General features: G+C 35.1%; 1 protein-coding gene across 2 annotated transcripts; it reads left to right on the plus strand.

Annotated features, from left to right (window-relative positions):
* Window positions 1-17,833: 17,833 nt before the first annotated feature.
* On the plus strand, window positions 17,834-50,094 carry LOC149563807 (inosine-5'-monophosphate dehydrogenase 2-like). Of its 2 annotated transcripts, XM_089826938.1 has the most exons (5): window positions 17,834-18,779; window positions 18,924-19,121; window positions 20,028-20,207; window positions 48,483-48,740; window positions 49,723-50,094. In XM_089826938.1, exons 1-5 carry the CDS (start codon window positions 17,982-17,984, stop codon window positions 49,792-49,794), a joined length of 1,506 nt encoding a protein of 501 aa, XP_089683064.1. In that variant the 5' UTR covers window positions 17,834-17,981; the 3' UTR covers window positions 49,795-50,094. The 2 variants fall into 2 exon arrangements, with proteins under 2 accessions (XP_089683064.1, XP_089683065.1); XM_089826939.1 differs by lacking the exon at window positions 48,483-48,740 and having other exon boundaries at window positions 17,837-18,779.
* Window positions 50,095-72,089: the final 21,995 nt, after the last annotated feature.

The following is a 72,089-nucleotide window of genomic DNA, read 5'->3' on the forward strand; positions in this document are numbered from 1 at the left end:
AAAGAGGAGTTCTCCTTAAAGGGTCGAGATAGAAGAGGATGAAGTACAGGCACCTCCTCAATAGTAGGAAGAAAATCTGCAAGGGTTAGAAGATACTGGAGCTACTTAAGGCCAAGCAGATCCTCAATTGCCACTAGTTGTGCCCAGCCAGATAAAGGGTGAAATTCAACAAGTCTCTCCTCCTCCGCAGGCAAAACCAACATCCCCTTCCACCTCTAAGAAACAAAAGAAGATTAAGATCCCTGCGAAGAAGAGGTAAAGGGTGATTAGGAGAATGTTTCATTTCCCATCTATCTTGGAACCTATTCCCAAGGGAGGAGAAGAAGAGGAGGAAGAGGAGGAAGATGAGGAGGAGGATGTGCCCATACAAAGAAGAACCTGGCTAGCTAGAGCCACAGAACAAGAAAGGAGAAGTTCCATGGTGACACCACTATCCGCCCTAGAGGAACCTTTAGAAGTAACTTCTTCAGAAGATGAAGTACAACAATGGGTGGATGATAAAAGTAAAGAGGGCGATAACATATTCAAGATGTCAAATTTTGATTTTATGCCTGTAGGGATGGAGATGATTGGGGATAAGATTAGGGATACCCTAACAAGTGAACCCTAATAGGAGGACTAGACGTAGATGCCGACAAAATCACAGGGTCCTGATCTTACTCCCTCATCCCCACTACAAGTCACAGTGGTGGATAAAGGCTCTATTACTCCTCCACCTCCAAGTTTAGAAGAGGAACAGGTTCAAAAGGAGCCTTCACAAGAGGAGGAGCCATGGCAAACGACAACCAATGAAGTGTCAGAAGAGGGACAAATGGTTGAATATTCTCAACAAGCCTCCTAAGACACTAAGGTGTAAACCACAGGTTCCATGAAAATTGAGACCACAAAAGAAGAGCCTTCACAAAGAGAAAGAACTCCAAGGAGGAGTGATAAGGGAAAGGAGGTAGCTAAACATACTCCTTCATCTTCCCAAGGTGGGCCTTTAGTTGAATGGATTCCAAGGTGGCTGAGGAAAGAAATAATGAGAAACATGAAGCCATAATTTTGTGCAGATGAGGAGGATATCATTGAATTGGCCGAGGTCTTGAATAAACCTAAGTCCCCATCACATGAAGCAAGACCATTGGAATTTATCGATAGCACTCAGGATCAAGATTTGTTCACTCAAGTGGCTATCCCTCCTCCTGATGTAGATGCAGAAAGCTTAAGCCCACACGATTATCAGATCAAAGTGGTCATGCTTGGGAGGTCCACATTGGATATGACCAGATTGATGGTGACCATGGGAATAAAGGAAGTTTTCAGAAGCATGGACCAGGAAGGGGTTGAACTTAGAACACTTTGAAGGAAAAATGAAATCCTGAGAGGATATCTAGCTGAAGTTGTTGGTCCCCTAGATCTCGATCACCCTGAGGAGACTCTAAATCATGTACTTAGAGAAGGGAGGGGTGTGCATTTGGACCCATTTTTGAAAGCTTGTCAGCAGTGGTGGGAAAGTTTTGAAGAAAAGGGTATTTTGATCATGCAAAGGAATCTGAAGTTATTGCATGCTACGCAGGAGAATGTAAATAATCTTAAGAGTGCATGCATGAGTATAAATGTTTTATGGGTTCACTAAGCTATGAAAAGTTTTATTTATTCATTTGGACCTTGGATAACTAATTCACCCCCCCTCTCTCAGTTATTCTAAAGTATTCCAACAATTGGTATTAAAGCCATCTGCTTGAGAGAACTAGTTTAAAGGTACTAGAAGCACAAAGATTGAGATGTCTAAAAGAGAAGTACCCAAGCTCAATAGAGATAACTTTCCTGCATGGCAAAGTTTGATGAAGCTACACCTTGGAGGACTTGGAGATCATGCACAATCTACCATTTCTATGGAGCATGTTGATCTTGCTAGTGCCCCTATTGCTGAAGATATGAGGAAGAAGAAAGAACATAACCATGCAATGCTATAGATTGCCTCTACCCTAAGTTATGTTGAATTTGATAATATCAAAGGTCTTGATAGTGCAAAGAAAATGTGGGATGCCCTAACCACTATCTATGGAGGAGATGCAAATGTCCTAAGAGCCAAAGCTAAAAGTCTTAGAGGTAAGTTTGATGATATGAGAATGGAAGGAGGTGAGAATATAGCTCAACATGTTGAAAGGATAAAAGAAATTGTCAATGCAATAAGAGGAGCTACTAGTAATATAGATAATGAAATTGTTTTAAGCAAAGTTTTGAGAACATTGCTACCTATATATGCTATTAGAGTTTCTATAATTCAAGAATTGAGATGTATTCTGGGGAATAAGCTATCACTTGAAGGTTCGGTAGGTAGACTCACTACTTTTGAGCTATCTAACTTTGATAATTACAAGCCTGAAAAGATTGAATCTGCATTCAAAGCTAAGGTATCATTAAAAGAACTTGATGAGAAGAAGAAGAAAAAGAAGAAGTATGTGTCCAGTGATAGTGATACAGATGCGAAGGATGTTGAACAACTTGAAACACTATTGGCAAGAAGATTCCACAAAGGTAAAGACAAGTTCAAAGGTAAGTTACCCATCATTTGTTTCAATTGCAATGAGGTTGGTCATATTGCTACTAGATGCCCAAAGAAGAAGAACTACAGAGGTGGTGACAAATACAAGAGTAGAAGAGATGAAGATAGCAAAGATTGCAAAGAAAAAGGTAAGAAGTCTTGCTACATTGTTGAAGAGGAAACAAAGGATGATTCTAATGAACATGATGATGAGGTGGTGTATGTTGCAATGAAGGACGAATCTAATGAAGATGAGACAATTAACTTGTGACTTGTGTAAACAAGAATGATAGATTTATCATTGACAGTGGATGCTCACATCACATGACTGGAGACAAAAGCAAGTTCATTACCCTAAATTGTTATGATGGAAATAGTGTAAGATTTGGTAATGATGCACCATGTTTGATAAAAGGAAAAGGTTCTATCAAACTCACAAACAAGATTTTGTGTGACAATGCTTATTGTGTTGAAGGACTTAACTACAATTTGTTGTGTTACAATTGAATAATTTGGGATGTAAGGTTGAGTTTGAAAAAAAGATTGCTAAGATATATGACACAAATGGGAAACTGATTGGAAAGGGTGATCAAACTAGAAGTAATCTATTCTATCTTGACATAGAGGATGCTACTTGTCTTGTAAAATTTTATGATGTATGGCTATGACACAAAAGGTTATGTCATGTCAATTTTGATAACTTGGTTAGTATCAGTAACATGAAGAAAGTTAGAGGTTTGCCTAAGTTGAAGAAGCCTAATAATGTAATGTGCAAACAATGTCAGTTAGGAAAAATAACAAAGTCAAGTTTTAAGAGTAAAACTTATACCTCTAAAGGAATACTAGAGATTCTCATACTGACTTGTGTGGACAAATTGATGTGCAAAGCTACAAATAAGATAAGTACATAATGTTATTTATTGATGACTATTCTAAGATGATGATATTTATATTTCTAAAATAGAAATCTAATGCTTTCCAAATGTTTAAGTGGTACCTAGCAAGAGTTGAAAAGGAAATAGGTAAAATTCTGAAGTGTTTGAGATCTAATAGAGGAGGATAATTCACATCAAATGAATTTGAGATGTTATGTAATGATAGAGGAATCAAAAGTCAGACATTTGCCCCTAGCGGACCTCCACAAAATGGAATACTTGAAAGAAGAAATAGATCTATAATGGACTTTACCAAAACACTTGTGATGGAGAAGAATGTTGCTTTGAAATATTCGAGAGAATCTGTAAGCACAGCTTTCTATACCTTGAACCATGTGCAAATCAAGAAAGGTACTCATTCAACACCTTTTGAACTATGGTGTGTATATCCACCCAATGTAAAATACTTTAAGGTATTTCGAAGTAAATGCTACATTCTTAAAGATGTTAGGAATGATAAGCTTGATGCAAAAAAGTGAAGAAGGTATATTCCTAAGATACACAAAAGTTTATGATGTTGAACCTATGAAAAAGCCAGAAGAATACAAATCATTTGTATACTTTTTATGAAGGAATGCATGTTGAAGAAGATGTTGTAAATCAAGTTACAAATCAATAGTAAGTTTTAGTGACTACTGAGTCACACCCTATGAATGTCGAGTTGCATTCAGGTACCGAGCTACATTCAGATGTTGAGTTACAGGATGAAGTAAATGTACAATTTGATTCTAAGATTAGTGAACATGAAAGAGATGTTGAGATACTTGATAGAGATATAAATAGTGATTCTAAAGTTGAAAGACAAAATGAAGAAAAAAGAGCTAAACCAAGATTGTCTAAATATGTCAAAAGACATCATCCTACTACTCAAATCATTGGAGATAAAGATGCTAAACCAATGACAAGAAACAAATTGAGAAGTGAAACATGTTTGTTGAGCATAAATGAACCCAAATCAATAAAAGATGCATTAGAAGATGTTGACTAGTATAAAGCCATAGAAGAAGATATTGAACAAATAGAGAAGAACAAAACATGGAGCCTAGTTCCTAGACTAGAAGAGAAAAATGTGATTGGTACCAAGTGGGTATTTAGAAACAAGCTAGATGAAAATGGTGAAGTCACAAGAAACAAAGCAAGATTAGTTTGCAAGGGATATGCACAAGAAGAAGGAATTGACTATGGAGATACATTTGCCCTTGTTGCTAGATTGGAAGGAGTAAGAACTCTACTTGCTTATGTTGCATACAAAGGTTTCAATGTTTATCAGATGGATGTTAAATTTACATTTCTGAATGGTATATTAGAGGAAGAAGTTTACATAGAACAACTAGAAGGTTTTGTTTATGTTAACAATGAGAACATGGTATGTAAACTACACAAGGCTCTGTATGGTTTGAAACAAGCACCAAGAGCATGGTGTTAGAGACTTCATAATTATCTTATATAGATTGGATTTGAAAGAACTGATGATAACAACAATATGTACATAAAGAAAGAGAAAGGCAAAGGTATTTTTTAATCTAAAATATTTGTTGATGATATCATATTTGGAGGACAAGATGCTTTATGTAAGGATTTTGCAAATCAGATGAAGCAAGAATTTGAGATGTCTATGTTTGGAGAGATCAATTTTTGTGTGGATTTGTAAGTATATTAGATGAAATATGGTATATACATCACTCGGTCAAAGTATTTCAAGGAAATATTGTATTTTTTTGGATTGGAGGATTCCAAACCAATAAGTACACCTATGGTGATAGAACACAAGTTATCAAAGAATGATGATTCAGTTGAGGTAAATCAAACATTGTATAGGTCCATGATATACAAACTACACTATGCAGTACACAACAGACCTGCTATTGCATTATCTGTAGGGATAGTTGCAAGATTCTCTATTAATCCTAGGGAGAATCACTTAATGGCTATGAAGATAATAATGAGATATCTGAAAGGAATATAAAAGTTTGGTCTATACTACAAGAAGAATGAAAATTTTGAATTGAGATCTACACTGATGTTGATTGGGCTGGAAAGATTGATGATAGAAAGAGCACTAGTGGAGGAGCATTTTTCTTAGGTAAGAGAATAGTTACATGGACTAGCAAGAAACAAAGTTGTACTTCACAATCTATTGCTAAAGCTGAATATGTTGCTGCTACTATAAATTGTACAAACATTGTGTGGATCAAATAACTACTCAAAGGTATGAAGGAAGAAATCACAAAACCAATTATACTTTATTGTGATAATACTAGTGCTATAAATATATCAAAGAATCCAGTGATGCACACAAAAACAAAGCACATTGCAATCAAGTATCATTACTTGAGAGAGTTGGTTCAAGATAAAGAGGTGAAGATGGAGTATGTCAATACAAAAGATCAAATTGTTGACATCTTCACAAAACCATTACCTAAGGATGCTCATGAGTATCTAAGAGGTAAACTAGGGGTGATACCCCTATCAAAGGCTATTTAAGTAACAAGAGGAGTGCCCTACATCAAACAAGTTGATGTTTATATGATACAAATTGGTACAAAGGATCTTACTTTAGGAGTTGCCTAAAGTAATCACAAAGTTGAAACTTCAAATCGATCACAAGCAAGGTGACAGAGAGAGAAATTGAAAGAACTTGAAAAAGTCTATATCTACATGTTAAGATGAATTTTTTTTGGTATATGTCTTTGGCATTATTGTCAAAGAGGGAGAGATTTAGTGATTAAGTCAAGAGGGAGATAGATCAAGCCAATATAAATGTTGAGGGAGAGTTTACTAATCAGAGGAGAATAAAGAGAGATATCAAGAGATTGTTGTCAAAGAGATAAAGAAGAATATAAGAAAGAGGGAGAAATCCTAATCCATCTAGTCAGAGGGAGATATAGTAAGAGGGAGTTATAAGAAAGAATTTTCTAACCTAATCAGAAGATGGAAGCTGTTGATAGAGGGAGAGATTTCAAATCAAGTTTTCTTTTTGGTATTGTCTTACTATTTTAACCTAGTCAATTTGGTTGATTTGGTTGATTAGTTTGGTTTGCCATCAATGCCAAAGAGTGAGATTGTTGAATATAGTTTGAAAAGATCATTGTTGAGAGAGATTATTGGAAGAGGGAGATTGTTGAAAAAAATATGTGTTTCAATCATTGTTTTGTCACTGATGTCAAACTTGCTATTTGCTGGTAAGACAACTACTTATAAGATTCAAGTACTATCACTTATCTGATTGATGAAGAGGATTTGATCAAAAGATGTAACAATAACACTTAGAGGAAAGGTTGAGTTATGATTATGTAATGAAGTACCAGGATCAATTGAGACAATGATGACATGATGTATTGATAATCTACTTAAGGTTACAAAGGTTGGTTACACTAAGAAAGATTAGAAGAAAAAGTTACACAAAGTTTGTTTGCCAAGCTTGACCAAGTGGATAGTAGGTTTCGAGCATAGTCAATACAAGCTAAGCAAAAAATTAGTTGGAGCCGAGTAAAAGTTTATTCTAGTGTATGCTGAGTAGAACAGTTGATGCCGAGTAACATTTAGTTGATGTCTAGCATCAGTAAACTTTAGTTTGTGCCGAGTAATTTCACAGTGGATACCAAGCAATACAGTATGTGTCGAGCATCAGAAGGTTGATAATGTCAAGTTTTTGCATTATTTAAAAGATCATAGATTCGATGAATCTGAGCTGACAAGTTTGTTTTCTTGGATTGTGTGAGCCAGGTGGAAGATAAGGTTGATGAGTTGGTGGCACAGAATTCAAGATAAACAATTTTTAAGTGAATTTAAAGAGGATTCTAGGAGAAGTTTCTAGAAGAGATATGAGATATGGGGTGGATACATTGTATCCCACTTAATCCATCCAAACCCTAAATTGGACGATGGAAAATGAGCAAGAAAATATCTTAATTTCTTATTTATAGGGATGGTTGGTCATGAGGTAAGGTTGTCATGTACAAGAACCTAAGGGAGACAAGGAGTCAAGGGTTTTTCTTCATCTAGCGACCTAAGAAAAGAGTTTACAATGGCATGTTAAGCAAGAAGGCTTAAGGAGATAAATGCTTGAAGGGTGAACAAGCTAGAGCTGCAAAGTATGAAGGCCAAGAAGAATTGAGGATTGAATAGAGATCTATAGTTTGCAAAAGAAGTTGTAAGTCATATCAAATCAAAGCCTTACTGTTACTCTCTAATAATTGTATCACTATAGGGTAAATCCTTTGGATTAAGGTTGACCTAACAATCATTTGTAAATCCTTTAACTAGGTGACATTCCAAGTGATTGTTTAAAGTCCTCTAACAAGGCTCACTCCTAACAGGGTGATTGAAATCATTTAACAATGTCACATTTAACAATGTGTATTGTAATCTTTAACAGGGTTGGCCTTTCACAGGGCATCACTTCAGAAGAGTGGAAAGAGTAGCATGTTACTGGTGGTTTTTCCCTAATTGGGTTTCCACGTAAATCTTTGTGTCAAGTGTGCTAATGAATTTGTTATGTTTCATGCTTTACGTTTCTGTAAGTTGATTTTATAGTAATCTACAAGTTTTAAAGTGATTGCATAATCTTAAGGGTGCATGCATGAGTATATATGTTTTATGGGTTCACTAAGCTATGCAAATTTTTATTTATTCATATGGACCTTGGATAACTGATTCACCCTCTTCCCTCTCAATTATTCTAAAGTATTCCAACATAATTAACATTTCTTTTCTAATAATTTTCATATAAAAATCATTCAAAACATAAAGATATCAAAATATGCACATCGACATTAATATCCAGTCAAAAGATCAACTAGCATTCTGAACCACATCATAATTCATTTCCTGACCATAATGATGAAATGTTGAATCTATACTATTAAATCAACCAACATAAAGATTAGTTCCAAATACATATTTTTAGGTCAAATTTATTAGAATATAAACATCTCAACTAATATCTTTTGATTTAGTTAAATATAGTTTGGTTGCTAACAATATCTCGTTATCATTATGAGATAATACATTATAAAATGTATCAATTATGTCAGGTAAATAGGATGTTTGCATAGTCATGTCACATAGTTTCAGAATCCAACATAGAATAAATTGATTATATTTTATTGGTCCATAAAATCTTTCCTTATAAATACCAAATATATCCACCTAATTGACTTATTACATTACATCAGATTGAGTTCTACCATGTAGATCTTTATCCAAATTTGATAACAATTTTCATCTCATGACTATTAAAAATTATTCACAAGAGTGGGTGTTGATTCATCTTTCCATAATACCCATCTAATTCAATTATCTTAATAGGCCATAAAATATCACAAACCCATCAACGTAGTTTCTAAGTTATGACATCTTGACCCTTTATTCCACAGGTCTAAGCTTATCAACCTATTGCAATTTTGAATAGGGTACTTAGCATGACAATAACTAAAATATATGCATCAATCTAAATGAGATCTTAGGTTCATTATAGATAAGGAAAATGTCAACCATGACATACTTATATCCCAAAACCTTCTTACCATCGTTATGTCATAAGGCATATGGTAACAATATATAATGTACATTCTAATACGCCAGAGATAGAAACATGACATTTCCTCCCTTACGCTTCCTAGCTTTGACCATATTTGTGTTATTAAGATTTATAATAGGGTACTAAGGAAGGGGCCTTACAAATTTATTCAATGCTCTGTGTTGTCTATTTGTATGTAGTTGTCAAAGTCTTCAATATTTTCCATATTACTTCATCTTCATCTTTTGTTCCATCACAAGTCTTAATTCCCACAATAACCTCTAATATTCTTCCAAAGTAACTTCTTACAAATTCATCTTCCATCATCTTATCATCTTGAAATAAACATATCTAATTATGTAGTCTAACTTTCTAGAATGCTTGTCACCTTCAAACATAGACTCCAAATATTTCCAAATTCCATGAGCTAGTTTTAAATATTTTACCTAACTAGACTCATTTTCAGAAAGAGTTGTCAAGAGTGCTTCTCTAGTAAGCATATTGCACATTAATTTGTCTCTCTGAGGTTTTGTACAAGTCTCAAGCTTATCTTCATCAACCACATCCTTTTTGTTCTTAGTGATCAATCAATATACCAAACCCATGCATAACAAATATGTCTTCATCTTCTCCTTCCAATTTTCATAATTAACCCCATCAAACTTCCAACTTTATTTCTTGAAATGATTTCTCGCCATAGATCTCCTTAAGTTGTTAAGATTTTCCTTCAAGGACACGATGCTCTGATACCATTTTTTAGAAAGTAAAGTCTACCAAGATAACTGAGAGGGGGAAGGAGAATTAATTATGCAATTAAAACAACTCTCAATATCCTCATTAATTCCAAAACATGTAAACAATAGATGCAACAACCATAGAAAGATAACCATACACAATAACACTAGATTTGTTAACTAGGGAAACCCTTGATCAGAGGGAAAACTCCGATAGTGATGGTACCCACAAAATGATGTACTGATATATAAGTTCCTTGTGAAAGGATGGAAATTTTTAGGAGTCAATGAAATACATTTGGTATATATCAGTCCCTGTTAGGAGACTTTGAATCCCAGTTAGGAGATTCCAACCCTATTAGGAGTTGTGGAAGGCAGAATGACCCAATGTCAAAACAACTTTAGGGAAAGACCACCAAACTCATTTTCCAACCAACTTTAGTGTTGTCTTTCTACAAATAATACAAGTATACAACTATCCACAACATTGTCTTTGTAAAATACAGTCTCTATGTTAGGGTTTAACAACTTTCTAGAATATGTCATTGAGTGATATCAATGATCTAGTTCATAATCTTGATTCCATATTTTCCTCTTCTATATTTTCATTGGTCTTCTCTTCCTTGGAATCATAAAACAATGAAAACACATTCTTCAATAAATCTTTTCAAACCTTTTCCTTGAACTTCGTAAATTAGGTTTCTTTCTTGGTAAGTTTGTTTCACATCAAAATTTATGCCAAATCAAACTTGTATGTATTTTCTATTTCACTCAATAAATACTCTATTATGTTTGTTGTCATTCAGTATTATCTCTGCTTGATGATCTCTTTCTTGACTCAGTGATGTCCTTTGGTCGGTGAAGAATAACTCGGTAAGTATTGAGCTCTGTAATAACTACATACTTATCATCCCCTTCCTTTATTTCTTGGGTAGTATAGTGACTCGTTTACTATGTTCACCTTCACTTATCCTTATGACACTAGTAGGAAACATAATTATTTATGGGAGTAATACATGTAATTCTACCTTCTATAGGTGATATCTTATGATATCTTATATACTTCTTATCATTGTCTCTTATTTCCTTTCCTATATGATTAGTGCCTTACAAATATAGATGTATTAGAAATGAAAGGGAGAGAGGTACATATAGAGAGAAAAATAGACTAATATGGAGAAAATGTGTTTTTGTGTGTGTGTGTGTGTGTGTGTGTGTGTGTGTGTGTGTGTGTGTGTGTGTGTGAGAGAGAGAGAGAGAGAGAGAGAGAGAGAGAGAGAGAGAGAGAGAGAGAGAGAGAGAGATGGCATGTCTTCAAAAAAGTTGTTGGTAACATGTAAATTTTGCTCATTTTTTTCACCTCAATTTAAAGGTAGAATATCAAATCCTTTCTCTTTAGGTAGCTATCCACACCTAATGATATTTTACTATAAATACAAAGTTCTAGGTTGAACTCACATTGTATTGTACAAGCTACACAAAATTATATTATGGCTCATAAGATGCACTTTTTCTTCTTATTTGGTTTGATCTAAAATTTAAAAATGAATATCAAAATAGTCCTTTTAGGTAAAAGAGGCACACACACCTCAACATGATTACATTGTATATATAAAGTCTTAGATTGAATTGTACAACATATTTTACAACCTATACAAACTTAGTTCATAGTAGGTAATATGTTAATTTTCAACTCATTTTATGCCTCCTTAAATATAAATTATCTCTTTCATCAAATTGGTAAGTTCTTGCACCCTTGTATTAGTATATTCTTTTACCCTGTTTCACTTAAGATCTTTTGGTCAAAGTACATAAATCCATCATCATAAAGATAAACATGTGAGCACATATACACCAATAGAAGGAACAATAGAATTTATGTAGAAAAACTTAGTTGGAAAAAAGCATGGAGAAGCTAATTCTCATGGAATAAAAACAAAACTAATTAAAGTGGCACTAATTAGGTGATTTCGTACAAGGCCAACTACCTCAACAAGGGTACTACCAATAGCCTAATCGCCTCAGTAGCCATGCCTTGAAATATGACAAGGCTAATTGTCAATACAACAATGCTCATTATCAATACAATAATGCTCATTATCAATACAATAATGCTCACTTCCAACAAAATGAAAATGGAACCGAAATAGAATATAGTGTCAAGAATCTGTAATTAAAGTTTAGAACTATTTGTACCCCCTTGATCAACTATTTGAGTAATTTTTCATTTCCATTTGAATGTTCATAATAAACATGTTAGCCAAGATAGATTTAGGATGGGAGACACCACCTCAAGAAATAGAATAACCCTTAAGCATACCAATATACTAACACGACTATTGGTACCCATATAAACCCTAGTAATAAAACTTTCAGTTTAGGGTCTTAAACCTCTTTGAACTAAGTTCAAAGTAGTTCAAAGTGGTTCAATTTTCTGAAGGAGGTATAAATGGTTTATTTTGATTCATCTTGGTTCATTTGGTTTGAGGTAGTTCACCCTACAAGGTCAGATTGATTTCAATAAAGTTCACAGATGCATAAGTGCAAGTTACTCAAGTTCATCTAGTTCAATAAAGTTTAGAGTGATTCAAAGTCTAGAGATCCCAAATGCTCAAGGTTCAATTTTTTTTAGATTGGTTCAAGTTATAGATGGTACATTGAGATTAGTAATGTAGACTTCAAACATGAAGGACCTAATCTTGGTGCAAACCCAATAAACTCCTTAATCACTTTAAATGCATTGTTCATGATCCAAGCCATCATTGTTCGAGAATAACTAGTCCAAAGTATTAGATCCACTAATTTGAAAGTGACTATTTAAACTCAAAGTCATGGTGCAATGAGGAACAATGCATTCAGTTGTAGAAGAACTCTTACAAGGATTGGCTTTTCTTCAAGATACTTGCTCTTTCTTGGTTTGATAAAAAAATACTCCTCAATAAATGGAACGATAGATCATGTTGATGATATGTAATGGATGGCTTTTGAATTCATTGAATAGTCACATTATTGATGCTCGACATGTTGGATGACAGAAGACTATTTGTGGTCCCCACATAAGAATTTCAGAATATAATCAAGAAATGATGAGTCAATTCATTCTCATTGTTGATGACTCATTCATATGGAAGCATGGTCAAAGGACACATATTACTTGAGGAATTACTAATAGGGATGAAACCAAGGACATGTTCTCATTTTGAATGACTTTATATCAAGTCATGCTCAGTCTATGATAGCAATAGGGGAATTATGAATTATGCCCTTTAGCAAATTGAGATCATCTTCACAATTGAGGAATGCGGACTATCATGTTGCCATTAGTCTGTGGACTTTAACTGAACTTTCAAGCCTATTCGATCAAATTACTAGATGAGTTTGATACCAACATGAGCACTCGACACCTCATTCATGATCAACTTCGGGTCTAATTGATAATGACTCAAATGCCCAATGATAAGTTTAACATGACCCCATAGCAAACTTGAGGGAAGCCTTCAAATTTAGAATTTGATTTCAAGGTAGTTGTAATAGTTCTAACCATCCAAGCATATGCTTTTAGGTGAACATAGATTCAACCTATATTTTGCAGCTTCTTAAACTCTATCATACCCACAAAACTATGACATTCAAAGAAAATTTGGGCATGGAAGATAACCATTTCATTGATCAAATTCATATATAGAGAATGCTTTAGAGGAAGGAATCTGAGTTATTCTATAGGAGGAAACAAGAGACACAAGACTGTTCACCTTTTGACAGTATCCTGACCTATCACGAAGGCCATTTTTTAGTCAATCTCAAGTAATCAAGCCTACATTCTAGAAGGTCAACATGTAGCCATGATGATTATCTTTGGCACAGATAACTAGTTCATTCAGAGAATATACATTTGTCAACTAAATTTGTAGTCATTGAATTGAGAAGAGATAGATGGGTACAATAGAACTAGTTACAAGGTCTCGAAGAGAAGAAACAATGAGCATCACACAAAGATGAACATAAAGGATTTAACAAAATGATCAAAGGTATATTACAAGCAGAGCATACTAATTGTCCTCACATATGCAATCAATAACCATCAGACGTTCAAGGAATCTCGAGGATTCATCACAAATATTTGTGCAAAATTTGGATGCATAGGGGATATGTACATTGACTATTTGACATCATGTGCTAATCCAAATGCATACCTAATGATGATCAAAGTATCATCAAAAGTTGAAAGCCTAATCATTCAACCATATCATAGGAGGCATGGCAAATCTAAGAAGCAATTCAAAGAAACTTGCAAACCTTGCAGCTTAGATAAACATAAAATAATAATAATGATGAGTCATCACCCATGTTAAGCTTAAAAGTGTCATTTGAGCAAAGACACATCAACAGGTCTTCTAAAATGACAAATAAATCTAAAGTCACTTATAAATTTAAGATTTATAAAGCACCAAGGCCCCATAAGATGGGAGGAAATTCCAAGAATTAGTTACGAGAACTAACAAATATTACCATAAAATAACAAGATAAATAAGATATGAAAAGACAAAGAAGTGGTTCCAACTTTTTGGGCTGGGAGGAGCAAACTTTATGTAGCACAAACTTTGTGCTAGGAAGAGTTAGAAATAACAAAAGACAAGGGAATTGTATTTATTTTGTAAACTTCACTTTATAGGAGGGTAGATATTTCTCTGAATAAGTGATTTATGTGTGCCAAGGAGCAAATCTTTCTTTGTTTTATTGTGTTTAAAAGAGAAAAGTTTTAGTATATCAAAACTTTGAGTTTGTGTATTAGCCTTTTGATCAATATCAATCTTTGAATTATCTTGATTGTCTCTAAATGTAGTTTTGACACATATGATTATTACCATGATTATTATTAGGACTTTAGACTTTTGTCGCTCGTGTATTTGGAAAGAACAAATTTTCTTTCTTTCTTCATTTCTCCTATAATGTAATGATTGGGTAAATGAGCTTTGTATCATTTACTTATTATTTTCTTTTGGTTATTTAGTTTCTTCACATCTACGTTGTGTTTACGAGTGGGTGTTTGTGTGTCTTTTGTGCTTTCTTGTTTAAAGCATCTGTATCTGTAGTTCTATTATTTCATTGTAAATCTTACATGGGGAGCTATACTCAAATTTAATTTAGAGGGCACTTGCGCATTTCAACAACATAGTGACCCAACTGTTGGCGTTGGTTGAGTCTTCTTGTTTGGGCATTTTAGGATCATTTTGTAGGCATTTTCTTGGAAGACCGATCTGTTCACTAACAATGACCATGGGTGTGAATGGATCAAATGAACACACTGGGAAAAACTGTTGGGAATGAAAACACCAACATGCTCCACAAAGGATCGACCCAAAACATATGCTCCATGCAAATAACAAGACAATCTAAGAAACCTTTGAGGAGGCATAAAATGGTAATGCAATTAATGCAACAACCATGAACCGTACACAAAGCATAGGTTATCAATATGCAAGATAATCAATGCATAATCAATTGATACGCCACAATTATTGGAAACCCAATAGTTTACAATCAACGATATACTGGAGGTTGAAATAAGGAGGTTGACATCAATAATAACCACCAACCTCACATTTGAACATCGTATCCTCATTTTTGTCCCTCCCTCTAATCCTCGTCCCCCAAATCCTTACCCCTCTCCTCATGATTCTCTCTAGTCAGCTCTCTCTATATAGCCCTCATGCTCTCTTCATTTTGTCTAAGACAAATATTGATGGTACAAGGTTTAGGAATCATTAATAATCCTCTAATTTAATATAACACAAAATAGTCCCTTTCTGCAACCATAATCTTTATTCTAACCCCATTTCTTACACTAACCATAATCATAATCTTAAACCAATCCTTACCCTAACCCTAACCATAATTCTATAGTATATATATGTTGTAAGATATAATTATAAACATATAGATGCATAAGGAGATATAGAGATAGTGGGAATGGAGAGATGAGGAGAGAAATAGACAAGTTCATAAATAAGTAGAGGTAGGCAAATAGAAATAGAGATATGGGGAGATAAAAGGGGAGAGATAGTAAAAATTAAGATAAAGAGAGGGAGAGAGGCTAAAGATAGGAATAAACCTAGAAGTGGGAGGAATATATGAGTAAGAGGAGATTGAGGGAGAGGTAGACATGGAAGGAATGAGAGACCTAAGGATATAAGCTAAATGAAGAGAGATCCTCAACCTTAACTTACAATCAATTATTATATGAAAAATGTTAAAGTTTTAACATTTATATTAAAATTTACAAGTAAAACTAAACCTAATAGTTAAAAATTAAATAAAATTTATTAAAAATAATATCAATTTATATTTTATTTCTTTAATTTAATTAATATATTATAATAATTAACATTATTGTTTAAAATTTATATTTATTTAATTTTTTACTTATTTATTTATATATTTTAAAAATTTAAATAACACATTCTTCAAATTTCCATATCATATATTTCTTTAAAGTCACTTATCTGTATATTATAATAAAACAATTATTAAAATAAATTATAACGAAAGATTGGAAAAATCTAACATCTAATTTATTATTATTATTATTATTACAAGATGCTCTCAAACACAAATTCATAAAGCATTTTGGTTGAAGATTTTTATGTTTTCTATGCATATGAATTTTATTGATGCTCGCATGACTGGTTACTTTTAAAAGTAAGAATTTAATTCCATTGAATTTAGCATCAATGAAACCTTTTAGTTGTCCTCTACTAGAAACAAGGGGCACATGCGCCAAAGTTCCCACCTTCATGATTTTATGGTTGATTGAAGTAGATTTTGGTTAAAATATAATGTATTTAATTTAATAAAATAACAAATAAATAGTAATGAAAAATATAATATTATAGTGCTAAACTAAATTAAATTACGAGTATAGTTAGAATATTATTAAATTATATAAGTGCAATGATGTATATTAATTAAAATAGTAAAAGAATATATAAATAAACATTATAGTATCATGCTAAATTAAAATTAGATGACATCCTAAAGAACATTTATCATACCAAAGATATTTATCAACTAATTATACATGAGATATAGATAAAATTGTATAATTTAAAAAAAAAAGTTAAATTGATTAATTTCAATTATTAAATTGTTTGATATATCTTTTTCAAGTGATAAATTCATCCAATTGCAGAAGTTGGACAATATTCTTAAGGTTAAATATAATCCATAAAAAAAAAAAAAAAATTAATTTAAAAATAACATTTATGCTTTAAAAAAACCAAACACACTTATAATAAATAAAGTTGATAATATACCAAGCTAAATAATTTGAACTTTATTAAAATTGATACAAAATTAATATTATATATTTTAAAGTATAAATTAAAAATATCAATATAGTATAAATTATATATGTTAAATAAATGTATAATCTAGTAAAATTATATATATAAATAAAAAATAAAATAAAATGTATTAAAATCATTGGTTTAGATATGTAAAAATAAAAAAATTAAATTATAATTTAAACTTATATACAAATTAAAATTAAATAAATATGAAATTAAACTATATAAAAAATATTTTTTAAAAATTGACAATTTAAAAGAGTTAAAATGTCTATATTTGAATAACATTTTACAAATTACAAAGATAAACATCAATTAAAATTAATTGTTTTTTTGAAAAAAAAAGTTTATCCACTTGTCACAAATGTGGAAAAGATAAAATTGAAATTAATGTATTCATTAATAAAGGTGTTAGAAAAATGTTTATTTAAAAAAAAAATTTATCCTAAGGTTGCAATTAATGCTTGTCAAAAAAATACTTGGAAAATTGAATTTTTTCATTGCCTTTTTCATCATGAACCAATAAAGTTTAAAAAAATTGTATTTTTCAATTTAAAAAAATGCGAATTAATAAACTTTTTGCAAACATTGATATATGAATGAAATTTTTAAATTGTAGAACGAATATGGAACTTGGTGATTCATTAGTTTCCTCCAAAGGAACTAATAAATATTTAATTGTTCACATTCGTGTGAATAGGCGGGAGAATTATAAAAAAATATAGCTCCAAAGTTTGTAGGAATATATGGCGCACGGCAATATCCGTGGAAGTGCCATTCTTATTTATTTTATAATTTTTTGTCCATTAGACGTCACTAGCTCTTCTTCTTTCGCCCACGCTATAAAATTAATAACGGGCAGCCCTCCATGGAAACCAGAGCACGAGATCTCTATCCAAGGTTGGTTTAGAAGAAATGGCAGGTGTAGTAGAAGATGGGTTTTCAGCTCACAGGCTTTTCACACAGGGATACTCCTATACTTATGACGACCTCATCTTCCTCCCTGGATATATCGATTTTGCTACGGAGTCAGTGGATTTATCTACACGTCTTACGAAAAATATAGTTTTAAGAACACCGTGTGTGTCTTCTCCGATGGACACAGTCACAGAAACTTCAATGGCAGTAGCCATGGCCGCCCTTGGCGGAATAGGCTTCATTCATTACAATAATCTACCAGAAGAACAGGCAGAGCTTGTAAAAAAGGCGAAAAATACCCGACTAGGGTTTGTGGCCGATCCAGTCTGCTTGAAAGCTTCGGACAGCGTTAAAAAGATCAACGATTTGAGAGAAACGCAAGGGTTTTCATGCGCACTGGTCACGGAAACAGGGGCCATGGGGTCCCAGCTTTTGGGAATTGTTACAGAAGCAAACTTGGCTTTTGATGCCAATGCATCCACTGTCGGGAAAGTTATGACCACAGACGTGGTTAAGGCGCGGGCAGGTTTAAGTTTTGAGGAGGCTGCAAGTATTTTAGTTGATGAGGAATTGGACCATCTTCCTCTTGTTGATGAAAAAGGTGATGTTGTAGAGCTTTTGTTGAGGAGTGACGTGGAAAGAATTAGGCGGAATCCTGCTTTGGAGAGCCCTTCCATTGGAGCTGATGGGAGGATACTCGTGGGAGCAGCAATTGGGACAAGAGACTCTGATAAGGAAAGACTTCGGCTTCTCGTGGATGCTGGTGTGAACGCCATTATTTTGGATAGCTCACAGGTAAGAGAAGCTTCCAAATCCGACAGAATCATGCATATATTAATTTTGAATTGGTAAATTATGCTATTGAGCAAGCTTCCGTTTAGCTTCATTTCAAATTGATTCAACAATTGATTAGCTGTTAATTTTGTTTGTTACTCACAGGGGGATTCCATTTACCAGAGAGATATGTTGGCTTATGTCAAGAAGACGTATACTGGATTGGATGTTATTGCGGGAAATGTGGTCACTGCCTACCAGGCCAAGAATTTGATAGATGCAGGGGCGGATGCACTCAGAGTTGGGATGGGTTCAGGTTCAATATGCACCACACAAGAAGTTTGTGCTGTTGGAAGAGGACAGGTAATTCAAAGCCTGACATATGCCTCTCTCTTTCCCTCTGTCTATGACACCTTACAATATTTTGAAATATGTATTTGCGTGTGTATATATATACTGCCGTCCTTGATTTTTGGCCCTTTAGGAAATATCCCGGAAACACTTTCATGCCGTTCCCGCTTCCATCCCCTAAACAACATGGAACATAGCTTTATAGAGAGCTGATCCTCAAAATCATATCTTTTCACAACCATCATTAATAAAAATAAAAATGCATCCTTTCAGTTTGACTTAAATCAATCTTAATTTAGTTAGCATTCTATTAATATCAATCAACTCTGGGAGGATCAGTAGTTGTTTGTATCGACTCCCTTTAGTTTTCAGATGATTATTGCTGCTTGTCTTTATCGATGCATACAATCAATGCTTATACTTGCTACTGTTAACTGATTCACTGATACTGTAATATTACCAGATTTGATTCTTCTCGAAGGATGCCTTGCTGTTATTGTTATTGATTCCTATTGATAAGAACCGATCATCTCGTTTCATACTGTTGCTTCATATTAGTATCTTTCTTTGGTCCAATTTGGACACAGAAATTTCTGAAGATTTACAGGGCAATTCATTTGCTAATTCAATTCATCTGTGTACGGGGTTATGACATGCTTCATAAGTTGGTTTTTAACATTAACAATATTATTTGAAGTGTATCTTAGCTGTATATAAAAAATGGAGTTTTAGTTAGCTGGAAAAAAATAGCGTTGCTCCTCAAAAGTTAAAATGCAACATTAAATACATGTGTTGAAAATATTCTTCAGAATTTCTTAATATTGAAGCAGGACATTTACATCTTCTGTTTGCCTTTAGTTCTGCGTAAAGCCTTTAGATCATCAGTATTCCATATTTAGCTTTTTTGAATTGGTGCAGGCAACAGCAGTCTACAAGGTTGCATCTATTGCAATGGAGAGAGGGATTCCTGTTATTGCTGATGGTGGAATTTCAAATTCGGGACACATTGTGAAGGCCTTGACATTGGGTGCATCTACTGTTATGATGGGTAGCTTTCTTGCTGGTACAGAGGAGGCTCCGGGTGATTTTTTTGTTCAGGTAACCTTTGATTTGCATTTACACATTGTTTCTAGTCAATTCGTGGACAATCTTCTGTATCTACTTAAGAAATGGCTTCAGTTTACCTTTACTCCACATTTAACCAACCTTGCCAAAATAAAGCATTATTAAAAGTAACAATGTTTCTTCAAGAAACGGGGACAGTGGGGACGAGGTTTTGAGGAACAATTATCTTTTTCATGATTTTGGGAATGTGTATTAAACTGATATAAAAATATATGAATAATGAAAATCAAATAAATAAGAAAATATAAAAATAGCTTCAATTAAATATATATGATGTGCTGAATTTGCAATGCCATTTTTGTTTTTGATTGGTAAAAGGCCGTGGCCCTATATGATTTTATTTAATAAAAAGAAGGAATTACATTGTCTCCGGTCAAACGGGCATTGGTAGGAAAGAAAGGAGAAAGAAAAACTTCAGTCTAACCCAGGACCAGTGTCCTATACATTACATAATTTAAAAGGGCATTACCCTATTTCCTAATCTGTTATGAAAGGTAGACCTTCTATGCATTGTCAAAATTACATTTACACTTTTTAATATTTGCAACTTTACTGGATTGATTTAGAAGAACCCTGACCATTTGGGATAAGGAATTAATCTTTTATTTTCCCCTCATAGATTCTCCATTTTGCTATCTTTGAGTGATAATTAAATCTGCAAAATAGATCCCTCTTGGCCAAGACCATTTTCAAAACTTGCAAAGTGAATAAAGATAGCTACACATATAACTTGATCCAGAAAATCATAAAATAATAAACTTTAGAAGATATTATCGCATCTATTTAATGGGATTATTGCCAAAATCTACTTTTTCTTTTATATTTATTATTTAAATAAGATCTAAAATCAGCTTTGATTATTAAACTTGGATTTGTGGAAGAGAAAAGACATGAAACGTTATGGAAGAGAGTCAAATGAAGAGACTCAATAATTTGAGAAATTGAATAGTTTCGATTCTTTGCATTCCTAAGAGTGATTATATAAACATATTATGTTCAAAGTTCTTGTGAGGAACTTGCTGAGCATCGAGCAACTTAAGAAGCATGAATACTATAATAAAGCTGAAAGGCTTGGTTCCTCAGACGGCATTTGATGAGCCTGTCTCTAGTGCCCATCTTGCTATAGTTCTTTTAAATACTCATTATCTGATCCAATGGGCAGTATACCTGTAACATCCGGTTTTCTCGGGTCTAAATTAACATCTAACATACTCAAAGAATATAGTTATTACTTCGTTTCATAGGAAGACAATTATATCTTTCATGTTCATGTGAATAAGGTTTTCTGTTAAAATCAGTTAGACAAAATTTCTTGACTAAAAACTTGAAGTATCATCAAATGAAATTACTTCAGAAATTGAAAACTACATACCTCGGAAAATTGAGATAGAAATCAAACTAGGGATGCTTCTGCAACCTTCTAGGTTAGTCCACAAATACACTTTAACAATTTCAAATGACGACTATCATCTAAAAATTGCTATCTCAAAATCAAGTGATAATTACAATTAAATACCACTATATTTAAAATTAGGGCATCACATACCACTGTATCAATTAGGGCATTGTTTACCATTGCTTCATTTAGGGCTTTTGATACCCTTATATTACTTAGGGCTTTTGATACCACAGATTTAATTAGGGCTTCCGCTACCATGGATTCAATTAGGGCTTCTGATACCACTGATTCAATTAGGGCTTCCGCTACCACAAATTCTATTAGGGCTTCTAAGCCCACTATATCACTTAGGGTTCCAGTCATCACTCAATCAATTTAGGGCTTCAGGTTCCTTTCCTTCCGATTGCTTAACTGTGACAGTAACTCAAGATTAGAAATATACTTATATTTGATATTCATATAAATGAAAAACAATCCACGAATCTATTTCTTGCATCTAGGTGTAAAATAACGATAACAATGAAATAACTCAATTTAATCTTACCTCATAAATAAAAGTGATAATACCTATTTCCGATAACAATTGACTGCATGACTTATTTTTGATAACAATTGATTGCATAACTTATCTCTGTCTGACGCACAACTAACATCTTGGGGAGAGGTGAAACATTGTTAGGGACTTAACCACCCAACCTCGGACCAAATCTTATCCCCTCACGATCTCTAACGAGAAAGGCCCTCCCTAATCGGAACAAATAGGGGTCATCTTGCCATCCATTGGGCATCCTGGTATTTAACTCACCATATGACTTGGTAGCAGGAGACTACATTAACAGGACTATGCATGAGCTATTAATTAATTCATATCAAAATGATAAACATTGAATCGTCATAACTGATTACTGTTTCATGTTATTACAGATTCCTTTTTTTCATCTCGTCACCCTTTTTCTTGGCTATACAGCCGGGTGAGTCCGAGGTGTTAGGAATTCTCAGAACAACCGGTTTTGTCAACTATTCAAGAAGATTACATGCATCCAGCATCTCACAATTTGAGATTAAAAGATTTCAAAATTTGATTGTTTATTTCTAATTTCTATCAGTAAAAAGATTATGGATTCATACTATGTTTGACTTCTCTTGCCATGCACAGGGCTGAATTAAAGAGATTGAATTTGTAAATTCAACAAAACATCAAACTAGATATCATCATGTTAAATGCTAAAACTTATTGCAAACTACTTATGCATAGAATTTGCTGATAGGGATAGTTATCATAATTGTGGCCATAAAGATTATGATCATTCTATTTTGACGTAGGCAATGGGTGAATAACTAGGGCCAAAGGCTCACCCAACTATCCAAACCACCCTACAAGAGTTAACACAACGGAAGCAAACACAAAGAACAACAACCAAAAGAGGAAGAAGAGTGAAATACTTTTATTGATTCATCAAAATATCTTCATACATGCCCAACTGTAAGGCCTTCTGGGTTACGGCCAATTACAAATACATTCACCTTCAAAGATCCAACTACAAATTTGCACTTTCAATTCTGCTCTCTAATCTTCTTTCCAAAAACTTACCTAACTCTAAGCTTAAATACTCTATATATACTTGCCAAAATGGCTTATAGATTATTCTAAAACATTACATAAGAAGGCCGACCCAACAATGGTCTGGACGCATCCCAAGAAAAGATCTTATCATAAATGTCGCAATCAAAATAAATCTCGCAAGTCGGCTCGCAAAAATCATGTCCAAATGCTGACACTTGGCATACACTGGGTAACTCGGCACATGAAGAGTCACTTGGCATACACTGGGTAACTTGGCACATGAAGAGTCACTTGGCATATGAAGGAACACTCGGTCAACACTAGATTGCTATAGTAACTCGACATCCATTAGAGCTACAGTAACTCGGCATCCACTAGAGCTATAGTAACTTGGCATCAACATGCAAAATGAATAAAAATGAGCAGGATAACAAGGCAACCCAGGATGCTCCTGCATCAGATAACTGGGGTTGAAAGAAATGATTCTCTTGAATCATTGAGATGTCACAATCTGAGTGGAATCCAACTCAGATTGAGAAATCCATTAGGGCCCGTTTGGTGAGCGAAATAGGAATACGTATTCCAAAAATTGTGAATTCCTTGTTTGGATGCACCAAAACGGGATTGGAATACGAAGCAAAAATGGAATACGTATTCCATTTTTGGCCCAAAAATGGGGTTTTGCAATTCCACCAAAATAGGTGGTATTGGAATACGTATTCCTATTCCATTTTTTTTAATTTTAGAAAACATAAATTTTCGGGTCTGCGAATTCTCATCAAAAAATATGCTGAACCAAATGGAGAACAGGAATACGTTCTATTCCAGAATACGTATTCCTATTCCGCTCACCAAACGGGTCCTTAAGCATCTTCAATAGGCCCGTTCTTCCACTTCACCAAATATTCATAGTAATCTTTTTCTCTTGTACTCTTGCCAACTCTCTAATCCAATATCTGTTCAACTTCTTCAATCTGCTTCTTAGGATAATCTTCTAATACAACAACTTCATCATCTAACTCATGATACTTATACAAATCAGCAATATTGAATATAGAAGATATATCCATGTTATTAGGTAACTCAATTTCATAAGCATTACCACTGTCAAACTTCTTCAAGATCTTACAAGGTCCAAATTTTTTTATCTTCAGCTTACTGTATGTTCCAACTGGGAATCTTCTTTTCTTTAGATGAACCATCACGTCATTACCAACTTGAAAATCATAGTGTCTTCTAGACTGATTAGCATTCTCCTTATATTTCTGATTACTTTGTTCCAATCTCAACTTCACTTCCTTATGCAAAGACTTCATAAAATCAGCAAATTCTTCTCCTACAACACTTTTCTTTTCTTCACCAGCAACATCTCTCAAATCTGATATACCTCTAGGATGCATTCTAGTAACAATCTCAAAAGGTGTCTTCCCTATACTCCTATTCACATAATTATTATATGCAAATTCAGCTTGTGCCAATACCATCTTCCGATTACTTGGCTTATTCCCAACTAAACATTTTAGCGAATTGCCCAAGCTTCTATTCACAACCTCTGTCTGTCCAGCTATTTGTGGATGGAATGTAGAATTGAATTTTAGCTCAGTACCCATCTTCTTTCCAAAGTCTTCTAAAAATAACCAACAAACTTACTTTGTCTAAAATGATACTTCTTAGTAATCTATGCAATCTCACAATCTCTTTAAAGAAAAGTTTAGCAATATGCTCAGCGTCTGATGTCTTCTTACATGGTATGAAATGAGCCATCTTAGAAAATCTGTCCACTACAGCAAATATGAAATCATACCCTTTCACTGTTTTAAGCAATCCAAGAACAAAATCCATACTAATGTCAGTCCAAGGTTCCTTAGGAATAGTAATAGGTGTATATAAACCAATATTTTGACTCACTCCCTTTGCAACTTGACAAACTCCACAACTCTTTACAAATTTCTGAACATCCTTAGACATTCGTGGCCAATAATACTTCTCTTTCAGCAAACTCAATGTCTTATCAATTCCAAAATGTCAAGCCAATCCACCACTATGCTTTTCCTTAATCAGATTCAACCTCATAGAACTTCTAGGAATACACAATTGAATACCTTTGAACAACATACCTTCTTGAATGAAATACTCATCATACTTATGTGATCTGTTAGATTTGGTGTTCTGCACTCTTTCCACGCCTCAGAAAAATCAGGATCAACATCATACAACTCTTTCATTTAATTAAAACCAAGAACTTCAACCTTCATTTCAGTCAACAAAAAATGTCTTCTACTCAATGCATCAGCAATTCTGTTAGTAACTACACTCTTATGCTTGATCACAAATGTAAAACTCTGCAACTACTCAACCCACTTCATATGTTTTTGATTCAATTTATGTTGACTTCCCAAGTATTGTAAAGTTTTATGATCAGTATACAACACAAACTCCTTAGGAATCAAATAATGTCTCCACTTCTTCAATGCTTGAACAATGGCATAAAATTCTTGATCATGCACAGAATACTTCCTTTTAGCGTCATTCAACTTTTCACTAAAGAAAGCAACAGACTTACCTTCTTGACTTAATACAGCTCCTATTGCATTACCACTTGCATCACATTCAACTTGAAATACTTTGTTGAAATTAGGTAAAGCCAGTATAGGTAATTTAACAACTTTTTGTTTCAAAGTCTCAAAACTCTTATTAGCTCCATGTGTCCACTTCAATTCCTTTTTATCTCCCCTCATTGTTTCAATCATAGCATTACAAACTGCACTGAAATTCTTTATAAACTTTTTGTAAAAACTAGTCAAACTATGAAATGATCTTACCTCACCCACATTCTCAGGTGTAGGCCATTCCAAAATTGCTTTAACCTTCTCAGGATCCATCTTCAAACCATCAGCTGAAATCACAAATCCCAAATACACAATCTCCTCTTGCATAAAAGAACACTTTTTCAGATTAATCAGCAACTTTTCCTCTTTCAACCTCTGCAATACTTGTCTAATATGCTCAAGATGTTCTTCCTTAGTCTTGTTGAATATCAGAATATCATCCAAATAAACAGTCACAAACTTACCCAAGAATCTTTTCAGAACTTCATTTATCAACCTCATGAAAGTACTAGGTCCATTAGTCAAACCAAAAGGCATAATCAACCATTCATACAAACCATCTTTTGTCTTGAAAGCAGTCTTTCATTCATCGCCTTCTCTAATTTTGATCTGATGATAGCCACTCTTCAAATCAATCTTGGTAAAATACTTTGCTCCACTCAAACAATCCATTATGTCATCCATTCTCGGCATAGGAAACCTATATTTCACTGTGATTTTGTTAATAGCTCTGGAATCAGTACACATTCTCCATTTTCCATTCTTTTTAGGTGCTAATACAACAGGTACAACACATGGACTCAAGCTTTCTTTGATCAAACTTTTTGGCAACAACTCATGCACTTTTTTGTTAAGCTCTTCATTCTTTGTAGGTGTCAATCTATATGGTGCTTTGTTTGGCAAACTAGCTCCAGGAATTAGATCCATAGAATGACTTATACTTCTTACTTGAGATAAACCATCAGGAATATCATCAGCAATAATATCTTTATACTCATTTAACAATTCTGTAATCTCTATTGGTACTCGGCTATCACTATCTGCTGTCACTCGGTCATTACTAGCTTCTGCTGCTCGGTCATTACTACCAACACTCGGTCCTCTAGGAACTATGGCAAAACAGATTTAATTCTTTTTCATTTCCTTTTCAAATTGTTTCCCATTAACCATGCAAATTTTTATATCAGTACAATTAACTTCATTTGGACTTTCGATCAAAGGCAACAATGTTTGTTTTTTCCCATTTGCCCAAAGAGTATTTTAACTTCAATCTTCCATCATGTACAACATATCTATCATATTGCCAAGGTCTACCCAACAAAATATGACAACAATCCATGGGCATAATATCACAGAAAACTTCATTAAAGTAATGTCCAATTTTGAACTTCACAAGGCATTGTTCACTTACCAATATCTTATGCTCATCTTTGATCCATGAAACATGATAAAGTTTGGGACGTTTCAGCCTTTGCAACTGCAACTTGGTAACCAATTCTTCTGATGCCAAATTTGTTTAACTTGCACTGTCAATGATCACTTTGCAGCATTTTCCAGCCATCTTACATTTGGTCTTGAAAAGACTTCACCTTAAAACAAGTTCCTGATCACTTCCCTTATTACATAAGGTTCTTCTCACCATTAGATTTTCTCCAGCCTTAGGTCCACTTGGTGAACCCTCATCATCTTCTTGAATCACAGCATTTCTGTTACTTTGCCTACTTTTAGAGGATCTACATTCAAAAGATCTATGTCCCTCTTTACCACATCTAAAACAATTACCATGAAATCCACCTCTAGAATAGGAACTACCTCTTCCTCGGTAAGAATTAGTGCCTCCTCGATAAGAATAACCACTTTTCCATTCAGTCTTGCCTTTGTTGTCATTCTTCCATTCATATTTGCCTTTATCTTACACAGAACTGTCAGATCTGCCACTTTCTCCATAAGACCTACCTCTACCTTTCTGGAATCTACCACCTCTACCTCTTTGTTTTTGTTCATGCTTCTTTGTCAAGATCTCCTCAGCTTTCAAGGCATATTGATATGCTTCTTCTACACTTTCCAACTTCACAAAACTTATTTCATCCTGAATTCTAGATCTCAATCCATTAATGTACCTTGCAATTTTTTCAACATCATCATCCACATGTCCAGAGTCCAATCTATAGAATTCTTCGGTATATTCTTTCATAGTCATGTTCTTTTGTTTCAAATTTTGCATCTTTCTCAACAGTCTAACTTGGCAATCAGCAGGGATGAATTTGTTTTTTACCTTGTTCACCATCTGTGGCCAAGTTCTGATCTTCTCCTTTCCTCTCCTTTGCCTATTAGTCTGCAAGTGCTCCCACCATAGTGATGCATGTCCTTTCAACCTAGTGACTGCGATCTTCACCTTTCTATTATCAGGAGTGTTTTCATACTCAAAGAACTTCTCCATATCAGACATCCAATCCAACACAATATTAGTATCCAATTTTCCATCATAAAGAATAACTTCTATAGCAGGCTTTGAATTTGCCTTGGACAACAGTCGCAACAATCTTTCCTCATCTTGATCTTCTTCAGGTTTTGGATTATGGTTTGGTGTTGTTGTTTCGTCATCACTTACATCATCAAGATGTGCTCCTCTCCTCTGGGTTGTCTCCACAACATCTAATCTGGCTGCAATTGTCTCAACTGATCCAATATAGCATTATCAACATTATTTCCTCTACCACGAACCCTCTATACAAATCAAGTTCCTGCAAGATCGTAACCCTCTGCAAGTTATAGGTCAAATCCATAGATCTGCCGCCCTACAACCAAATCCAAATCAAGGTTCTACACGTTCCAATGTCCACAGGGACGAACCCCAAACTCTGATACCAACTGACGTAGGCAATGGGTGAATAACTAGGGCCAAAGGCTCACCCAGCTATCCAAACCACCCTGCAAGAGTTAACACAACGGAAGCAAACACAAAGAACAACAACCAAAGGAGGAAGAAGAGTGAAATACTTTTATTGATTCATCAAAATATCGTCATACATGCCCAACTGTAAGGCCTTTTGGGTTAGGGCCAATTACAAATACATTCACCTTCAAAGATTCAACTGCAAATTTGCACTTTTAGTTTTGCTCTCTAATCTTCTTCCCAAAAACTTACCTAACTCTGTCTAAACACTCTATATATACTTGCTAAAATGGCTTATAGATTATTCTAGAACATTACATAAGAGGAAGGCTGACCCAACAACGGTCTGGACGCATCCCAAGAAAAGATTTTAACATAAATGTCGTGATTCAAATAAATCCCGCAAGTCGGCTCGCAGAAATCACATCCAAATGTTGACACTTGGCATACACTGGGTAACTCGGCACATGAAGAGTCACTTGGCAGACATTGGGCAACTTGGCACTTGAAGAGTCACTTGGCATACACTGGGTAACTTGGCACATGAAGAGTCACTTGGCATACACTGGGTAACTCGGCACATGAAAAGTCACTTGGCATATGAAGGAACACACGGTCAACACTAGATTGTTACAGTAACTCAACATCCATTAGAGCTACAGTAACTCGGCATGCACTAAAGCTACAGTAACTCGACATCAACATGCAGAATGAACAAAAATGAGCAGGATAACAAGGCAACCCAAGATGCTCCTGCATCATATTTATTTTACACCTCTTCACCTTTCAGGGCTTCTTTGCTAGGTGAATTGCTCTATGTCAAAGTGTTCTAAATATACTTGGAAGATTTTAATAAAGCTTGTGCAATGATGTGGTTTCATATAATCAATCAATTCATTACAACTACTAAGGATTTCATGAGTAATATAAACTCAGGAATATTTGGTGAAGTATCTCATATACATTTCAGATTGCAAACAGCTAGCATTATAAATTGTTCTCTATCTAATGTGCCTAGCTGGCTATGGTTGGATACTCAATCAGAGAGAATAGGATTTGAAATACATATTTAATTCATTCTCAGCTCTATCAATATGTAGCCAACAGCAAACAAGAAAGAAGAAAAATTGCAAATATTATACTCAGTTAGGTTCATTAATTCATGGTTATCATTATAATTTTCTTTCTCCCCTATCTATGGTTGAGACAACAGCATATGCCCTAATATATGACCCAATGAATTCCTTCTAAGAAGCTATGATTATGAATACATGCATTCCCCATGCAGATTGTAAATGATTCGGCATCAAAATTTACTTAAACATGGAAAGAGGATTATAGCAGGACTCCGCTTAGCATGGCACAAGATTAATGGAAAGTAATGGTTTCAAGATGCGTTCAATAAAACACAACATATCTTACGTGACCTTTTACAGTCTGCTCCAACTCCCGCGGGTGACTTTTACTAGTCTGTTCATAACTTTGGTCTCAAGACTTTGCTTAGCATGGCAAAAGATTAATGGAAAGTAATGGTTTCAAGACGCTTTCAATAAAACACAGCATATCTTATGTGACCTTTTACAGTTTGCTCCAACTCCCGCGGGTGACTTTTACCAGTCTGTTCATAACTTTGGTCTGTCCTTCCTCCTGTAGCCGGAAGTATTTTGATTTCGCACTTTCTAGCTAAGGTCCTGTGGTTGGTTTTTGACGTGGAAATGAAAGAAACCAGATGATAAACCTTGGAGGCCGATACCCAAACTCAGAATCTTCTTCTCAACTTAAAACACATAAGCAAATACACATAAAACAGAGGAAAGGAAAAGTTACAGGTTGCAAAGAGATAAAAGTTGTATCCAAATACAATAATAGAGACTCTATTAAAAAGGGTGCTTGGCTCTTCAGCTACCTACAGTTACAAGAAGCCATTCAAATGCATCACAGATATAAAAATATATGAAAAAGAAATAAAGAGGGAAACGAATAAAGAGTTGAAGAGAAGTTGGAAAGACAATTTGAATTGCCAAATATTAATCGATTAATCATGCCAAATGTTATAATTTAAAAGCAAAGAATATTAAATTGAAAAGAATAAAGTTGGAAGGTAAAAATTCTATTATTATTAAAATTCGAACATTATCATTCAAATGTTAGTATATTTCAATTATTATTATAATCTTATATTTATAAATGTACATGAAAGCATCACTTTATTAAAATATAAAGATGCCAAATCATTTTTATATTTAAATGCACGTAAATAAATAATTATTAAAAATAATATGACGGAAGATAAATTAAAATCCTTTAAGATATGTTTTATATTTTAACTCAATTATTTTAATTAAATTATTTATTAAATAACCCATGCGGGTCCCGCAGATGTATCCTGTTTCAAGTCACTAGATCTTCTACCCTTCTGCCTAGTGATGGTGATGCTTTTGCCTAATTCTTTTCTGACAATGCTTACACCCCACTGACATGCTCCCTACAAGGAAATTCTCCACCGTTAAATTATATTATCATAATAAATTATTTAAATAATCACAACGGTTAATCCATCTTCTTAATTCCATGAATTTGTGATTAATGATCAACTAACTTGTCATCTTCACTTGAAATCATAATGACTAACTATCTTACCATTTCACCAGATTATAACAAATTAAACTGCCAACTGACTTCATGCGAACCTCAACGGCTATTTTTCAAGTTAGGTAAAAAATTGGGATGTAACAATACCAAATATTGGGGAAGGAGTTTGTCAACAATATAGATTAGTACCGGGTACCAAGTGATATACCTGCTATGTTTATTGCTATGGGGGTGCCTGTTGAGTTCAGTATACCAGGTATAAATCTTCTTTGCAAAAGACTCTTCAAGGCAGAGTATCTAGGGAATATAGATAAAGTATTTGCCAATATACGGAGAGGAATGTGTATATGTCGATCCTGTCACTATGATCTTCCCTCAGATAGTCAGCAACTCATTCCCCTTTACTCGTTGATATCAACATTTGACTCTACTCTTTTAATCAGTTGGCTAGCGATTGTGAAGATAAATATTGCTTTCTTATAGTTTTATTTTCACGTTCGACCGACACCCAAGGGAAATTGGATGGAGGAATATTTGAAAGAGGAGCTTTTGAATGCCTGGGAGACAAATCAGCTCATAACACCCGATTTATTGGAGTTGCCCGTAGAGGAGCCTGAGGAGTCATTAGAAAGAGAGGTTTATCAATCCCCTTTCCTAATGCTAGAGGAAGCTGAAGATTAGTAAATTTGCATGAAGGTCAGGGGGAACCACTAATCCAAGGAATAAAAGAAGATCAATTAAATTTTGTACTCAGATTGTTATTTTGAGAATATTAAATACAATTTGATGATTTTAGTGTAACAAATGTGTGAATATCAATAATAAAGGCTAGAAGTGATGGTTATGAGGACAGAGGGCAACAAATGCTAATTTGTGAAGAAAAATTATGTTTAATTAAATTACCAACATACATTGCTGAATTATGAGTTTAACATTGAATGATCATACAATGCTGAAATGTGATTTTGCTCATTAGGGTTAATATATCATTTTTAAGTAATGATAAAAGCTTCACCAGAATTATAAGGGTTACTAGAATTAGGTCTAAGATGATATACCTTGAATTTCTGAAACTACAATAACTATCTTCCATGATAAAAGTTGTGCAAAAGGTTCTATACCTTGAATCACCATACTTATATATATTTGCATATGAAAGATTTACATATATTCAGAGCAATACTAGATACCTTAAAGGAATTGAAAGCAAAATGAGCATTTGCTAAAGAAAGACAAACATTAACCCAGAGATAAAAAGATGATCAAGATCGTCCCAAACCTAAAGAGTTTGATCTTTGAGTTTCTAGTAAACCATGATGAGGTCATCGAGCTCATCGACTTTCGTTGGTTGAGCTCCAAGAGATAAGACGGGGGCTGTTTTCTCTTGGTTGGACTTGTTGAAATTCGAGAAAGAAAAATCCAACTTATTAAGGTCCGAGAAGTCAATCCCTGGTTCAACATAGGAGTCGAAGATTCTGAGATAATTGAGTCGCCATTCTCTGCCCTGGTCCTCCACAATGCCTCTCCACCTCAGCAGAAATACAACACTTGTTTGCATCTTTGGCCATTACTTATTGAACAGAGTTTGGTCTCTAATATGTAAAATAGGGCATCTAGGAACGATGGCATGAGCAAAACTACTGGGAGGGTGAGACATATAGTTCTCAACAAAAGGGATTTTCATTTTCCCATCTATACTGAGAACCACCTCTTCTAGACTATTTAACCATGTAGGATCAAATAGATTGTAGTAGAGTCAAATGATAACCCAATGGGCTATCTAAGCCTTCGCTAGACAAGAAATAAAGGAACCTAAAATGGAGTTGTTGGTTTGCCAAGTAAAGTCATAGTTAAAGGATCTTTCTCCTAAACCTCTAATAATGGCAACCTTGGTCATATCGTCAACCGGATTAAGCAATCTATTCCAGCGTTTCGGCTTTACCTAGCCTTTGAAAGCCATGGTACGAACTTCATATGTGTGAAATAAACTAATTGTAGATTCCATCCTTACTAACAATTCTAAGCCTTAAGACACTTGTCGCTGATTTAATTTGAAATGCCAAATGTTAAAGAGTGGAGAGTGAAAGAAGTGACTACCTAACTTACTTTATTTGTATCTTGGATAGTCCTAGAACCATCTAGAATTTCTTGATGTCATAGGCTGAGCAAAAATAAGCATCATTAAAGTAAGTCCTATTAGATCCGGATAAAGAGTGAGCGAAGGGGGAACTAATAATGGGAGAAACATGCCTATTATAGCTTCCTTTAATGATTGATGTAGGAATCATTCTTAAGAAGGCAATGCAAGAACTATAGAGAGAAAAATGATGCCAGAGGCACGAGGAAGGTCTAAATAAAAGAAGTAAGTTTGTGAAAATAAAGAAGGTTTGAGGATAGGGTAAAAAGAATTCAGTCTAAAATGAAAAACGAAGAGAGGTAGAAGCTTGGTAAATGTGTGGAGCTAGTAAAATAAGGTTAAATCTTAAGGGCTCAAGGCTCGATTGTGGTATCTATCCCATTCACACGGGTATTGGCTAATAGTTCAGCTTCTTTGTTTCCCTCTCTATAAATGTGCTAGTATCTGATATCTTCGAACAAGTCTAATAGAGGCAAAACTGTTTCCAATTTGGAGTTGATGCACCAGTTAGGGGTAGATTGCTTTCTCAAAGCATTGAGAACAATTTGGGAATCACCTTCGATAATAAGCTTTCGAATACCACGTTCCAAACTCAATTTTAGCCCTTCTTTAAGAGCTTCTAGTTCGACCATGTTATTTGATGCCTTTCCAATAGGTTTCGAGCGTTTTAGTATCCAATTTCTAGTGTCTATATGTAAGATGCAACCTGTTCCTACTATGCTCAAATTTCCTTTTGATGCTCCATCAAAATTGAGTTTGTCCACCTTGTTGGGGGTGGTTTCCATATGCATTCTTTGTGTGCTTGGAGGTTTTTCTTATAGTATAGTAGTGGAGGGTTGACCAGGTTAGATCAATTTTTCTTCATCTGTGCATCCTAATCTGAAAATGCTCCTTCCTGAGCTGATCTTCTTAGATAGTTGTTCATAACTTCTTGAATACTTGCCTCCACTTTGTTGAGTGAGAGGATGTCCAAGTACGAATTATTGAAAATGCTTTTGTTTCTTTCTTTCCATATTTCCCATATTAGAATGGATGGCGAGATGTTCCATAATTTGCTATATACTTTTTTCTTGTAGTAGTTAGGCCAGCTTTTCAAAAGATTCTCTAGATTTTTCAAGGAGAGGAGCAGACCAATTTAGTTTCTGCTAAGCCATTCCCAACACTCTAAAGAATAAGAGCATTGATATAGAAAATGTTCCTAGTCTTTTGAATGAGCTTTGCAAATGGTACATCTTGAAGGTCCTTTGAAGCCAAGTTTGGTGAATCGATCGACAGTTAATAGCCTCTTTTGTATTGCAGCCCATAAGAAAATGCCTGCTTTGGGAAGGCAAGCAGGATCCCAACATAGATTGAGGGGAATATAGGTCTCCTCCCATTAGTGGGTATCATTAAGGATCTCATAGCCTTTTTTAACTCTGTAGATGCTGTCTTTAGATGGTACTCAAATTAGCTTGTCCTGCCTATTTTTATCCAATACGGGTCTTTGGTTCAATTTGAGAATTCCTCCATTTCAATTTGTAATAAACCGGTTTCTTCTAAGGATCTCCATTCCCATATATTCTCTCCATTCACAATTGAGGATCCTCTATAATTAGAAACTTGGGTCCCCGAGAGTTGCGTTAGAGTATTTTTGATGCTATTAGTAAGGTGGTAATTATCTGGGGGAGGCAGACCGTCCCATGAATCTTCCCAACATAGAGCCTCCTCACTCCTTCCTATGTCCCAAGTAATGTTTTAACTTTTTCTGATAAGTGATCGACAAGTTAACATAAAATTCCAAATGTTGGATCCATGGGGTGGGTTTTTGACTCGGAATAGTGAGATAGGATCTTCTCCTCCTATATATTTTTGATAAAGGATCCTTTCCCATTTACTTTCCTTTTCCTGATACATACGCCAAATGAGCTTTGCTCCAAATGCTTCGTTTTGCCAACTTAGGTTTTTGATTCCTAGTCCTCCTTGTTCTTTGGGCCTATATACATTTTCCCATTTAATTAAAGCTAATTTTTTAGTTTCGTCCATACCTTTCCAAAAAAATTGTTTTAGTTTGCTCTCAAGTTTATTGTTAATGCCTTTGGGGAGAGGGAGACATGAGAGTTGGTAAGAGGGGATGGCTGAGAGAACAACTTTGATTTATTTGCTCTACCTGCTTTGGTTAACCATTTCCCTTTCTAGTTGGAGATTTGATTGTCGATTTTTTCTAAAATCGAGTCCCACGTTTTGGGATTCTTGTTATTCTTCTCCAGATGGATGCCTAAATATTTGCATGGAAATGTACCTTTCTGATATCCCATTATATTGCAAATGTCAGTTTCAAGGGTAGGCGATGTGTTGAAGAAAAAGATTTCAGATTTTTCAGTGTTTACCTTTTGCCCTGAACCTTCCAAATAGTTTTCAATGATTAGTTTGAAGTTCTGAGCTTCCATTAAGGAGCTGGTACGTGGTAAGATAGTATCGTTTGCAAATTGTTGGTGGGTTATATTGGGAATATTTTCTGTCACGTGCAATGCCATTCTATTTATCCAAATAGTTCACTCGATATTATAACAACATTAAAATAGTCATAATCCTAAAGCTTATCGCTGTAAAAACTTGAGACTTATGACTTGGCGAAATTCAGAATGATGTTGTTGGTTGACATTCAAAAGGTGGAAGATATGTTAGCAGAATTCTTGAATAGTGATGTCTAGTTGACAGTATCAAAGACTGCTTGTTAAGACCAGTTTTCACTTGTGGACATTAATAGTATTAAAGCAGTTGAATTTGCCTGATCTAAGGGAACAAGAAACTTAAGACTCTAGAAGGAACAATATGGAATGGTAAATGTTATGACAGTAGATAGTTGTTGAGATGTTGCTTGGATACTAATCCTAATTGTTTTAGGTCTTTTAAATGAACTATATACTTGTGTAGACAAAAAGACCATATAGATGGAAGTCAGAGTTATTTTTGATGAATCTTGAATAGTGGATGGAGCTAAGGACTCACATAGAGAGTGTAGAAGATGGGTGTTGTAACAAAATGAGGCTTTATTAACCTTGTCAAAAGGTTGCGAATGAAGGACAGTAAGACAAATTGTTGATACATTGGGTAGGCTAGCTGACTGGACTGAGACAAAAGATAATACTGATTGGATGATGTAACTTAATGTATGTATATGCCTCTAATGACGCATTTGATAAAGACCCTGAAAAGGTTGGAATATCGGCTGATCCATGATCCCACAAGACAGTTAAAATAATCTGGACTAAGCAAAGAAATAATAAGGAAGGAATAACAGGAAATAACTTCTACAAGGATGAACAAATAATGAATGTTCAGGAGGATTAGTGAAACAACAGAACCAGAGTTCCCCACAGACCATGGATAGATCGAGACATTTCTAAGGCAATAGGAAATCGTTTGTTTGCACCCTTGAATAGGAGAAATGAAGGGGCATATGAAGGAATCGGTTGATGGGAATAAGAAAAGAATTAAATAGAAAATGATTCATTACATTGAAGAGATCAGTCAGCAGTGGAAATTGGAATGGTCTATATGCCAATAAAATGGCAGAAGTAAGAATATCCATCTCCAACTGAAATATAATATATATCCATATAGCATACAAATTTATATAAATAACGAGTATGCAAGGAGAATTTGTTTATTAGAAATTATACATACAGATTTCCCAAACACAATAGCACCTAAGGTGGGTGAGAAAGCGAGGGAGGGAATCCACGTATACATACGTTGTCAACGAGTTCAAGAGGAGTTCCCTCTCTGCCTGCCCACCTGGGCTTATGGTAGTCGATCACCAAGGTGGTAAGACACCATCTACTCCATTGTAGCACCTGTCGACCAGCTTTAAGTATACAACCCACCTTCAAGTTCAAGAGTGGCTAATGGCCCTTGGACAGTGACTCACATGATTAAATATATGATGAAGGAAATAATAGCCTGAGACTATTGTCAACAATAGTGGCAATAATAAAAAACAATAATCATTAGAGATGGATGGTGATGGATTCTCTTATATGTTGCCACTACAGTGTCTTTAACGTTGCACTTAAAAGCATAAGATATGTGACCATTATGAGTTACAGAGACAGTGAATAAAATATCAATTTTCTGGTGACCGTCTAAGATCAAATTGGAAATAAGAACTTATCTCTTTGATCCATTCTTAGTTCTGCTCATCTCAGCAATTACTATATCTGGCATATAAGTAATTTCATACAGCTAAATCAGAGAAGGCACTGTAGTAAAGAGACCAATAATTCAGATCAGAAATAACATTCATATCTGCTGTAAGATTACAACCCCAAATCAGAATAAAAACTGTATAACTATAAGCAATATTATAAGTTCATCATTCATGTATCAGACCAACATATCAAAACCAGAATACCAAAAATCAATAAGAGATTCATAAAAGACTTAAGAGTTGAGCATAAATCGTAGGCAAAAAGAAGTCTTTTTACAAACAATCAGTCCAAAAGCACAGATGACTGGACACGGGACATAACACAAATGTGTCACATGATTTCTTACATTCAAACAGAGGACAATTTTGTCAACAAATACCATTATACAAAAACTACAAGCAGAGGATATTCTGATTGAGTAATGCAGATTGAGTTGTCCAAACATCCATGAATTGCAACTTGAAATGTGGAAAATTGCAACTTGAAACACGTAAGCAAAATAAAAGAAGCGATTAAGCAACAAATGCAGAAAAGTATACAGAGAGCTATTTACATTGATTTATGAGTTACTGAAATTTTAGAAATCCATGAAAAGAAATGTTCAACTGAGGTGGCTTAAGAGTCTACTTCAAAGAATTCTATATTCAAAATTTGTCTCAGTCTGTCCACAATATCCAGAGGGGAGAGACAAAAAAAAGGTCTTTGATCTACTAATTGTAGCGAATCATGAAAACATGTTTTGGTTGAGCAATGCAAAGTACATCTGAAACAAAAGATTACTAATACTAACTACGAGATCCTGGAGACACTATCAACACAAAATTTCCATGCATCTTTTGTTGTCAATGACACAAGATTCTATGGTGATTTAATCACTTCACACCTCTGCAGTTTTCTTTTCCACAATGGCATTCAAATTCTTTAATAGGATGCCCCAAGTATTCAAAATCAATTCCTTAATCCTGCATTACATATGATCCACAATTAAATTTAGGCTTACCCAACATGCAAATATCTATAACATGAAGCTAGTTACAGATGCACATCAAAAACTTGTGCCAATGCAAAACAGATTAAAATTGTTGATGAAGAAAATATTGCAGAGATGCAAAGAAAGCTTTGAATCATATCACAGCTCAGCTAATGAAATGAGGTAGAATGCTTGTTTTATACAGAGTTGAGATTTGTACACATACAGTCAAGCACACAGTTGAAAGTCTATGAGTGATTGTATATATTCTCATTGACATCTTTTTGGCACATATTGCAAATCAAATAAGTTATTCTTGTGCTTTTTCTTGACTGTTAGGTAGTGTGCTGAAGCTGTAAAAATACAGAGATGAATTGATTGTTAATATCATCAACATATTTCAAAAAGCAGTTGACTAAATATGAAAATGAGTTGTTTCTATTATTTTCTGTTGTCTATGCTGATAACAGTGGTTGCATGGTGTTCACTCTTCCTCACGTTTGTGCCACTATTCATAACGATCGTGTCTTTTTGTATGGTCAGGCCTCTTTTGAATAGCCAAGTGCCGATGATTATTCATTTCTCTATTCCATTAATCGTATTCATCGGGTTGCCATTTTTGTCTTCATTATACCACCGTCATATATTTGATCTTCTGGGTAATGGAATAGATGATTACCATTGTGTGATTTTTCAAGTGCAGTGGAGTTGGGCATATTTCTGAAGGTTTTCATTTTTTGATATTTCTCTTATGCCGAGTATTCTGTTGTGTAGAGACAATCACAGCTGTGTAGAGACTTGAGTATTTATCAAGCGCAGAGAGTTAATATTATTATTTTTAAAATTTTAGCATTTAGTTTCTTTTTTTATTCATATATAGATAAACCAGGAGAAACTTGGTCCGAACCAAGGGTAGTAACAAAAAAGGGTACCACCATCCCGAAGTGGAAGACTAACAGAAGGAACTCTAATATCACAAGAATGGTAGCAATCTCAAAAAATATACTGCAAATTAAACCTTCCCTGCATCCCTACTTTTGGTACGGGACTGTAAAATCTTTCTTTTATTTCTTCCATTTTTTACCTTTCACAACATGCCAGCCATCTTCCATTCTGGCAGCCCCAGTCTGCCAATCCACAAGAGTTATGCATCAGTACTTGTTCATGAACCTCTGTATCTGATTCCTCATGCTGTAGCTGTGCATCCACTAGCAACGTCTCCAGACTCGTTGGTGCTCATACATTTCGCCCTATCTGCAGGAGTAATTGCACCCTTATTAGGCTGCAACTCCATATCTCCCCCATTTGGTTGCTCAACCTGAGGAGAGGGGTCTGTAGGCTTCTGTATGCTATCCCCAGCCAAAACCTGAGTAAAACTCATTTTTTCCCATCTTTCTTCTCCACCATATAGTGCTGATGTGCAACATATTTCAACCAAGACACTTCCCTCTGCATTTGTGCTTCCCCACGATTTGCTGTCATATGCTCTATTTGGAAGCATCTCTTGCACCTAAAGGGGACCACTTCATAGTCCAATGGCTGCACCCAGTGTCCTAAAGAGGTTTTTATCAAAATTTCTGCAGGCAACCCTTCTGAAATGTCCACTTCCACCAGAATAGGGGCGAAGGTGGAATGGAGAAGATTAGATGATCTTTCATCCATCATCAAAAAATTCCTAATGAGTCCTCCACCTCCTCAAGCCAAGAATTAAAACCACAAATGTAAGGGGAGACCAAGAAGTCTTACCCTAAATCGGTATTTTGTCAAAAACGTGAGCTTCACCTGCCTCTTTAGATTTGACCTCGCCATTTAACAAAATACCAGTTATATCCATAAACATCTAATGTACTCCTTCAGGGCATAAGGCACAATTATTTCAACGAGTTGATTTGAGAATTTGTATTCCTCTAAGATTGTAAGGGATTAATGATTTTCACAGGAAAAATGTAGGTTCATAGCAGCAGCAAAATAAAGTTTCCTGAAAATTCATGAAAGGTTCACCCGGGCTTGTTTGAGGTGAAATCATAGATATTATTGTGAACCTTAGGCAGAGCCCATGTTGAATTAGCCCTGGATCAGTATATGGGCTGGATTGACCCATATGTATAGGTTCTGGAGGCTGAACTCGTAAAATAGCATAATATGATTATGGTAGAACTATATGGTGGCATCTGTAGCATAAATGGTAGCTTTCATTTGGGCAACAATGCTATCAATTTACTTACACATCTCCTCAAGGCTGTGACCTATGTCACAAGGTTAAAGTTTGTGTTTGTGTTTGGCAAAGACAAAACTTAGATAAAGCTTGTGAACTGATAAACTTTGAGAAAATAACTTAATTATATTAGAGTAGTATAAATATTGAAATTCATGCATCTAATATATTATATATTTAATAAGTGATATTAAATCTAAAAGTACACAAACAAAAATATTGTATATATTGTAATTTATCATTATTAAATTTAGTATTATTTAATTGTTAAAATTTATAATTTAAAAAAAGATCTAACCTTAACCTCTTAAGTAAAAGGAAGAGGAAAAATCCCAAAGACAAGATGATCTCTTGCAAATGTTACTTTTGAAACAGTTTACTTCTAGCAACAGTAGAGAATCAGAAATTACTTCCAGCTAATAGCAGAGGCTTCATTCCAGCAATATAGGCTTCCAGCAAGTATTAGAGACGTTTTTAGTCTGGTCAAAGATGACTGTGAATGGCCAAAATAAATTAAAGTCCTTGAGATTGCAAGAAACTGGCAATGGCGATTGTCACCCTTGCAAGTTGCAGACAAATTTGTTGCCTGTGAACAGTGATAATTACTAGACACCTCCAAGCATGCAATATGTTTTTTAGATATTAAAAGTTCATTTTATTGGAAAAGTCCCTGATATAAAACTCTTAATTTTATTTTCTAAAATTTGTTGCCACTGATTTTAATCGCTTGTCTATTCAAATCGTAGTGTGAATTGAAATGAATTAGAGGAGCCTTCTTTTCTTAGTTCGCCAGATTTTGAACTTTTTGTTGTTGAAATGTAGTGAATCCTGTGAGACAAGCTGTGAGTAGAGAATTCTCAATTCTGACAACAATGAAAACTAATGATAAAAAGAGATGATATATCTCATATCTAACCTCAAGGCATTATTGATGACAATTCCCTTCACTTTCCTCCCTTTCTTTGTTTTAGAATCTTTTATCTAGCTAAATCATATGTCATGATTATAATTTGTAATGGCTTTTGCAACTTAATCATCCTCTCCAGTAGAATTAGCATGAATAAAATTTTGAGGAGCTTCTTCCTTGAAAGGACAGGAACAATGCCAATGAGATGTGGTGCTTGCAATTGAACAGTTGTATATCTATTGCACCCCCGACAACCTTTTTCTGCTACTTGATTTTCTTGATGTCATTGAATGCATCATACATGACATGCACCCAACAAGGTGTTCAATGATTGTGCCTATACTAATCTTTCTGCTGCTCTACATGCACATGCTGAATCATTAAGCTTTTGCACTAATTTTGAAGACCAAGTTCCTCAAGGGCATTTCTTTGGATTTGAAACTAGAACCAAACGTCCTCCTGTTTTTTTGATCAGTTAGTTTTCATATGGACACCTCTTGTTAGTCATCTGGGGTACTCTAAGACACACAAGCAGGTAAGGGAGTGTTCTCACAAAAGGGCTTAGAAGCAATGTTGTAAGGCATGCAAGGGAGTGTTTGGTTTGTCAACAAAAAAAGAGCATGTATGTCCAGTTGGTTTGTTGCAGCCTTTGCCATTCCAAATCAGGAATTGGAGAGCGTTTCCGTGGATTTCATCATAGGATTCACAAGGGTACAAAGTAAGGATTGTATCTATGTGTTTGTTGATAGACTCACTAAATATGCTCATTTTTATACTATATTTTCGGAGTGCAAGGCTCCAAATGTGACTGATTTGTTTTTGTAGACAGATTTTTAGACTTATGGTCTGCCAAGGAAAACTGCAAGTGGCTGGGATGCAGATTTATCTGCTTGTTTTGGCAATAACTCATTCAGTTGACAAGAATGGAGTTGACCCCAAGCACTGGTTGTCACCCTCAAACTGATGGGCGAATGGGAATTATGAACAAATGGACAGAGGTTCTTAGGAACTATGTTATGGGTGGCAAGAAACTTGTAAATGTGCATCCACCTTGGGGAGTATTGTGACAACTCTACTCATGACATGTCCATCGATATGACTCTTTTCAAGGGAGTCTAATGTTTTGATGCTATTTCTTTAATGGATTCAGTACTTCTGGATAGCAGAGTTTTTTGGGCTAAAGATTTGGTTCCGTAGAGCATAGATATTGCGAATGTACTCAAAGAAAAGTACAAAACTTATGGTAGTCCCAAAGGCAGCAAAACATGTATGATAATCACCACCCAATAGAAAGTGTTTTTGAGGTAGGAGACATGGTTTTATTGAGGCCACAACCTTATAGACAACCTTCCCTTAAGGGAAGTGGTATAGAGAAACTCAAGCCACATTTTTATGGACACCGTAAGGTTATAAGGAGGATTGGCAAGGTTCAATATGAGTTGGAGCTTGAAGAAAGCAACAAATTTCACAATGTTTTTCGTGTATCATGTTTGAAGGAGGCCCTTGAACAAAAGCCACACTTTGACTAGAGCTGCTACTGCATGATGACAAAGGCAAGTTGATTGTGGAGCTCGAAACCATCATTGATTTGAAAGAAGAGAAGTTGAGAAACAAGGTTATTCTGGTATATTTGGTGAAATGGAATAATCCCCCGTGATGATGCTACATGGGAAGTAGTGGAGATTTTTGAGCATGAAAGTTTGAAATTGCTTGAAGGCAAGCAAATTAAGGAAGAGGGAACTATCTTGTCTTCTTCCAAATAGGTTGGCTAGCGTCCAGCTTAATAAAGGCATTCTTTAAGACCATTATAAATTCATTAATTAATAATTGTTAGAAAATAAAATATAATGATCATTATAAGGTAAATTTGAATTTCAAAATGAGGTGCCAACTTTGGGTTCTAACATGTTTGTCCTTGCAGGTAGTTAATTGGTTTTTGGTGTCCTTAATTTGCTTGCATTTTCAGTCTGAGATATCTTTTTAAATCCAAAGCAGCTCTGTTCTAAGGGAGTCGAACACCATTAAGAGGTGGCTGACACATCCAAATCTGAGCACAGCCATTGAACAGGTTTGGATGATTTTGGATGGTGTAGAAACCCTAGAGTGCCATTCTCTGAGTTCTTTGCTAACCCAAGTACTGAGTGGAGAGGATGTGTGGCCAGTGAAGTTGTATTTGCAGGAGTATTGCCAAGGTGTTGCTGGGATGTGCTACACTTTTGAATACCATTTTGGTGGAGATTGAATTTGAGGGCAATTACGAGGGCTGAATGCCCAAACTAACTCCAGTATAGGGGTTGGAAAGGACTGCACCCTAATCTCCAGCCAGATATCTATGAAACCAGCCAACTATACAATTCAGCTACCCTCACGGGAGTTGCTATAGGTCTGATTTGGGCCCTCTATCATTCTAACATCGACCCAGCACATGCATAGCAGGCAGATATACAATTCGAGAGTGATTGTAGGCCATTAAGGACTGTATGTACACACGTGTAAGAAGTAAAGACTGTTAATGTTTTTATGTTTTGACCTGTGTTTGTGTTTCGGTGCATTTATATATGCTAATCTGTCTGTAAACTGTTCCTGCTTAATGACTAAGCACATACATAGTAGGCAGAGTGACTGTAGGCCAATAAGGATTGTACGTACACTATAAGCAGCAAAGACTGTTAATGTTTTGTTTTTTTGACCTGTGTGTTTTGGTGCTTATATTTCTTCAAATCTGTCTATAAACTTTTCCTGCTTAACAACCCAGCACATGCATAGTAGGCAGATACAGTTCCAGAATCACTGTAGGCCAAAAATGATTGTATGTGTAGTCGGCATAATTATTATGTAGCTGACATGTAGTTGACGAGTAGAATTAATTATATCCGAATGGGCGCAATGGTTAAGTCACCCCTTCGGGAAGGTATATGTACACTGTTTGAAATGGACTTTAAGCATCATTGGAAGCACTATGTAATCTCTTTGGCATATATGTGAATAATAAAAGGAGTACTGCTGTGTTACATGTTCTTGTCTATTGTCTGTATGCATTAAACTATTTACCCCGTAATGGTAAACTAGGCACGGTGATATAGAAGAGAGCAAAGGACAGAAGAAGACCGTACCATGTACGACTCCATAAAACAAAGCATTGAGATCGTACGGCGTGTGGTGTATGACTCCATAAAGTAGAGAATTCAGACCGTTCTACGTACGGCTTCATAAAGCAGAAGTATTAAGCCCGTACGGCCAGCAAGACAAATATGTTGGCATGCGACTAGTCCAGAGGAGCAAATAAGGCTGTACACTATTGGACAATTACAAGAGGAATCGATAAGTACAACAAAAGCCAGAGGCCGTTCATAAAGCCTTGAAGGAGGGCCGTACGGACGCCAAGGAAGGAGAGAAATTTGTGGAAGAAGTTTGTATGAACTACGAAGAGATAATTGATCTAACTAAGCAGAAGAACAAATGGAGTCTGCAGGAAAGAGGAAGTGGAAGAAAAACTTAGAGGAAGAATCTACAATTGGGAAGGGGATGAAAATGTTGCCCGCAGGTAACTGGAGTGAAGGCACCAGTAGCAGTAGCAAGCAGAAGCGTAAGACGCAGGCACATGCACCTGCAACTGCTGAAATCACACCATAGAATATAGCATTCGAAGGGTTGAGCGGTATGGAATGTAGGAAGTGGTGGTAGGAAACTCCTGACAGTCATCTAATAAAAGCCAGCATTAGAAGGTCACAAGTGGAATGGGAAATTTGGATGCTTGTTTTTTGCATCCGAGACTACGAGGGTTTCCTGTGCACCATAATCGAGACTTATGGCAGGGCCTTTTGGAGAAGCTCATTCCCATACCTGGGAAGAGACCTAGTAGTCTCATTCAAAGCAACAGATTTTACGCATGTGTTTGGCATACCAGGGCCACAAGGAAAAAAGGTAGAGCCCAAGAAGATTACCAAAGAGGTAAAAATGTTTTTGATTAGGTTGGTATGCAGAGACATGGCTGAAGTAGAACAGGAAGTATTGGTTGAAACATCAAAAGGTAGGGGGCTGAAGAAAACAAACATCCAGGAGGGACCATGGTGATGCCTGATGGATTTAGTCAAGAGCAGACTTACTGGATCAAGTAGGGCATCTGATATCTCCCTTTTGCAAGTATCCATGATGAACGGCATAATGAATGGAAAGGTGTATTATTGGGCATCCGTGCTGGCTGAACGCATGTATGAATTTATGACACTCCAACATAAGACATTTTATATGCTGTATTATGCCATAGTCCTCTTTCTCGATGCTATAGCACGGATGATTCCAGAAGATAGGTTGGAGGTGAGACCTGGACCATTAGCCCTTGGGGAACCTCCTATCATGCAGTGGAAACACTTAGACACAACTAGTGGACAAAAGGGCATTGTAGGGCAGAAGAGACCTCGGCTAGATGGAGGCGATATAGAAAGCGGACGGCAAGAGACATCTTCCGAGGAGAATAGCACGGGAGAGGAGGAAGGGGAAGATGGTGATGAAGAGGTTGAGATTATCATAGCCACCCCCTTGTTATTTCTGAGCCTTACACTGTCCGCCACTTCCTGCCTTGTTCTAGCAGGTGCGTACATGGCACATATACCAGGGTTTGGATAGACAAGACAGTTGATAGTGACGATTGCAGCACCATAGCAAGCGGTTACAGGAGCTGCACCCTGGCAGCATGGGGTAAGACCTCTCGCAGTCCGACTGATCAGACCAACAGTTGGGTTTGCCGTGGGGTTTGCACGAGTGGTAGAACCTGTCAGCCGAGAAAGTATGCCAGCTCTTGTTGAAGCACAACCGGTAGCAGAAACCGTGGCACCTACAGCAAAGTGTACTGGAGGACAGAGAGGAGACTACCATGGAGGTACCTGAACTACCAGTACCAGAGATAGCAGAGAGCCAGAATACGCTTGGTGTGCACTTGGAGGTAGTGGGTTCAGATGCAGTAGTTATGGTGGATTCAACACTCTTAGCATCAATTGAGCGAGATAGGGAGAGTCGAACTCAGAGGCTGAGTACCTACTCAAGTACATGGTTCCACCATACTCTAGTACCTCGGGTGGCCCACATGTAGACACCTACGCGGGATGAAATTCCAGGGGAAAACACTCTGCAGGCACAGGTAGCGTAGCCAGTACAAGATGTGGGACTGTCACATAGCACTGTTGAGCATATGACGGAAGTAGTAGAAAAGGCTGTGGGGGTATAGCAGGAACACCTAGTGGCGTCAGAAGCAGTGGAAACATTCTTTGCTGATATAGCCGCTCTAGCGACTCGGGCTCGACAGGTGGTGGCATCTGCGGAGGCGCAGGCTTTAGACTCAGTGGTGAAGGAGCTGGAGGGTGTGGTATCTTTATGAGATTAGGATGCCCAATTGCCTTTACAGTTTGCTTTAAGGAAAGAGGTTGGCCAAGTGTGGAAACTACAGAAATGCGTTAAGATTGGGCCACCATGAGGAGTTCAAGCTTGGAGAGCCGGATAGAGACATTGACCCAGGAGATTGTGCAGATATACACGGAGGCATATTACACCCTTTGGAGGAGCTAGGCAAATCAGGCAACAGTTGAGAGGGCTCGGGAAGAGTCAATTGCCAGGTTAGCCGCGGAAAGGGCGGCTTGGGAATCCGAGAGGGTAGCCTTGCTAGAAAAACAGAGTCAGTTACAACAATTGGCAGCAGAGAAAGAGAAGCTAGTAGATGAGAAAGAAAAGGAATTGGGAGAGATTATTGGGATGATGCAGTCAGCTCTAGAGCTTCAGATGGAAGCGGAAGCCGAATTGAAAGTTCAAAATGAGCAAGTCTACAAGCTATGGGCTGAGCTGAGTGAATTGAGAGCACAAACACCTACCACGCCAGGGACCCATCCCCTTGCCTAGTATCTGTGTATTGATGTAATTAGTTGTGCAATTTTCAATTTTGAGTTTTGTTACATTGTCGTCCGGAGACAACTTTACTTTTTTGGAGGGGATGGTGTAGTCGGCATAATTATTATGTAGCCAACATGTAGCCGACGAGTAGAATTAATTATATCCAAAAGGGTGTGACGGTTGAGTCACCCCTTCGGGGTACACTGTCCGAAAGGGACTTTAAGCATCATTGAAAGCACTATGTAATCTCTTCGGCATATATGCAAATAATAAAAGGAGTACTGCTGTGTTACATGTTCTTGTCTATTGTCTGTATGCAGTAAACTATTTACCCCTTACGGTAAACAGTATCTACACGTGTAAGCAGCGAAGACTTAACCAGGATTTGTATGCCACAGTAATGCATTGATATTGTATTTTATCCAGTCAACACTTTATTTGTATCGCATGAATTTAAATCTGTGACTCCTCTTCCTAGAATCCCATGCTTTTACTGTTTGAGCTCACCCCAGTTGATTCTTTGTTATTTCCAATATTTAGTTTAAAGACAACAACTGACATTTACAACTATCAACTATGTATTCCTTAAATTAGGCAGAACACAATTGTTAATAATTGAATATTTTCTAGATTGAACTAGTGGCCAAAGCCTTATAGTTTTAGCGTGTGTATTATTTGAAGGACCATTGCACTTCTTTCAGTATTATACATGGTGACTATTCCTGTGAGAAGCAAATGGGATTATGCTCTCTTAATTTAATTGTTGCTTTGGGCACCTGCGTGGTTTATTTTACTGCCATAATAAGAGCATTTCCTATTTTTTCTCAAATTTCAATGATTTGTATATTAATAACTGGATTTGAATGGACATTGTTTCTATATCCCTCAGGATGGGAGACGTTTCAAAAAATACAGAGGCATGGGTTCTCTTGAGGCCATGGAGAAAGGGAGTGATACTCGGTATCTTGGGGATAGATCTAAGCTAAAAATTGCACAGGGGGTCTCAGGGGTGGTGACTGATAAAGGCTCCATTTTGAAGTTGATTCCTTATACTATGCATGCAGTAAAGCAAGGCTTCCAAGATCTTGGAGCACAATCTCTGCATGTTGCTCACAAGAACACCAGATCGGGAGCTTTGAGAATAGAGGTATTCTTTTGTACCAACGAAAGCATTGATTTTGCAAAGAATTACTTACATTTGATTGTTGTACCACATATATGTACCATGGGTCAGTTTGGCTTCTGTCTTGCAATTTTGACTGCATGCAATACCCTTTAGCCTTTAGGCTTTTTTCCATCATTAGCAGGTTTGTTTGTTCCTGACTGCAAAGTGGGAGTATGGCATATAGTTAGGTATTGCTTGCAAGATATACACAGTTCTATCATCACAATAGCCTTTTGTTAATTTATATGTACTAAAATCTGAAATATATCAAAGAAATGTATTTCATATTAATCTTTGGTCTAGATGTTTTGACTTGTTATGCTTTAGGATCCTGAAGTCTGCAAACATTTCCTCTGTTTCGATACCGTTCACATGAGATCCTGAAAATTTCCCTATGCTGTTGCATTAGTATGTTTTTGCCATTTTTAATACCATTTACCCTTGATTTCCAGCTTGCAACTGTTTTACAAATAACTAAAATAAGTATCACACAGTCTTCCATTTCTAGGCCTAGCTGTCCCTGTTTATGGTATGCACGTTCTCATTATTTCTAAGTACCTGTTGGTGTTTCTGTGCAATCCTCCATTTTCATGTGTTTCTATGGAGTACTACCATTCCCATGGCACAATGAGATAGAGGGGGTGAATACTGAATACAGCTCATTTGCATTTCAATTTATTCATTGGATACAGCACTTTTCAAGTAAGGTCAGGATTGATAAATAGTCTGACATGAACCAAGTCTCAGTTCAGTGCTCCAGATTGTTGTTTCCTTCTCATAAATAGCGGATTACTGTGAGTAAAGAGATAGTTCCTTTTTGGACGTGAAGTAGCTTAGAATTCTCTGGGGGATTTTGCATTTTGCTCTGTCTGGAAGTTTACTGTATCCTACTAGTCTGTAGATATGCTCATATCGAATCTAATTTCTCTGAACCTCTCATATTCAAATTTTATCCCTTGTGCAGGTTCGCACAGGTGCTGCTCAGGCTGAAGGTGGCATCCATGACTTGTTCTCCTATGAAAAGAAGCGATTTTGAGCTCCAATGTGCTATGGACAAGTTTTCGATTTTAAGTTCCGTGTGGTGGATAGGTTTTGTTACACCTCTTCATTTGCACAGATAGGCAGTATGTATCAAGTTAATGGAAGGATTCCAAGGTGAAGGTTGATAATTATTATTAGTCCCTGCCTATTTATAGGCAGGGTACTAATGTTTTTTTTTACCCCCCACCTCTATTAATTTTTGGAGAACAATTACTCTATTTCCAAAGTTATCCCTAAAGTTCAACAAACTTTCTATTTTAAAATTAATTTATATTGATCTATTACCTTTTTCTAATTGGCCCATTACATTTTTGGTTGGGTTTATTTTATTTTTCCATTTCAAAAAATACAATATTTTCTAACATGCATTAATGAATTCATTAATTGCACTCTATCTTTTACATATTTATGACAAGTTCGTTATTAATTACAACTTTATCTTTTGTATATTTGTCACAAATTCATTAGAGTTATAAAATAATTACAACTTTATCTTTTAGATATTTGTCACAAGTTGATTAGATTTATTAAAAAGTCATGTTTTTATCTTTCACAAGAAAAATAATGTCTTATCAATATTAATATCACAATTTTTAGTTTTGAATATAGTATTTAAAAATGTTAATATATTTTATATTATTTTAAAAATTGGTTTTATATAAATCAATAATTACTAAATTTGATTTTTTATTAAAATATATTATTGCTATTAAGAATTGTATTGCTTTATATATATAAATTTTATTATATATCAATTAAAAAAATTAAAAACAATTAATCTCCAAATTTAACTTATGTAATAAAATTCTAAAAATCTTAAATTTCTTAGTTAAAACTCTATTCATTCAAATCTCGCAATTTTACAATGCATTACATTATTTTGTATATTTTTAGACAATGGCTAGTTGCCACATTATTCTATAAAATTAAAATTTAAAATATTAACTAAAAATCTAAAGTAAATTTGCTAAAATTTATAACTTCTTTTTTCAAAACTATAATTTTAACAAATATTACGTCCAATTTGTTTCCCTAGAGGTAGGGACTCCAGCTCTCAAAGAACTCTTGTTTACTAATATTTATATAAACAATGCATATCTATATTAATAAATTTGTTGGTCAAGATTGAATGGGAATTTTCAAAAGTACTTTTTGAAGTAACAAGAATGTATCATATTGTTAGCATAGCAGAAAAAATCTTTTGGGAAAAATATCAGCAAACCAAATTTATAAGATTTTTTTTGGAAAAATTGGAATTGAAATGGAAAGAAATCAAATTTGAGAAAGTAAAACATGAAAAAATGTTTAGAAGAGACAAAAACTACTTGTTTTTGAAATAAAGGCACTTTCATAGCATATAAAGCAAATAAAATAGAAAGTTTAGCCATGAATTGTCTAAAATTAGGAGTTTAGCCCATGAACTGTCCAAATGAAAGCTTGTCTAATAGCAGAATGTAGTGTAACATGTAAGCTTTGCCATGAATGATTGTTTGAAAGTTCTCAATGTAGATAAAGTTATTGCTAAGTTAACAATAGAACATTTCATTGAATGAAATGCGAGTAAACCTCTAGTCTTGCTGTATGATGTTGAGTGGATGGTAAAAAGTGCACAGAGACTGTGGTGGGGGAAGTGAACCAGTAGCTGTTATAGCTAACTTTATGCATGCACAGACCCTAAATATTACATTGGATTTCAACGATTTGTTGTTCTCGTCTCTATTTGTGACTTCATAATGCCCCTTTCATGGGTAGTCCAAGCTATAAGAGAGTTTGGCCTATTAGGGATTCTCATAGTTTAGTAGAGCCTAACCAATTTGTTGTGGAGCTGAACAAGGAGTTTAATTTGAGGTAACAAGAACTCACCTATTAATCTACATCAAAAGGTATAATTTATTAATATAAACAACATTGATGGTACATGATTCATACTTTGTTAACTATAATCACATGTAATATGATATACCTTAACATACGTGACATTGTTATGTTGGATAAACCATTCATAGCTTTCAAGGTCACCAATAACAAAACAACACAAGGAAGAGTTGTTTGGGAGCCTTCATAAAGGGGCTTGTATGTCTTCTCAAGTAGAGGTACATCGTGAAACATCAAGGTCATCATCATCAACATGATGGAATGCGCTTGGACTAAATGTGTCATGGATCAATGTATTTGTACCATCCTCTTCAATTGTATTTTTTGGCGCATGATCATCATCTTCCATGGAATCATTATCTTCACCTTTGATATTAGCACCTCAATGTCCCATCGCTTTGAAAACCATACTGTCATGATTTTGATGGTCCATATCATGTACTTCCATGGGGAGATCGACCTATATAAAATTGATGAACATAAATAAACCATGATTATGATTTCATAATTTGGGAATTTCATATGTATATAAATTGCTAAAATGATATAATGAAAAACTTACCAGTGGATGATAGTCAAGCCCTCCTTCAATGTGACCATTCTCCCAACAATGTCTCTTAGTTGTTTTGATTGACAATCATCTACGGTTTAATCCTTTACAAAGTTTGCAGTGACGGTAACATTTTCCATCACCTTTTCTTTCTAAATTAGACCACAATACAATGATTGTCTCTCTATTTTTCTCTTCACTAAAATTAGCCGACATGATCCTAGACCTAGTTATATATAGATATTGAAAAGTTAGTTAAAGAGGAAACTACTTAGATATATTCTTTGCAAAAACACATTAATATTTACATGAAGATTTAGAATTTATAAAATAAAAAACTCGAGAGAGAATACTACTATTTGTACAATACACATACACATATAACAATATATAAAGATATTATTAAAGCCATGAAGTCTAAAAATACTTCCTATTCACTTGAAAAAGAAATATAGAGTTGATTAAAAGATCTTGATTTAATTAAAGTCTATATAAAACAATGAGTCTAGATTCACAATTAAAGTCCTTGCACAACACAATACATCAATATTTACATGAAGGTTTAGATATTTTGAAATAAAGAACTTGAGAGGGAATACTACTATTTGTACAATACAAACATATAACAATATATAAAGATATTATTAAAACCATTAAGTCTAACCATGCTTATATGCTTGAAAAATAAATATAGAGTCAATTAAAAGGTCTAGATTCAATTAAGGTCCATATGAAACAATGTGTCTAGATTTACAATTAAAGTCCATCATCATCAATTAAAGCCCTTGCAAAACATTCATTAGTCTCCAACAAATATGGAAACATCAGTGTGATTCACATTCAGGATCATATTCTCCTTCCTCTATGTCATATGAGTTCTCTCGTTCTCGAATATACGAATTCACACAATATATCATCAAGTGACGGTTCATGCGTGTCTTCTTTCCAATGGAAGGTTTGTCAAACATGTAGCATTGGTTAAGGACATGAGTTGGCTGAAAGTTTTCCTTGACATGCTTGAAACCTTGAAAATATTCATACTAGTTGACATTTCCTTGTCCAAGCATGCAACCATTCAAGTTCAGATAGTTATGGGCTACATAGACTAAAATGTCTCACAAACCATCAATTTATTGAATCAGTTTGGCTGGACAAAATCCTAACTTTAAACAAACTTGAATAAAACTGAAATCATTTGGGAATTCATAATAATCATGTGGAAATGGTGCCACAAATAAACAATGAATCGCTGTAGCATGATTATTCAACCATTCCTCTTAATCTTGGATAGGAGTGGTTTCCTATATAGCTACACTCCATTCCTGTGAGAGAGTAGCTTTAAGTAGAAGTGGTCAATTTCCTCCATTCATGTTGACAAGATAAGTTTTAATTTCTTTATCAATTGTTTGTGGAGAGGGATTATATAACACGACCTATTCGTCTGGAAGTTTTGTACTCGCATCTCCAAATTGCACGTGTTGTTGATCATAGTTGACCTACTGATGATAATGTAGCCTATGGTTGTAACTTCCATATCTAATTCTGAGTCCATTATAAAGCACCCTTTCCCTAATCATGTTGTGTCCTTTATTTGATCTGTTAACACAAAGACATGGTTTAATCTCTTACTTCCTATTACTGAGTTAGTGGATGGAAAGTCTCAATTTAAGCTAATGCACAATATGTTGGTAAATGCAATATATAAATTAATTAGTATAACATATCGAATTAGATAAAAGGCATACCATCTTGAATATATAAATTAATAAGTATAACATCTAGTAAAGGCAATATATAAGAAGATGGTGTTCAAAATTGGTACTTATTTTTTGGTAAAATACTATACCTACATAATTTTTGTACAAAGATCTCTAACATGATGAGCGCGGCTATTGCAGTTACCATGTGCATGGCCGTCGTAGAGAGCTGGTGATGGAAGGCATTTCTATTACACTCGCTCGGTTGCTTCTCCTGCTTTCGGCGGCGCTCGGCTTGGGTTCTTGCACGTTTGAGCTCTATAGTCTAGTATGTGATCCACAGGCAGTGTCTTCAGCAGAGATGCCCTTCGTCCTGTGTACTCAGGTCTGTGTTCAGTCTGCTTTTGGTTTTGGGTAATTACTTGCTCTATCTTCTTTGCGAGTGAGTAATAGGTGCAACTGTGAGTGTAGAGGCAGAGCCGTGTGTAGAGCTGCAAGTGAGTAATAGTAACAAGGGTAGCCGTGAGGATGCAGGAACATCTGTGAGTGCTGGAACAACTGTAAGTGTAGGGTAGAGTCGTTAGTGAGCCGTGCTGCTGGTTTCTTTACTGAGTGAGCCGTGGTTTGCTGCAGTGAAGGACTGACAATTTTTCCTATCTTCTTTTGTAGGCTGTTGCTTACCACCAACTCACTTGGTGTTGCTTGTCAACTGTTTGACAACATAACTCTGATCGGGTGTGCTGGTGTCTACGAGTTGTTTGAAGTTTGTTTGCAAACTATTTGACAAATTGCTAGTTGAAAGTTGTGTAACAACATCCAACGGAGGGCACATTTCCTAGACGAGTGCAAGTTTATCCGTATGCTATGGATCCCCAATCCGACCTAGTCACATTTCAACAAATAGTTGTTCGCTTGACAAAAATGGAGACTGATCACAAGGCCCTGCAAGACACAACTCTTTCGTCATCCTCGCTCTCTCTTAGTCTTGGTGATAGGTTGATTAAGGTTGAAGCTGAGAATCAATCTCTCCAGTGTACTGTGCAGTCCTTACATGAGACACTTTCAGATACACTAACTGATTTGAAGAGTCAACTTAACTAGCATATGCAAAAGAACCTGGATGTACCTACAACGCTAAGTACAGCTAATATGGATATTGCTCAACTCAAACTTGAAATGATCAATTTGCAATTGTCTGATATTGACCAATGGAGGAAGAAACAATTTGAATTCGGCAACAAACAATCCTCCTTGAAAACCGAAATAGAACAACAGTTGAAATCATGGGCATCTATTTGTAATAACCCTATCTCCACTTCCACTTCTCTCCCTAGAGCAGAGAAGCTAGTCCCAATTAAGATAGTAGATGAAAGGGTCAGGTGCGCCCGTGAGCTCAACTTGCGAGTCTATGGTCTCCCTCTTCCTTCGTCGTCTTCTTCTTCTTTTTCAAAGCCTCTTGCAGCAGGTTACTCTTTCCTCAAGGACCAACTGGATATCACTGACATCACACTAGACTATGCCTGGGTTGGGCATGATAGCACCCTCTTTATTTGGTTTCTCTCACTTGTTGACCGCCTTCAAGTTCTTAGGGCAAAGAGGAAGCTTTTCCCTTTCTCTGCCAAGATTTATCTTGATGATGGTCGTACTAGATCACAAGTGATAGAACTTAAGCAGGCTCGGGTTCTTATTATGGCTGCCCGACAGGAGGGCAAGTGGGCAGTGATTAGAAACCTCAAGGAGGTGATTCAAGACACTTTTCCTGCAGGTTGGGAGTTGAGGTCGGCCTCTAAGGCTAATTGATGTGCATAATTTGTACAAATTCACCACACACACATATCCTCTCTCTCTCTCTCTCTCTCTCTCTCTCTCTCTCTCTCTCCCTCCCTCCCTCCTTCATCTGTTGCTTGATTTTGTTATTGTTCTTTCGTGAATACCGTTTGGTGTTCCGTCTAGTGCCATCTTATTGGTTGTAAACTTCCAGTCCCATAGACCCGCGTTGTGGTCTCTCGTCAGACATTAATATTTTATCTATCTATCTATCTACTATATTGAACCACTTCAACATTTTTCACACAAGCATAAATACTTTGATCTTTAACTTGGAAAAACATATTCCAATAATTAAAATACAAACATATCAATTTCTTATTTCCTAAGAATACCCTTAATCAAAGAATTAGCTAACACCTCTTTGTACATCAAATATCCTAAATAAAGCAAGAGAAAAGAAACTCAAATGCTAAAACTTAGAGCTGGAGATGAAATTAGCAATGGTGAACTAGTTTGTTGTTGGAAAGCTCTATTTTCATCCAACTCCTAGTTTAACAATGAATATAGCTAGACATTCCAAATGTAATAATAAGTAGAAAAACATGATGAAAAAGATAATTAACTTATAAAAATGTTAATTTAAGAGTATTGATCAACATATGATGATTGACTTGCACCCAATATATGATAAATACTTAAGTTATTGACAAAAATTGACAACTACAAGAGATACAACAATAGTAAATCCAAATTATTTTCATTAAAAAATTTATTTATTCAATGCAATACTAAATAAGCTATAGGGATAAGATAAGATAAGATAATGATATTAATGTCCAACAAGAGACCAACAAGGGCCTATGGGACTGAAGGATACAATAGTGCAAAGAAGAACAACAGGAGCACCAAATGACGTCTGGGGAAACAAAAACACACCAAACAGGAAAGCAAGAAAATAAGAGAGAGAGAAGGATCAATACACCTTACTCGGTACAAAGGAATCCTGCACAGAAGGAAGGCCCATGACAACAACAAAAGCAATAGATGAAGAAGAGAGTGAGAACCACCTTGACAAGGAGAAGAGGACCTATCTCAAAGAAGAAAGAAATCCCAACAATGAAACAGATGGGGGTGACTAGGGGCACTGTGATGTCAATGAGTGTAATAGGAGGAGTTTCGTTGGCGAAGAGGTGCACTGCAGGGCCACTTGGAGTTGGAGAGGTCAATGGTAGGGATGCATCATACCTCAAGCCAAAGATAAGGTCGAAAAGAAGGTCATGATAGTGATAGTGTAGTGAAGTTGCTTGCACGTCATTTGGCCTTGAGGTCGACCTTGACTCCCAACCTATAAGAAAAGTGTCTCAAATGCCACGAGGTTTCAACAGTCAGACAGCAAAGACAAGAACCCGAGCCTGCTTAAAATTGCCACCAATGACATGTCCTGGAATGCAGCCTTTAGGACCTGCTAGAGTTGGTCGTAGAGGCCAGCCTCGACTCCCAACTAGTAGGAAAAGTGTCTTGAATCACCGCCTTGAGGTTTCTGATCATTGCCCATTTACCCTCCCGCTGAGCAGCCACAACAAGAGCTTGAGCCCGCTTAAGTTTTGTCACCAACAATCTAGTGAGATCCTCACCAAGATAAATCTTGAAGTGGAGAGAAAAGAGCTTCCTCTTTGCCCTAAGAGCTTGAAGGCAGTCAACAATTGAGAGGAACCAGATAAAGAGGGTATTGTCATTCCTGACCCAGGCACAATCTAGGGATATAAGGTGCACCATATAAAATAAAAAACACCCACAACTTCCAATATCAATATTCCTCACAATACAATACATAATCATGATTGTCCTAACATGGGACTGTGGGTAAAAAGAGACCATGATACATATCTAAGCCATGTAAGATCAAACTAGATACACAATCCACCGTTGATGGAACAATGAACTTCCTACAAAAAATACAAGCCTTCAAAACTCAATTCCTTTGAAACATTGACAAGAATCAATGTTGGACTATGACTGTAATAATTAATATTGGTTTGTCAATTTGTAATGAAGAACCATCGATGCAAGGACTGTGACAACTCTACCTCTACCTCTTCATTGCTAACAATCAATGTTGCAATTCCTTTTTTACCTTCCATTGATACAAATGTTAGTAACTCATCACATTGATCCCTCTTCACTTAAGTCCATACACCATAGCTATCATACTGAATGCTGATCGAACCTACTAATCCATAGTCCACAAGTGAGCTCATTATTTATAGTGCATAATCCTAAACACATATTTTCAAGACAACATTATATCAAATTCCTTCGATTAAACCAAGGCATTTTAATGATAAATCAGACTGCAAAATTGCCACTAAGGATAATATGTATAATTTCAACATTAACGAAGAATCCTTTGTCCCTCGACTATCATGGTGTCAAGATCGGATGCATATTTAACAAGAAATTTACATCACTCTACATTTTCTAACCTCATATGCTGATTTTCTAATCCCATATTTTGCCTTTGAGTAGTACTGCTTGATTACAAGAGTAGATGCATGTTGGAAAGAATCTTGGAAGTGGTCCCATACTTCAAGAAAGTTATGTATTAAAAAGATGCCTCTATCCCTGCATTCTGCAGTTCGAGTTTGACATTTAATGGAAATCCTTAATTTTTGAGTTTGATTGTCTAGGTTTTTCATTTACCTAGAGAGAAAACATTGGTTGACTCAATTGGGATGGGTGAAACTTTATCCAACTTTGTTTATTTTTGGTCTTATAATCATTTTTCTTGCAAGGTGATTTTCCACTTTAGCAGAAGCTAAACACTACTAAACTTTGGATAATTTGAATTTGATGGTGAGATGGATTTCCAAAAATTTGAACTTAATTATTTCTCTTTTAGATCGTGTAAAGCCTTTTGATTTTTCCTAAATTTTTCTTCTAACAACCACTCACAATTTTGGCATAAATAAGGGTTATTGAGAGGGGTGGGAAAGTTCCTATAATATAATGGTGTAAAATAATTGAGTTTTTTGAAGAGGAGGAAATAAATATTTTATATGTGGTTAGAGGAACAAAGAGAACTTTTTATTTGCAAAATTCATGGAATGAAGAGATCAACTTCCTCCACCTTTAGAGAGTATCTTTTTGAACTTATTAATTAGTGTTGTTTTTATGGGAGAACCAAGAAACCCAAAATATGCATTAGTTCTCCATTGAGATCTACTAGAAATATGTTGGAAATGCGGGCTTATATATACATATATTGTATGCATATGTATATTGAGTGCAATATGCATTGCTTCTCACTCTTAAGGAAACACTATGCTTGAATTGTGGTGTAGAATGTGAGCTCATTATTTATAGTGCATAATCCTAAACATAAACTTTCAAGACAACATTACATCCAATCCCTCCAATTAAACCAAGACATTTTAATGATAGATCAGACTACAAAATTGCCATAGATTTGACACTGATGATAATATATATAATTTCAACATTAACAAAGAATCATGTGTCCCTCAACTACCGTGATTTCAAGATGGGATGCATATTTATTAAAGATCACAAAGATCAAATTCATATTTAAGAGCATCCAATGCCCTACCAAATCCCAAAAGATCATAAATTTTGAATGGTTACAAAGGGATGAAAAGAATGGTCACCTAGTGAAGTGTTGAGCAAAAATGGTCTTGTGAGCATTTGAGAGAAGACTTAGGAATTTGGGTAAATCCTTATAAACCCTATTTGAAGGAGAAAATGTGTGGTAGGTTGAAGAATTAGGTTGGTAGCTTAGTAGTTTGGCCACATTAGCTACATAATAACATATGTGTTCTAGAACACTAAAAAGAGTATTCCTAGTTTACATTTGTCATGTACTTGTAAACTTTGATGTAATAAAGTCAACATTCCTAGGACAATGTAAATGCTATATACGATGCAAAATTCTTGCATACAGACGATTATAATTTATTCCATTAAAGTTGCAGTAAGATACATAATCAAATTGACATGATGGAAGCAATATTTTATACCATGGATATTTCAACAACCTATAGAAAATTGGTTGGTTCCTTTGGCATTTTTTAATTGTTCTTTACTTAGGAAAAGAGATCATATATCATTTGTGTTGCCAAATCCTGTCCAATAATAAATCATTAAGGGAATATAAGTTGAATAACCTATAAATAAGTGCAAATTAAAAAAGTCATAAAACCTAATATAGGTGCTACACTAACACAACAGTAAGAATGATAATTTATAGGTTGCTAAGTAAGAAGGATAAGTAGGATAACATCCCATACAATATTAAAAATGCTCCAATAGGCCCTCATTGACCGCTAGAAATGCTCCAATAGGCCATCATTGACTTCTTGTAGAAGTTCAACCACACATATCAATCATGCTAGGATCATAATGAACAAGCCCTCAATGTCTTCTTCTCTTGTGAATTATAATTTTCAATAGTTGTAGTTTCACATGATAGTAATCTACCAAAACATATCAATACATATATCCTATATTAGAAAACATCACATTGTCATTTTTTTTAGACATGCTCCAAAAAAGTAACACCAATAACAACTTGAATAACCTCTTCCACCCACAAAGAACCCATGTAAAAGTTTGAGGACATTCTATTAGGGTTGTTCTCTTCATGGTCAAAATCATAAAAGTACTATGAAAACACATCAATAATTCAATTTTCACTTTTTAAATATATTGGCTATCTTAGGTGTTAGTTTCCTTTCAATTCATCACTGTCAATTGAAATCATAGTTCAACCTAAGATGAAGAAAATGAAATTAATGGGAAAATTGATCATATGCCTTCCTGAGGCCTCTAGTTTTTCTTCTCTAATAAGTACTAAATATTGTATATAGACTAATGGTATATGCATATAACAACCCATTAACATCATCCAAGTTTGAAGCATATGGTTGCAAAATATTAACCAAGTTTGCAAAAAGAGATATCCACTACTTTGCAATGTCTAGAGACTTGAGAGTACAAGGAAAAATTTCACCTTAAGTGTGAGTGATTGCCATGCAATTAGTATCCTTGTTTACTGAAAGAACACATATTAGAGAAATCTAAATGTTCTTTTTCCCTAAGAAATCTTTATAGTGCCTTGTTACATGCTTGTAATATTAAAAAAATTGGTAAACATTTGTATATAATTAAAGTAGTAGAAGATAGGAAATTGGATCATGGATGCCAGCATTAAGGTAGAAGATGGGGAGTAACGAGCATTCACACAAGCAAAAATGATCTTGTCTAAAAGAAAATTGTGCAACAGTCTGTAGTTACATACCCTAGAAGTTTCTTCCATGAACATCTTGAGCTGCTTGTATTAAATACTCGTTATTACTTAAATCTCCTTTCCTTTTACCCTAGTTGTCACTTTGTTATGTGACAATAGAAAATGATCTTTATGTATATACAAACCTTCCAGTCTATTGCCCCCATGGGAGCAGGTGTGGTGGACTCATTGCTTGCAAATTTTAGGGTGCATATGTTGCATTCCCATAGTGGCATTCATAACTTGTATTTGAAATTTTATATGATGGGAAGTTGGATGCCAACTTTGAGGTAAGAGCTATAGAGCAAAGGCCATTGACATAAACCCTAATATGGTGATTGAGGTAGGAGTTTTTTCTTTGGGAAAAAACAACATCAATGTTCACTTTGATTTTTCCCTAATGTGGCACAAATGAACACATTGCTTTCATCTTAGGCCTAAGTTGTTAACAATTTAAATATTTCATTTGCATGTCTGATTCTATAGCAAAGAAGCATAGATTGGAAACCAATCTTGATTAATTGTGAAATAAAATTGCAAAATTCTTGATTTTCTCCTTGAGGAAAAAACTTATTTTCAACTAACAATATGCACCCTAGCCTATAGCCCTCTACCCATATATCAATTTCCATTTGTGGCATTCTTTTAGTTTTTCTGAAACATTTCAAAGAAAATTTTGCATAGAGTTTATCAAAAGCAACAAGGGTTACATGCTAACCAAAATAATTATTTCTAACACATTGTGTTTCTCAAATGCAACAAGGGTTACAATGTTGCTCAAATGCAACAAGCGAACTTACAAGCAAACAATGGAAATTATTTTTCTCAAATACAAGGGTTACATATTTCATATTACAGACTTTTGATCTATTGCTTTCTACAATTCCAGATCATTTAATTCATAAGGTGGGTATTCCATTTGTTTGTCCTTGGTGGATCGACTGGAAGTGGTATCCTGCCACTCCCTTCACCAGCTATAAGCCTAGATTGCGGTATTGATGACTTTCTCCCCATATGCCAATGGTGGATACCCTCAACCAGATTTGGCATTTGCAGTCTTCTCTTTCTTAGTGCAAAAAGCATTTTGACACTATTTGGAATGCCATTACAGAGCCTAAGATACCCCATTTTGCTTGGTGCCTAGTTTTTCAAGGTCTTCCTCTTGGGCCTCAACTCAAGCATATTGGGGTTCCGAATCCTTGGTGTCCTTTTTGTGGGCAACTAGATTTTTTTTTGCATATTTTTTGGTTTTGTAGACATGCTTAGCAATATTGGCATTGGATTCATGATTTTTTAAAACCCTTTTGACTAGGACCCTTTTCTTGGCATATGGTTATTTTGGGTGACTCCCCTAGGTTTCCTAAGAAGTTTACCCAGATCTGGCATACCTTTAGGATGGAGATTTTGTTTACTTTATGAAAAGATAGGAATGCTATTATTTCACTCACATTTTTCTTGAAATAAATGTCGCTATGTACACTAAAGTATGTATTTGCATTAATGTAATGATGCAGATTAAAGTACAAGCCAACAAGGTGGCTCTAGAGGTGGTCCACCTATAGGAGCTACTCAATCATTGGGGTAATGCTCATTGTACAATTGCTAGAGTTCTACATGATGTCTCGGTTGACACTACTTTGCCTAGGGGCCACCGCCAGGGGCGCAACTCTTTTGGCCACCACTCATACACACCACATTCGTAGGCTTCCCGCCATCGCTCTCCCAGTGGTGGCAATGGTGGTTGGCGTCGCCACTCAGCTTCTCCACCTCGTGGTGGCATAGGATGGTCCCTAGGCCTAGTGGTTCCCCCTCATGGTGCTTGATGTATTGTTTCTGGTAAATGGCCCATTCGTCTAGAGTTGGCTATCTCACGTCCACAGATTGATAACAAGGATGAAGCTTAGGCCCCCGATGATGATGCTAATGGCTGGACTATTCCTAGCCTGCCTGCCAATCCTAGGGATGATTGGGAATTTCATGATTGAGATGAACCGCCACCCACAGCTAGCACTACTTTGGCAGCCTAAGGGTTGTTTCTTACAACATTTTTTTGATGAATATTTGTTGATTCCAACTATGGCCGTGTGAACTTTCGCAAGGTGATCTTGTATCCTCCAACCCTTTTTTTGTGAATTGTAACTAAGTATATTATTTATTATATAGAAAAGGACAATTCATCAAAATAATTTGTTTGGTTAAAATGTGTTTGAAGTAGGAAAGCTGTGACATTGTGTAGGTTCATTGCATCTAATTGTAACTTGAGGGCCTCTCCACATAACTTCATTGCATCTTGTAACTTAAGGGCCTCTCCATGTAACTTCATTGCATCTTGAAGCCTCACTGAGGTATGAGATTTCTACATGCATGCAGAGCTATCCTTTCAAAGATTAAAATAAAAAATGATTTGGGATTTTTTTTTTTTTAGTGTGCGAGAACCCATCGCAATTGCCATGACAACATCGCAATTGCAATTCTATTAGACAAAAATATAAAAAAGTACCAATTTATACTAAATAAGCCCCATTATCGAAAATGAATATTAGAAAATATGGTAAAATGGATTAGTGCATTGAGTTTTTCCCTTCTGCTATGGGTTTTGAATGTTGGCTATTTTTCTTTTATCAATTGTATTTTTTTGAAGAAATTTGTGGGCTTGGGGTGATTACACTCTCATCCATAGTATAGACAATATCCTTTAACCCTCTTATTGGACCAATCAATGCACATCCAAATTTCCTTCATATTCCTAATCTCCCACTTCAGTTTTGGGAGTACTATTGTTTTGAGGTCATTGAACACTATATTGCCCACTTATTGAAGGTTGATACCACTTCCTTCTTGTAGTGAATACTGAAAACAACCATTCTAACGGCCCATTTCTCACATATATAGCCTAGAATGGACCCAAAAATGTGAATAATTTTGTGTGGCCCAAGTGAAACCAATTTCCTTCCTGTTTTCTCCTACTCACTAGGGAAAAAATATGTAGGGGGGGGGGGGGGGGGCATGTATTTACCCTACGACTAATCTCTCTTTCCAACTATAACTAATATCTCTTAAGAATTTTTCTTGCTGGGGTAGCTTCTTCCATTTTTCTCACTAACTATTTTTTATTTTGAAAATAAAAATAATTTAGTTTGTATTGAATGTTGAGGGAATGACTCACATCCAATTGGCCAACTTTAGTCATTTTTACATGAATTTATTTCAAGGTAATGAATACATTTAATGTAGTACATTCACCTAATGATTCTATATTCTTAGTAACTTTAGTGTACCCAAGCACTTGTGATGATTGGCTCACTAAAGTGGAGGCAAAATAAAGCATCCTGATATAACATCCTCTACATTTACGATACTTACACTTCAAACCCTTTATTTATGACTTAATTCCATTTAAAAATATTTATATTTTGACATATTGAGCCTTTGAAGCACACCATCTACAACTCCTCGCCCAAATTTGGATTCATTATGGTCATATAGTAGCAAGACACATAAATATCCATTTGGTGCATGAGCATCCCCATGAAATTCAAAATTTAAGAGGAGCTTTTTCCAATCTAATATCTCCTTTGATGTGTGTTCCTTCTTTTGGGCATGTACATCATAGCTATCGTCACCCATCCTAAATCATAAAAGCCTTCACGCTCTCACTTTCCCTCTCTCTCTCTCTCTCTCTCACACACACACACACACACACACATACACACACATTGATATTTAGCTCAAACCCTAACTCTTATTCTTAGTTTCTTCAAGAGAATCTCTTCTAGATTCTTCACACAACCTATCCTTCTCATTATTGCGGAGAGGGGTCTATTCTCTCTCTCTCTCTCTCTCTCTCACACACACACACACACACACACACACACACACACACACACACACACACACACACACACACACACACACACACACACACACACACACACACACACATCATGTTAAATTAATCCATTTAATCTATTATTTCTTGCATATGTACTTTTGTGGTATGAGATTTTCTCCCTCAAGCATGGCTCATTTTGGATATTTCTATATATTGTGGACCTACTTGTGCAATAAGGGCTTTCTTCCCTCAAGAAAAGTTTTTTTGTTTAATTATTTTCTTATGTAATATAGGTTCACTTCCATGAATTAGGGATTTCTTTCTATTACTTGTCTCCATATTGATTTTTATCATGATCTATTTGTTTGGTTGTCTATGGAGGTGGGAACACCAATATAGGGGTCTAACAATGACAAGCTTCTATACAACCATATTTTTCCCACCTAGAATAGAAGAACTTAGATCATTAGAAAGCTAGGCACATCTGCTACTTTTCTATTAAAAATACTATAACATGATGCAAAAATATCCTTGTGATGCACATTACAATTGAGAGCTTCAAAATTTTTAGGTAAGTCAATTGTTTTATTTTAGGATTTCATGATTAGAATAGTTACATCTGTTGGAATTATCTAGTTATTTGATATTTTTATATTTCAATACATAAAATCAATATATTTTAGATGTAATCATCATTTATATTCTCCTTTAGACTTAGCATTTTCGATTACCACATTTTTGCTAAGATTGTAGTTATCATATTCTCTTAATATTTTTGTTTTGCTAGATCACTAGAGTATTAGTAGAAGTGAGGTAGTGTAAGGCAAATTTTCTCTTCAAAAGATAGCAAATACTAAGTATTATACAATGGTATCTCCTTAACATTTTGTATCCCAAGTCCTAGTTTGGTCCCACATTGGTGGAAGTAGGTTGCCTCAAGTGAATTTCTCCAAAAGCAAGTTGCCTTTGACCCAATCCTAGATAAATTAACTTTGTGCAAGGCACTCCTTAATGTTTGATTCCAAATTCAAACTTGTTAATGGTCAACTTAAATTCGTGTTGAATTTCATCAAGTTTAGCAACCCAAGATGTTTGGGAGAGATATAAAAAGAGGCCAACCTTCCTCATTTTGACACAATTTCAATCCATCATAAATATATCATTATCAAGAATTCAATTAGTTTCATCCCACTATATTATTTAGATCTGTCCTTTGTGGGAAACTTTAAATTTCTTTATTCAAGCACATGTTCATGATTTTCCTTTTAAATTTTTTTGAGTTGAATGTTATTACATCAACACTTGCGATGATTTATAAAGAGAATTGCATCAATTGGTAAAATATAGTCCAATTCTCAAGTCTAGCCAAATGGCTAGTCCACCAAGATGGCATGCAAAAAGGGGGGTATAAGTGGCCACTTTTTTTTGAAATTTGGTAAACCTAAAATTCAAAGAGAGATTCAAGGGTCGTGCACTCAAAATTAGAAGAATATGAATTTTAATGCTCGAAATCTAGTTTCTAAACTACCAATTTAAAAAATAAATTGATAAGGTTAAGAGGGTAAAACCCATTGTGCACCAAAAATGTTCCTAACAATTTTTAACCTAGTTTTTCCCATGTGCTTCGCAAAAGATATAGTTCGATTTAGTATTTTGCAAAAACCTTTGGTATTACGATAGATAACAATGAGATCTAGAAGTTGTGTATTTTTTTTGTAATTCTCTATTGAGTATTTTTAAAAATGATTTAAAAAGTGACCTCATCATTATAATGGTACTTGTACATGCGCTAGGCATAACTTGCATCAAAATATTAAAAATAAATATTTTTTATAAAATTTATAGAATCAAAAGTAGAATAGTAATATGTAATTTGTTTTACATTTGGTCAAGTAAATAAAGAGTTATTAAAAAATGGTATACATTTGTCACTAAGGATTTTTAAGGCACTGGTGAAGAAAATTAAAGTTCACTATCTAATGTTGAAGAATAGAAAATAATATATGGTTAGAAAGATAATAAGAGATGTGAGATTGTGGTGGTAATTATAGAGATATCCACTTGATCATTTGTAAACCTAATGATGATAATTTTGATAAATAATTTTGGAAGAGAAAAAGTGTGGAAAGAAAAAAAAAATGGAGGGAAAATGAGAGTACAATCACTAGGGTCATTTTCAAGCCTCTTACCAACCCATAACACACGAGTTCGTATGTGGGAAGTGCACAAAGATGGGAGACCAAAAGGGGGTTGAAGATGCCACTTTTTTCTTGAAATCAACATATTTTGAGCTTGGACAAAAAATTGTAGATAATTAGACTCAAAATCTCAAGATGTAACAAGAACAAAAGTTCTAGTCCTCTAAATCTAGTTTCTAAACTATATTTATTTTTAAAATGGTGGAGTTTACGACCTTGAAAAAGGGGGAGCACGAAACATGGTCCTATATTTTTATGAAAAAAAAAAAAACATAATGTTTGGTGTGCTCCACCTAAAATTTTAACCTTTTTTTTTTGATTTTTTTATTGCTCTAGTGAGAATTCAGCTAACCCAAAATAGTTTCTCCCAATTTTTTATGATTTTTTTTAATGTACACTTGACTTTTTACAAATTTTACAAGTGGGCATATCCTAAAAGTGTGAATTTTTTGTGTGCCTACCTAGAAATCATTGAAAAGTAATTGAAAATCAAGCAATTTTTTTAAAAGTGTGTAGAATGAAGTCTAGTTTCTATAAAGCTAACTTGATGCAAATTTCAGTGAATAAACAAAAATCTAAGCCCAAAATTGGGTTTTAATAAAAATCGGTCATATATTCAAGATAAATTAGAGATTAAAGGTTTAATGTAATCATAATTAAAAATAAATTGTATGGTTAGATAGCTAACATAGAGATAAAAATATCATATCATCCGATATTATTGTTATTCAACCATGAATAACCTTGATGAAGGGCGCACAAAAGCTATAATTTTTTTGTATCCTTATTGGAAAACATGTCTCAAACCTATTTGAATCCTCTAATCCTTTGGGTTCGATATTTTAGGAATAAAAGTCTAGTTGGCACTTGGATATGGAGGTTATGTATTGTATTAATGACAGGTTTTGTCATTGATGTCAACATATATTCTCGAGTTCATGAAAGACATTGATTCTGTACATTACAAAGGATCATTTGGTAACCAAAGTTGGCACATTATGGGTTAAGCTATGCAAAATTATCATTATGTTTATGGAATGGTTATAGATGCTACATCCATGTTGACTAGTATTTAAGTTATCATTCATTTGGTGAAGATTGGTAGCAAACCAACATGGAGGAAATATGGTTAGAGATAGATGTTGGGAAATTGGCTGTATCTTATCAACACAATGAAATTAAGGTTAGTGATCTTGGATCATAGTTGAAGAAATGTTTTTAAATCTATGTTCATGTTAGAAAATCTTAGAGATAATTCAAAAGAGGTCACAAAGGTAAAATGTGCGATATGTTTTACTAGCAGTTAATTATGTTGGTGAAATGTGTTGATCCTTATTGAAGATTGCAATAATTATATCGTAATGCGTGGGAACCTTATTGTAATATTTTTAATGATTCTTTATAAGGCATGTATGCTTTATTAAGATCCTGTGTAATCGATTGTATATCAAGGAAGCTTTAATAGGATGACCTAATCAGTTATCTAAGAAGAGTATAAAGGAAATATGTTTTCCTTGGTTAGAAAATAATAGTGATGATCCATGTATTTTTTGTGTGGTGATATGTTGCAAGATTGAAGGTTGGATGATAAAAGTAGAGAATTTTTTTATTTGGGCTTCAAAGGAACTTTATTGGCAATTGAGTTGTAGTACTGGTGAGTTCAGTAAATTAGATTTGTTATCTTGAAGATCTATTCTTCATTGTTGACTAAAGATATTTGGACAATGAGTTCAATTAACTTCATATCAATCTTTAATAGGGTTACAACCTTCTCAAAAGGGTTCAAGGTCTCCTAATAAGGATCTATCCTTTAACATGGACTATTGTACTGATTTCATTATATTTGACTCCTAACATAGTCATATCCTCTCACAAGGAACTTTTATATTAGTACAAGATCTCATGGGTGCCATCCCCATCGAGGCCTTTTCCCTAATCAAGGGTTTCCATAGTTTAAAAATCACTATGTCACTCTGTATGATTTATCTCTTGTTATGCTTCATTATTTTCGTGATCTACCCTCATGTACAAATGATGAAAATATATTTACCTATAATATGTATGCAAGAGAGCATTATTCTCTACATTTCTAGAATCATAATTTTTTGAAGTAAAGGGTCCTAATATTGGTCATGAAATTTGGATTAGATTAGATAGACTTTATGAAGGCGATGAATACACAAAAAAGGCTAGGTTAAAAAATTGGAAATTTAAGCTTGAATGTGCCATAGTGCAAGAGATGAATATGTTAGGTCTTATGTTTAGAGGATTACTAAGATTGTTACATGTATAAAGGGCTCTAGAGGAATAATATTAGAAGATGAGGTATGATACACAATGTTGAGATATATAACTACTGCTTATGATACTAAGGTGATTGTAATAGAAGAAGTTATCCTTCTTATAAAAGATTTTAACATAGAGATTTTTTTTTGAAAATTGCAAGGATTCGAATCTAGTGGACTAAAAGGTAGTTTTCCTAGAGTTTAATCTTCTTTCAAAGCTAGTGTACAAAATGATTAAAGGATACTAACAAAAAGTGTAAGCACTAGTTGAGACTATGGTAGAGATTGGGTATAACTTCAAGAAGAAGAAAGGAAACTTGATGAGATTGTTTAATTAATTAAAAAAAGAGAACTTAAAAGTAAGAAAGATTTTATTTGTTGGAATTTCAAAGAGTTTGGTCACTTTTCTTTTAGATGTTCAAACAAAGAACTGTACTATCTTAAAATATACACACTTCATTTTGAGACCTTTTAGCCCTCCTTAGCATGGTTTCCGTCTCTTCTTCTCTTCCCCTCTTCCATTTCATGCTTCTTCATCATCTCTCTATTTTTGACATGGTATTTTAGGTGTCATTTTGTCACTATTTTGGCCATATCTCCTGATCAATTTGTCATATTTCAGTTTCACTTGCACCTCCTTCTAGACCTTTCTAAGGTCTGCATGTCCCTTCCCCCTAGACTATGTCAACTAGGTTGACCTAGTCCAGGACTAGGTTGACCTTGACCTAGTATGTCCAAACTAGGTCAATCTCAACCTAGCCTAAGACTAGGTTGACCCAGGTCGATCTAGTCCTTGATGGTTGCGGGGTTCAAGTCTGAAAGTCCTTGAGTTTTCCAATTAGTTTAATTAACTACCCTATTGGCCTAAGTTATTTTTGTTGGAAATATAAGAGGAGTAACTGAGAGGGGAGGGGTGAATCAGTTACCAAAAAATAATCCTAGATCCCTTAGATGTCAATACAAATCAAACTCTATGTAAACTGAACTTTGCTGTAACTCGGTAAATACATAGGTAGTCAGTTAACACTAACAAATGTTTTAACTCGATAAACACTGGAATAACTCGACAAATGCTTATCATAAAAATCTTAAGATATTATCTGTGATTGATCTTACTTTGACTTAGTTGCATACACATAAAAGAAATAACATGAACACAATTGACACTAAGATTTAATGTGGAAACCCAATTTGGGAAAAACCACCAATTGCAACTAGTTACTGATTTTCACTCCTTTGAAGTGAGCCCTATTAGAAGCCAACCTTGTTAAAGGTTATAAAACACACTATTAGGTGTGACCTTGTTAGAATATTTAATCACCCTGTTAGGAGTGGCCTTGTTAGAGGTCTTTACACACTTAAATAGAAATGCCACCTTGTTAGATGATTTACAAATAGCTATTAAGCCAACTTTGTTAAGAGATTTAGATCACTACTAGAATGGTTAGAGAATAACAATGAGATGACCTAATTTCTGATGCAAATGAATTGCTAATTACAGATCTCGATGCTAGCTTATATACTTGATCCTTCCTGATCGAATGTATCTTTGTAGCTCACCAAGTATATTCTGCTTATCCTTCTAATTCGGTTCCTCTAAGCATCATCAAATCTTCAAAATATGTTCCTCTTATTCAATCCTCAACTTGACCTTATATTTATATCTTACACATTGTCAAGTCATATTGAATATATCTTAGAATAATTAATATTCATTTCCTCAGTCAGCTAGAACCAACAAATAATTCAATTGAACTCAATATGCCAAAACAAGAAAATCCTTCATTAGCTGACCTTGCTCGGTAGATACTAATTCAAAGAAATTTTCCTATGTTAACCAAGTGAACTCGATCAACACTGCATATTCACAAAGTTCCTCTGGTAACTGAGTAAGATTAGTTAGCATTGGTTCCATCTAAAATTTCCTTCATTAACCAAGTGAGCTTAGTTAATGCTCAACTTCTATAAACTTTCCTTTGTCGCCCAAGTGAACTTAGTAGAAACTATCTTTTGAACTAGGAAAACTCTAGATTGCTCAACAAACATAGGAAACTATCTTTAGTGCTCGAGTAAGCTCGACATACACTGACTGGTTCAGCATACACCGACTGGTAATGATATGAAATTTTGTGTAACATCAAAGATAATACACAATTAATCAATTATTTCCAACAATTTGTCCACCTAAAAACTAGTATTAAAGGAGGCTCGGGAGATTAATTTTCATATCTAATTCTCAAGTTATCTCATCACCAAGGGAAAGTAATCAAGGTGTTCTTCAAGCAAGCATCTTCAAGCATTCAAGTTTAAGCATGTCCTTCTTGCATCAAGCTTCTTCCTTCAAGGTGATAATGGTGTTTGACTCTAATGAGAAGATCCATCATTCCAATACATTCAAGCTCTTATATTATTCATCCATGACGTATTACATACATTTCCATACATGAGGTTTTGGCTTCTTTGATTTCTTTGTGGCTTATTTGAGTCAAGCTTATTACATTTACATACTTTATCACATATCAAAGGCAATTGCATCTTTGAAGGTAATTGTATCTTTCATTTAATATTATTTAGATCTACTACATGCAAGCATTTTCTTTATTAATTACCTTTCAATTTATGATTAATTCCTTAACCTAGGGCATGAACAAGGAAAACCCTCATCAAATCCCAACCACAAAACCCTTATTTTCTGTGTTGTGGAAATACTAGTAAGAGATTATAGATCTAGAACCTACTTTTTGAGAGATTTCTAGATAAGTCTGTTGCAGGTCACCGGGC

This window comes from Cupressus sempervirens, chromosome 4, assembly GCF_028749045.1.
Source record: "Cupressus sempervirens isolate cs-2001-9-10 chromosome 4, ASM2874904v1, whole genome shotgun sequence".
Lineage (NCBI taxonomy): Eukaryota > Viridiplantae > Streptophyta > Pinopsida > Cupressales > Cupressaceae > Cupressus > Cupressus sempervirens.

Coding starts and splice junctions, on each gene's coding strand:
- LOC149563807 (XM_089826938.1), top strand. CDS start 17,982: ATGGCAGGTGTAGTAGAAGATGGGTTTTCAGCTCACAGGCTTTTCACA. Junction 18,780..18,923: donor TTATTTTGGATAGCTCACAG/GTAAGAGAAGCT, acceptor TGTTACTCACAG/GGGGATTCCATTTACCAGAG. Junction 19,122..20,027: donor GTGCTGTTGGAAGAGGACAG/GTAATTCAAAGC, acceptor GAATTGGTGCAG/GCAACAGCAGTCTACAAGGT.